The 71477-nt window shown below is 44.7% G+C and overlaps 2 protein-coding genes and 1 non-coding gene across 4 annotated transcripts; 2 read left to right on the forward strand and 1 right to left on the reverse strand.

The window, feature by feature from the left end:
• The first annotated feature begins 834 nt into the window (after nucleotides 1-834).
• On the forward strand, nucleotides 835-20435 carry TAF1A (TATA-box binding protein associated factor, RNA polymerase I subunit A). Of its 2 annotated transcripts, XM_066611690.1 has the most exons (11): nucleotides 835-1026; nucleotides 3799-3948; nucleotides 5433-5602; nucleotides 5948-6061; nucleotides 7211-7409; nucleotides 9814-9944; nucleotides 11893-12051; nucleotides 13527-13593; nucleotides 17519-17642; nucleotides 17936-18096; nucleotides 20107-20435. In XM_066611690.1, the coding sequence occupies exons 2-11, from the start codon at nucleotides 3801-3803 to the stop codon at nucleotides 20220-20222; spliced, it is 1389 nt and encodes a 462-aa protein (XP_066467787.1). In that variant the 5' UTR covers nucleotides 835-1026; nucleotides 3799-3800; the 3' UTR covers nucleotides 20223-20435. The 2 variants fall into 2 exon arrangements, with proteins under 2 accessions (XP_066467787.1, XP_066467788.1); XM_066611691.1 differs by lacking the exon at nucleotides 835-1026 and having other exon boundaries at nucleotides 3802-3887.
• A 3255-nt stretch (nucleotides 20436-23690) lies between these two features.
• On the forward strand, nucleotides 23691-45659 carry HHIPL2 (HHIP like 2). The gene is made up of 9 exons (XM_066623380.1): nucleotides 23691-24071; nucleotides 29014-29666; nucleotides 32086-32229; nucleotides 33319-33650; nucleotides 34103-34229; nucleotides 35581-35726; nucleotides 37072-37153; nucleotides 43424-43506; nucleotides 45274-45659. Exons 1-9 carry the CDS (start codon nucleotides 23691-23693, stop codon nucleotides 45657-45659), a joined length of 2334 nt encoding a protein of 777 aa, XP_066479477.1.
• A 3696-nt stretch (nucleotides 45660-49355) lies between these two features.
• Nucleotides 49356-49428, reverse strand: TRNAT-UGU (transfer RNA threonine (anticodon UGU)). The gene has a single exon. It is a non-coding gene; the product is annotated as a tRNA-Thr (tRNA).
• Between the last annotated feature and the right edge of the window lie 22049 nt (nucleotides 49429-71477).

Here is a 71477-nt window from a genome sequence, read left to right on the forward strand (position 1 = left end):
GTCCAGTTCGTCCAGCCATTCAAGGATAGAGTTACCTCCATGGAAAATTTCAGACCATGGCTCAGTATATGCCCTCAGTTTGCAGCCAGACACAATGTTGTACATGGTTTGGTGGGAGAACCCGCAATCACACTGTGGGGTAGATACTAGCCCCCACTTAAACACTGAGTCCTGACTAACATCATGTAGGGTACGGACCCTGTTCAAAGTTTTCCAGTGCTGGTGAGGTAAGTCGAAACCTGGCACCTTAAGTGCCAGAAGCAAGTAAGCCCCACTGTGTTCAGTGGAACTTCCAGGTGTGGATAGGACTGCAGCTTAGAAAGACCATCTACAGCAGTGGTTACCAAACTTTTTTGACTGGTGGCTCTGCTGACCTACTGGGCCATTGGCTGTGGCTCCCTATTAGGGCTGCAATCCTATACATTGTATAGGGTAGCAGGATTTTTGTGAAGATTCCGTGGCTCCATTGGCTAGTTTCCACAGCTCACAGTTTGGGAACCACTGATAGACAGCAACAGCCGGGCTGCAAATCTTCACAACACATTCACAGCCTCAGCCTGAATGGGTTTTCTCAGAAGCAAGCCCTACACATGTACTTAGTACTTGTAGGAACTTAGTAAGAAGTCCATTAGCACACAGTAAATCAGTGGGACCTACTTCTGAGTGGATAGAATTGCTCTGCCAGGAACTAACTCACCACAAGCAAGGCACTTCTCTCCTCGCCCACAATGAGGAGTCGGTCCACAGATGGAAGCAGAGAGACTCATGTTTTCACGCATGCGCGCACATGGCTTTAGAGACTGAGAATCACGTGAGGTGAAGGATGATGACACCGATAGTGCCCTGAACCGAGATGGCGGTCGCCTCGGCGGAGTGTATTTAACGACTGGTTACGCCGCGTTAGCCGCCTCGTTCCTATGCTCAGGAGCAACGTGGCTCTTCTTTGCCAGGCGGGCGCACGCGAGGAAGGAGTGGTGGAGAACCAGAAGCAAGCCAGTTAGGGTGCACGTTCGTTCTGTGTTCAAGGTAGGTTGGGCTGCCCAGGGAAGCAACGTGCCTCTCCAGTAGAGCTGCGAGGAGGGCAGAGCGAATGATCCCGTGGTGTCTTCCGGGTACTGTTGCCTTATGTGGGCGGAGCTGTTCTAAGTGTTCTAAGCACTTAGAACATGCTGCGGCGCTTTTCGAAGGACTCCGGTGGGGAGGTTCTGCCTCACCTGCCTCCCCACCCACCACGCATCCCTGGTCACACCACTGGCCCCTCCAACTCTGTGTAGTCTAACCTGAGGGGCAACAGCCCAGGGGTCTTTCCTGCCCCTTCCCAGAGATGGTGGCGTTGAACCAACCCGGGACCTTCTGCATCATGTGCAGCTTGTGTTCTTTCGCTGAGTGCAGCCCTGTCCCAAAATGAGAGCTGCCCTTAGAAACCCGAGGGAGAAATCAAGGATTTGATGTAGCTGTGATTGGGTGTTGGCATGTGTCCCCTTAATTCAGTGGTTCCCAAACTTTTTCAGGTGGTGGCTCCCTTGACCTACTGGGCCGCTGGCCATGGCTCCCCATTAGGACTACAGTTATACATGTTATATAGCAGGGGTGTCAAACATAAGGCCCGGGGGCGGATGTGGCCCGTGGAAGCTTTTTATCTGGTCCTCAGGGTCTCAGCTGCTGAGCAGTGCTGTGGTGTTACTGCTGAAAGGGTAGCCCACTTGAAAATTGGGCTCTCCCATATCTTGAAATATGATCAAGATTTGTGTATTTTCTCTTCTGTCATTTGCAGCTAATGAGTTCCTAAGTGAGAGAAAGTGCTTATTTTTTGGTTATGACCTGTTTAATGACATCACTTCCTGTCTAATGACATCACTTCTGGCCCTCAGCAGGTATCATGAATCCTGTTTGGCCCTCGGTATGAAACAAGTTTGACACCCCTGTTTTATAGGGTACCATACCCTATGGGGGTTATACAGGATTTAATGGCTCCCGTAACTGGTTTCTACTGCTCCCTGGGGAGTCATGGTTCACAGTTTGGGAACCACTGCCTTAATTGCATGCCACAGTTTTAAGCAACCGACCTGCTTGCAGATGTGCTGCATTTTTAAATGCTTAAAAACGCATAATCACAGTTTTGCACAAAGTAAGGCTCATTAGAAAGAACAGGGATTCCTCTCTTTGCAGGTCTCTTTTTGACTTTGAAATATAGAGAAGACCTACTGCTTAATTACATCTATTGATTCCTTGATTTTTCCATTTATTTGGGTAGCTGTCATTTCTGCGGTCTTGGGGTAAAACCTCCTGCAAATCTGACCCTGTATGTCAGTCTATTGATTACAGGTCTATGGTTAATCTAGCCATTATTAGTATGGCCTGGCAAGAAGGGAAGTGTCTGGGAAACTTTGTAGTTCTTTGATGCCACCTGGAGGTGGCCATGAAAAGATGCTTGTTATGAAGTGCTATGGATGTATTTGCTACTGCTTTACAGAGCAACTGTGGTGCAACCCACTCAACCTGAATCAGTAAAGTTTTTCCATCTGCTCTTTGTCCGCCCTTCAAGTGAGATATGAAGGATTATCAGCTTGCGTGGGAGGAAACTGGAGGCCAGAATGTGATACCAGATCATAAAAGGATCCATCTGAAATGTTGTGGTTCTTGAAAGACAGAACCTTCTTCAATTGTAAAAAATCCCTATAGGAATTTAGTATAGCCTGCCTGTGTAAACTGCCTTGAAATAAAGTCTGAGGAGAAATCTGACGACCATGAAAGGTGGTATATAAATGCCTGTAGTATTATTATTATTATTATTAAAGTGATACATGGAAGGCTGACAGATACTGCACACTGCCAGAGTAGGGGAACAGTCATTTAGAAGCAGCCAGAATTGCCTGCTGGTAGTACTACTTTCCTTGGGTCTGTGCCAAAAAACTGAATGATTTTGCTGGACTGAATGAATGTGCTGGACCCACATGTTTAGTGACTTGCATGCTTGTGGGACTTGTACATCCTGTCCCCTTCCCTAAGTATTCCTAAGTTAACTGAACTGCTCTTCTGCCTGTGCTGTCCAAACTGCCCCCATGCAATAGAGCCCCCCCCCCCATCTCCTAAAAGGGAGAGTCTGGGACATGTGTGCATCTTGGGTGCACATGTCCTTTATCATGTGGGGCCAGTTGAGCAGTCAGTGTACTGTTGAAAGTGGCCCATGGTCATTCCTTTTAATAGGCATTTCAGTTGGAATTGGTGACACTCAGGGCACGGTTTGGGAATATATGATATTCAGCCCAATCCTATGCATGTCTGCTCAGAAGTAAGCCCCATTAGAGTCAGTGAAGCTTACTCCCAGGAAAATGTGGATAGGATTGGGCTGTTAGCCTCCTTGCTGCAGCTAAGCAAGGTCTGGATCTGCTCAGTGCTGGGATGGGTAACTGATTTGATACTCCATGTGACCTGCATTGAGTTCTAGTTTGGAAGAAAGGTGGAATTTAAACTTAATAAAAGTGGAAAGGTTTGTGCATGTGTGCATATGCCACCCACATATGTGGTCTGCTTGTATGTTACAGCTTATACAATTCCCATGTCATTAATTTACATTTACTGTTAATAAATAATAAATAAATAATAAATTTGATTTGTCTTGTGTTTTCATTTCTCTTGTGTCAAGGAACATTCCTAAAACCACATAAATGAGTCCTGCTTGTTACTTTGTCTTAACATCTTTTCCCCAGGGGTGCTTTTTTATTTTTGAAAGTTCTTATTCTTATGGTCTGCAATCTTAAAGCATAATTTTCTTTCTTTTTCTCCTCCTCCTCCTAGGAATGGATAGCTTTGTTGAAGAACTAGGAGAGGAAAGGGGACAATCATTTGCAGAAGATGAGACTGAAGATGTGTCTACAGTTACAGCGGTGAATATTCCACCACCAGGAATTTATTTACCTTTGCTTCCAAAATATCTTCGCTACCCAAGTAGGTTCAGTTGGCTGAGTTGCTTTTGGTTGTATTGCTATGTGTAACATGTGTAGAGTTGGCAACACTGACAGCAAAGGCCCTGGAGCACCTGTTTTCTATTTAGGCCTGCATCAGCCTACAGTTGTGGTACCCTTCTGTGGTAGGCTTCTTAGAGCTGGCTTGTGTATTATTGTGCATCCTTTCTGCAGAATGGAGGGCGGTAGTTAGCACGTGGGTGATGGGTTCTAGTCCACACTTCGCCCTGGTATACTGTATTAGTTTTCCCTCTACAGTTATCTTGGCGTGTACCGAGTAAAGTAGCTGTTGTAAATCCTGTCCTTTTGCCCCTCTCTTCTTTGCTTGCTGGAGGGTAAAACTGAGGTCTTACTAGCAGCAGAAGGCAAAGGAGGAAGGTGGGCAAGGATGCAATGAAAATGCCTTAGCAGCTGCAGTTTAATTAGGCTGTGCTTCTGCTCATGTACATTCATGGCATTGTATAAATAGTAAGAATGGTATAACAATAATTGAAAGTTGTCATCTTTGGACGAAAGCTTGCCATCTTGGTACTTCATACTTGGGCTATAAAAATACTCTGTGATCTTAAAAACTACAGCTACAATGTTACAGCCCAATCCTATCCAACTTTCCAGCACTGGTGCAACTATAATGCAGCCCTGGGGTAAGGGAACAAATGTTCCCATACCTTAAGGAGGCTTCTGTGACTGCATCCTCAGCACAGGAAGTACTACATACCACATAGGCACAGCAGCACAGGCACTGGAAAATTGGATAGGATTGGGCCCTTAGGGAGGTGAGCAAAAAAGAAAATTCCTGCTTTTTGTGGTTGTTTTCCTAACAGCCACTTTACTAAGAATGTAGCTTTTTCTTTAAGGTGCTGCATATTTCATTATTTTTAGAAAATGCCATGTTAGTGGTAACTCCTAGCAGACTTTTTATACACATTTTACTTCATAGCAGTAACTGCTGTCGCATGTTGTGCTGGCTGCAGGACATGATGGGAAACTCTTACTTTTGAGACTTTCCAAATACATTCTCCATCTCCAAAGTGGCAACTGCGCCAATTAAATTGCACTATTACTAGTGAGGGTCTTATCCAGGGAATGTTCCCATCTACTTTAGTTCCATTGGTGCAAGAGTAAATTACTTTTCCAGAGGGTGCTTGTGTACCTATCAAAACCAAAGATAACCATCAGTGCTATTTCTGTTCCTTGATGGTGCTGTGTGACTGAATATGGCATGACCAAAAAGTCATGTGGAAAGGATGTGGCAGTGTATTTACAAGTAGTTCCATAGCAATTAGATTATAATGCATTATCAGAACGTACATTCCAAAGCAGACTAAACAAAGATTGAATTATTGCATATGCTTCCTTCTGAAATCCTACCTTGAACATATCAAGTATCTGTGACCTGCAGTTTAAATCCACTACTGCTTTGGAGATAAATAACATTTATCAGCAAAAGTTCTAATGTCGTTGTAGAAACTACAGGCAGGAAGCCCTCAGAATTTCAGAAGGTCAAAGAAGATTGTTTAAACAGCATACAGGAGGCCCTTTTACAAAGCCAATGGCAAAGGGCTGCAGAATTAATGATCAGCTATGTGGAGTCACTGGAGAATACCACCAAAGAAAAACAGTTGGCTGCCCCTGAGGTGAGCAAGCAAGTTATCATTCAGACCCTAAATATGGCAGAAAAGCATGCTGATTTCAGAATTCTGAACTTCTATGTAATATTTAGGAATTGGAACTGAGCACTGTTTGTTCTGTTGAACATATTTTTTCTGTGGCAGGTTGGGGGCCGGTCAGAGTTGCAGTCTCCAGCTGGATATATTGGGTGGCTGTTTTTTCCCCTCTCAACTCATGGTATATGCTAAATACACACCAAGGTTCTCTTAGTAGTCACAATTTGCTCTTGCAGACTTGATTTCCTTTGGCTGCATTCACAGCCTTGCATCCTGTGGTTTTTATTTGTTCTGTATGTGTTTTTTCCATGATAGGAGATATGGCGAATAGGAACTGAAATCTTGCAACATCATCCCAGGAGCAACATAGATGAGATCAACCAATTTGCAGATCGGATGAAAAATTTGGGAGTAAAAAAATATTTAAAGGTGAGGATGGTTTGGATGAAAATAATTGTTTTAGACATCTGGCCTGCTGATGTTGCAAATGCTGCCTATGGGAATGTGTTGTTGATTCTTGAACATATAGTTACAGTGATGGTTGCTAAAAATCAGAAAAAGTGTTCCTGTTTTTATTCTTAGCAGCAACATCTCTGGTAAAATATATGTCAATTTTAAAAATATATATTTTTAATTTCAGAAGGGCTTAATACTTGACAACCCAATCCTGAGCTGCCCAGAGCGCCCAGGCTCGGCAGCACCGCAAAGGGCTGCCGCCGAATCCTGCACCTCCCGCACTACTGGGAGGCTCCTCGGGAGAAGGGGACGTTCGTCCCCTTCCCCCGAGTAAGGTAAGTAGCCCTGCAATGGGGCTACTCGCTTTGCCATCGACCAAAAGGTTGGTATAAAGGTACTCGTGTAGGGCGCGCAGCCTCCACGAGCGCCCTGGATCTTGCGGAGCTCAGCTCCGCGGATCCTCCTCCCGCCCGCCCCTTGGCACGCCTCCTCGCTGCCCCCGCCGGCCTCCCCCCTCCCTGGAACACCTCCTCCACGTCCCTGCCCCCACCTGCCGTTCCGCAGGTTGGTGGTCTGGAAGACCACAGAGCTGCGGAACCTGGGCGACCGCCCTGCACTAGCCCAGCACTGGCCGGCGCTGGGCTAGCATCGGCAGGAGCCTGGCAGCAAGCCCCGCGAATGTGCTTTACGGCGTGTTTGCGACTGTGGTCGGCGTCACGGAGCTGTGCTGGCGACCACAGGATTGGGCTCTGAGGCATTATAGCTGTGTAATGCAATATGCTAGTATTATAGCTGTATAATGCAATATGCTAGAAGTCATTTTCTATGACTTCTGCCGGATAGTAAGGATAATTGTACACTTTGATCTAGGGCAAACATTCCCCGTGTACTTGTCATTGTACTCTTATGTTGGTTTGGTCCCCTTATGCAGGTAGGAATATGCCTGTGTGCATATGGAGGAAAAGGAATGGATGACTGAATTGTACACGCTTTTGTGCAATTGTTTTATTGACACATCTCTGTCATGGATTGAAGTAAAGGGAATCTGCTTATGTATTATCATAACACTGTGTTCAGGGGCGTTGCTGATAAGCATTGTAAACTAAGTTAAAATGATCATAGGTTTCTTTAGAACACGTCTTCCACCTCTTGTGCAATGGGTTTTTGGATGAAGCATATCAGAACCTGGTCTTGGCAGAAAGCTGGCGTTATGGAGAGCAAACAGTTGCCCAGGAAGAAGACCTGAAACTCGTTCAAGGCTATAGGGCACTGCTGGACTACCTAAAGTGGCTAAAAAAGAAAACAGACTTGCTGAAACTTGGTGAGTATGTATCTTTGGGTCCCCTGGTTCCCTTGTACATAACCATAACTTTTGCATAAAATTTTTGGAATTTTAAAAGTAGGATTAAATACTAATGGTGAAGCTTGGAGTCGCAATGCAGTCCTAACCATGTTTACTCGTGTTCCTCCATGAGCAAGGGGAATTCATTATTTCCAAGTAAATGTGTTTAGACTAGAAGCTTTAGGGCCAAATCCTATCCAATTTTCCAGTGCTGGTGCAGTTATGCCAATGGGGTATGCACTGCACCCTGTGGTGGGGAAGCAGTCACAGAGGCCTTCTCAAGGTATGGGAACATTTGTTCCCTTACCTTGGGGCTGCATTGCTGCCGTACTGCTGCTGGAAAGTTGGATAGGATTGGGCCCTTAGTCTGTCTTCTTTTTTCACATAGGAAAAGGTTATCCCCCTTGGTACTTGTAGTAAGAGTTTTTCTCTTTGTTGTTAGTATCTATATTACATTTACAAAAAAACCTAGGGTTGGTAACTTGAAAACCTAGTAGCTTTCTCAATAAAGCAAATTGGATAATCATGTCATTTGTCTCTCTTGTTGATACACTTGAGCAGATTAATTGGCCTTAGTCAGACATAATAATAATAATAATAATAATATACAGTATTTATATACCGCCTTTCTTGGTCTTTATTCAAGACTTTATTCAAGGCGGTTTACACAGGCAGGCTTATTAAATCCACGCAGGGATTTTTACAAATTGAAAGAAGGTTCTCTCTTTCAAGAACCACCACATTCAAGATGTTACGCTCCGATCTGGTTTAACATTCTGGCCTCCATCCTCCCACGCTCCGAGCAGATGGAACAGCTCAGCTGCAGCTTGCCAGCTGCTTCAAGGTCGCACGGTGCCGGTGGCCTCGAACTGCCGACCTTGTGGATGTTAATCTTCAGGCAAATGGAGGCTCTACCCTCTAGACCAGACCTCCTGCCCTACATAATACTTAATCATGACTAGTTTAACTGTGGTTTACTGCCTTTCCCCTGTTGAAGAACCCATACATACAGTAATACCATGATTTAATTTACAAGTTAAACTCTGGCCCCATAGGGTGTTTATAGATACAAGCCAGTAAAATGTGTTTGTCACTTAGTTTTTCTACTTCTGTGCTTACTATCCTGTGGTTGTTCGGTACATATTTGACATTGAACCACAGTTAATGCAAGCCATAAATTGCAAATCCACTTCACACCAGGTTTCCTTATCCTGATTTGCAGCCAATCCCTCAGCATGCTTTAGTTATTCAGGTACACTGCTTAACCATGGCTAAAGATCACAAATCATGTTAGAGCGGGGGTCTCTAAACTTTTTGACCAGAGGGCTACATCACATATCTGGCATGGGATTGAGGGCTGGGAAAAAATAGATTTTAAATATAAAACTTAAACAAATACATTAGCAGTGGAACTTAGATAAATGAATGGGCTCAAATTGCAAGGATTTTTCCAAGAACCAACACACATCACAAAATAAAGCACATACTCAAACTAACCCCCAAATGGAGGCCTCCCTGACCTTCAGAAAGTTTTCTAAGACCTTCAGAAGGCACAAAAAAGTTACTTCTGGTTTTCAGGAAAACCAGGAAATGATGTTTTTAGGCTTTGAGAAGGTGTTCTGAGGACTGGCCCTCAGAACACCCTCCAGATGCAACTGTGGGCCAGAGGCTCTCAGGGGACCAGAGGCTGGCTGCAGGCCAGATTGAGGCTTGCTGTGGGCCGCATCTGGCCCCTGGGCCAGTGTTTGGAGACCCCTGGGTTAGAGCTTTGTGTTTGCAGAACTGTAATTGCATTCATGCTGGTAGAACGGAGTAGGGGGAAGATAAATGTTTGTTCTGGTTGGACTAAATCATTGTTATAGTCGTGCTGTGTGATTTTTATTAAGAACAGCTAAGGGTACAGTCCTAACCAACTTTCCATCACTGAGGTAAGGGAAACGCAGCTCCGAGATAAGGGAACAAACATCCTCTTACCTTGAGGAGGTCTTATGACTGCCACTCAACTGCAGGAGGCAGCACATGCCCCGTTGGCAGAGGTGTGCCAGTGTGGAAAAGTTGGTTTGGATTTGGGCCTAAGTTATCATTGGTCAACCCTGATGTGTTCAGATAATTCAGTGCAAAATAAGATCAATACCTTCACACTCTAGTATGTGCTTTGGTTTCATTGGGACCAGGAAGAGTCTAAAAAACCTAAAACGCAGAACACACTGACTCTTACCAATGTCTAATATTTTCTTTTGTCTCTTTAATTAGAATTAATCCCTGTTATCAATCACCTCTTATAAGCCTTTTTGAAAAGTTCCTTTCAACTTGGCTTTAATTTGGCTTCTGTGCATTGTACTTAAGACAACAGTTTCTTACATTATCTTACCTTTTTCCTCAGATGAAAACAGCTATGCAGTGTCATCTATTCAGCAGGATATGCACAGCTTTTACCGGCAAGCCAGAGTTGGCTTTAAACAGATAATTAAGACTCCTGGAGTTTGGGATCCCTTTGTGAAGTGTTATGTGGATGTAAGGGCACATCTTACCTATGCCACTGTTTTCCCATTTTATTTGATGCTTGTTCAAAATATTGCTGACAGTGCAAGACTTAGTATTGCAAATATTCACCAGCCCACAGAAGGTTAAACTGGATGTTCTTTTTGCTTGTTGATTTTTTTCCTTTCTTGGGGATGGGCATTTAACTCTTTTCCCTTGGGTCAACTGCTGTAAGCCTGGTCAGGGAGTGGTTTTCATCAAGAAAGTGGCACAAGAGGAACGGGTTAAATAAATGTCCCCTTCCCATGATCCTAATCCTGGTTGGGCCCCTTTTGTGGCTGCTGTTTTAAGGAAGAAGGGGCAAAATGCAGAAATAGAAATGATACATATAGCATCTCATCTGGCTTGATTTTAAACTTTTGTTAACATTGTTTTCAGTTTCACTCTCTACTGTGTTTTTAAAGCAATGATTTGGGCAGGCTTAGATATTGAGAATTCACTATCACCCAATGGCATCACTATCTTAGATAACCTTAAAAAAACCCAGAACATTAAACAACTTAGGGCACTATCCTAACCAACTTTCCAGCCTTGAAGTAAGGGCAATGCAGTGCCGAAATAAGGGAACAAACATTCCCTTGCCTTGAGGAGGCCTCCATGACTGCCACCCAACTGCAAGATGCATCACATGCCCCATTGGCACAGCTATGTCAGTGCTGGAAAATTGGTTAGGATTTGGTCCTTATTAGCATAGCTACAGGGGGACAGCCCTATGTTTTTGCAGGGTGCCTCAATGAGTCATATAAGCTGCTTCTTGCTGTCGGAGCCATTCCAGGTGAGGAGAGCAAAGTGGAGGTGTCTCCTCCACTTTGCTCTCACCATTGGGAATGGTTCTGATGATGAGAGGGAGGGGCTTACCTGGTGCATTGAGGCTCCCTGAAAAACTTAGTGCTGTGACACCCCCCCCTTCCCATAGCTATGCTTCTGAGCAACTCTATGGAAGAAAGAGTAGTTTCTAATTCTAAACTGGAGTACACAGTGCAAATCATAGATAACTCAGTTAAATGGAATAGCAAACTATAAGTTGCCTGATTTAGAAAGTTGGGGTGGGAATTGGAGCATATGAGGGAGAGAGTGTGAGCCTTTTTGGGAAAGGGGGCTGGTTCAAGCAAGTAGAGCAATTGGCAGAAGACCCTTTTCATATGGTAAATTCCACCATATGGAATTTGGCTGGGCTAGTTTGCTGCTAGTTTGCTGCTATATGTTTCTGAGGGAGCCTCACCATGTTGTGCAAGTGGCCCCTCCCCATCCCCTTTGGAGCCATTCTGGGTGGGGGGGGGCAGCAAAACGGAGGCATTCACCTTTATTCACACAGGAGCAGAAGGTTTCAAAAAGTTTAGTTTCACAATTGTGAGTGTCTTCTGAAAGCTTCCATAAGCTTCCATAAGCTTCTATAACTAGAGTTGGGTGAAAATGGTTTTTTTTGTTTTTGTGGATTTTTGCGGATTTCCAATGTTAGAAATGCAGAAAGCAGTGATGTGTTTTTATTTTGTTATCAATGGAAAAACCCACCTCTATCTAAAGGAATAGAGAACCCTGTAGCCCTTATCTTTGTGTGCGTGCTTATCAGCAACGATTACTTGCCATTCAGGGACAGAGGGCAGCAGCCTGTATGCTGCACCTTCAGTGGTCAGGAAAAGAGGGAGAAGGAACATGTGGGAGAAAGGAAGTTATTCAATGGACATACCTCCTACAGGTACCACAGAGGGCAGATAAGGGGGTCTCTGATGTAGGTCCCCAGAGTCCTACAGATGGTATTTCACCCATATTCCAACAAGCCTGAGTCTGCTGATATGTCTGAATTGTAAAAGAAATGTGTTATGTAGATTTCATGCTATTGTAAATGGCTTAGAGCCCCCACTGGTAGAAAGGCAACGAAATACGACTTGAAATAGCCAGTCACACATTTGTGTTCCCACAGATGTTAGAACACTATGAAGAGTATGAAGAAATGAGAAAAGTGTTAGATGAGTACGCGTATAACTCCAAATTTCCTGCCAACCCCAATGCTCATGTCTTCTACTATCAGTTCCTAAAGAGAAGGGGTGAACCAAGGAAAGTGCAGATTTCAGCTCTCCGGGTATGTGTTCTGTATTTTGCTTACTGTATTGGTTATGAATAACTGAGGTTGCTATGCACATTTACGTGAGAGTAAGTGGTACGCTGGGGGCTGGGGATAAGTATTCCCCTGGGGGCTGGGGATAAGAATAGGCCCTCAGTTTGGCTGTACTTGTCGTAAGAGGCGACTAAACAGCCACCGGGTAGATGGGGCTCGTCAGCCTGGGAAGGCAGCTCATCTGAGAGAAGGAAAACTCTGATCCCAAACCTCCACTGCCTTGTGGCTACATCCAGTTATGGAAAAGGCTTCAGGAGTCAACCTCGAGGCAAAATCTGGAGCCGGAGTCCCTGAGGCAGTTCATGGCTGAACACAGTCACGTTCTGGCAACTCCTGCGACGCCGCTGGAACCAACCGTATTGGCCTCTGCCTTTCCATTGGACCATTTCAGCGACGTGGAGAGGGGGGATTTGCTGCATGGGTAACAGCCTATCCTCCAGACCTACTTTACCCAGGCTTCGCACACTGGAGAGGACACTCTGTTCCAGAACCACCATTCAGAGCGTGACACCATAGTCTTCCGAGACTGAAGGATGCCAACTCAAGTGGTACGCACTTCTGAGCAAACAAATAGGCTTGCACTACTAGAGTATATGCCAGCCACTTGAAGTTAAGCACTCTCAAGATGCATAGATTTCAGTGAAAAAGATCAACATTCCACTGAAATCAACAGGACTTACCTTTATAAATTATGGGTGTCGTACTGACTAGCTCATCCGCTACTCCTTGCATCCCTGGGGGATGCTTCCATTTGAACAGTGGGCTCTCAATGGCAGAAGTGCTAGTCAGGATGTCACCCTATGAACTGTGTGCGTGTGCGCACAATCAACTTGACTTCTAAGTGTGCTGGATCAAGCCCTTATCTAAAAAAAAATAAGAACTTAGCCCTCAAACTGAGGGCTCTTCTAGTCTAGCTTCCTGTTTCCAATAGTTGACTCACAAGCAGAACCTGCAAGCCACAGCTCCCCCAGATTCTGTAGATTTTAAATGCGTTAAAATCATGATTTTCTTATTGGCACACTATAATCAACTTTCATGCTGCCTTTCTAATTGGTGTTCACTCTAATATTACTATGTGGCTCACAATCTGTTTGAAACAAAGCAGTCTTTGTCTGAAGGGTGACCATAATGAATTGATATGGGGGTACATAAACTGTTGGTTTGTCATGGGAATGACTTTAAATTTAATAAGTCCAAAGAGCCGAGATACTGAGTAGATCCTCTGCTTGTGCTTTAATAGTTTGTGAGCTGCTAGAAGAGTATTTTGTCACTGCCCTTGATAAACAGGCTTGATATTTTACTCACAGAAGTAGTTCTCACTCCAATGTATACCTAGGCTGTTAACTGAATTTGGCAGCCAGATTCTGTCCCTGCTTCAGCTACTTTGCCACAAGCTTCAGCTGGGAATTGTGTTATCAGCTGTGCTTATGTCTCCCTAGGTCTTGCATGAGCTTGTTCCTTCTCATGAACTGATGTTGGAATTTTTCATCATGCTTAAAAAATCAAGTAAGACTTTTACCATGTTTCTTTCTCTAAGAATCTCAGAGTTGGGATGGGAGTCAGTTGGCTGCTGTTTGTTTGGTTTTTGTTATGGGGCAGAGGAAGAGATCAACCTTGGGCATAAGTGCACAGACATATCTTTGCAAGCAAATCCTAATCTGAATAAAATGTGAATGTCAGCTGCCCTAGTTCTGGTGTGAGGGATGAACTACTGAAGAAATCCAGAGTAGTCAGCTTGCTGCATTAGTTGTGAAACAACGTTTTGATGCTGAATACATATGTGTGGCAAAGATTTAAGAATTGCATATTATACAAGAAGTAAAAAGAGCTTCAAAACTTGGTATTTTGATCTGGAAAAGCCAGTCAGCTAAATACAGTTGGACTAACCTAAATACAGTTGAGAGAGGTAAAGGGTGCAGGAAATCTGCAAGTGAAGATAAATATTACTTGAGAGAACTCTACACCTTCTTCTAGAAAGTCAGTCTATCGGCTGTGGTTCCAGTGAGGTCCAGCATTAAAACTTCAGGGATTTGGCTGGCTGTGTGTACATTTTTGAACTGGCTGTTTAGTAGCTTCTGAACTGCTATTCAGTGCAACAATTGGATAAGCAATGTGTTGAGTACCTAGGACTTCATTAGTAGTTATTATTAATAAGAGCATTTAGACTGCCTTTAATAAAAAAGTTCACAAAGCGGTTTACAGAGAAAATGTGGTTCTCTGTCCCAAAAGGGTTCACAATCAAAAAGACCCAGAAGAAAAACCAGCAAATAGTCCATAGAAAAGGCAGAGTGCTAAGGTGAATAGGGACAGTTACTTTCTCCAACGGGTGGCCCAACCATGAGGCCACTGGAAATGAGGCCCCTCCAGCCTGCTGCTCCACAGGGTGCTCCGATCCTCTTTTGACTTACTGGGCACAGCAGCAGCAGCCTCCCTCTCCTCTCAGTGCTTCTGGGGGCAGAAGAAGAAGGGGGAAAAACCCTAGCTGCAACTCCAAATTGCTTCTCCCCACTTACTTGGTGCTTAGGAAGCACCAAGTAGGTAAGGGGAAGTGATTTGGAGATTGCCTGCCCACCCCTTTACAAAGATTGCTGCATGTAGCCTCCCCTCTCCACCCCTCTTCTGTTTACCATGAGCATGAGCAAGGGATACTGGGTTTCCAGCACCTGCTGTGCCTGTTCATTTTGATCAGAAGAGGCATGGACCAAGGGAAGGGGGGACTGAAGCTCACCTGCTTGTTTACTTACCCACCCTCCACGGGAGGGGTGTGCATGAACAGAGGCACTTGTGGGCTGTGGATTCAGGTGGCTCAGAGGCACATGCCGCTTTTGTTTTCTCCCCTAGTAAATATAAGAGGAGCACCACTTAAAATGTGCACCTGCCCAGTTAGCCAGGGTATATACCTCACATCTTTGACTTTAAAATAGTGTTAAAATATGACTAAATAAGGCCTACATGTTCAAAGTTGCCAGATCTGCCATGGCAATCTGGGTGCTGCTATGGAGAAGGGTCAGTTCTGTGTTGGTCTTTCTCACCTTACAAGATGGTAGGATACACAGGATGGCTTCCTTGGATGACTACAGTATGAGGGTAGGTTCATGGACAGTGAAATGTTCCCTTAGTCATAACTTTATCATTAATTGTTGCATTAGTTTGAGGTCTACAGATTTTTTAAAATACCAGGAGCATGATGTGCACTTAACAAATCAATGACCCTAGTATTTCCAGCCTGATTTTGTCCCAAACAGTAATTTTCAAAGCTTTGCCTATGGATATGTTGTGTCAGCAAGGAATTAATAACACAAACTTCTCCAAGGTGAGCTCTCTTGTCCCACCACAATAGCCGGGTTGCTTGTAACATCTTGTCAAACAGTAAGGAAGACTTAAGAACATAAGAACAGCCACACTGGATCAGGCCATACGCCCATCTAGTCCAGCTTCCTGTATCTCACAGCGGCCCACCAGGTGCCCCAGGGAGCACACCAGATAACAAGAGACCTCATCCTGGTGCCCTCCCTTGCATCTGGCATTCTGACATAGCCCATTTCTAAAATCAGGAGGTTGCACATACACATCATTGCTTGTAACCTGTAATGGATTTTTCCTTCAGAAACTTGTCCAATCCCCTTTTAAAGGCATCCAGGCCAGATGCCGTCACCACATCCTGTGGCAAGAAGTTCCACAGACCAACCACACGCTGAGTAAAGAAATATTTTTTGTCTGTCCTAACACTGTCCTAACTGTCTCCCAACACTCAATTTTAGTGGATGTCTCCTGGTTCTGGTGTTATGTGAGAGTGTAAAGAGCATCTCTCTATCCACTTTATCCTTCCCTTGCATAATTTTGTATGTCTCAATCATGTCCCCCCTCAGGCGCCTCTTTTCTAGGCTGAAGAGGCCCAAACGCCGTAGCCTTTCCTCCAAGGAAGGTGCCCCAGCCCCGTAATCATCTTAGTCGCTCTCTTTTGCACCTTTTCCATTTCCACTATGTCTTTTTTGAGATGCGGCGACCAAAACTGGACACAATACTCCAGGTGTGGCCTTACCATAGATTTGTACAACGGCATTATAATATTAGCTGTTTTGTTCTCAATACCTTTTCTAATGATCCCAAGCATAAAATTGGCCTTCTTTACTGCTGCCGCACATTGAGTCGACACTTTCATCGACCTGTCCACCACCACCCCAAGATCTCTCTCCTGATCTGTCACAGACAGCTCAGAACCCATTAGCCTATATGTGAAGTTTTGATTTTTTGCCCCAATGTGCATGACCTTACACTTACTGACATTGAAGCGCATCTGCCATTTTGCTGCCTATTCTGCCAGTCTGGAGAGATCCTTCTGGAGCTCCTCACAATCACTTCTGGTCTTCACCACTCTGAAAAGTTTGGTGTCGTCTGCAAACTTTGCCACCTCACTGCTCAACCCTGTCTCCAGGTCATTTATGAAGAGGTTGAAAAGCACCGGTCCCAGGACAGATCCTTGGGGCACACCGCTTTTCACTTCTCTCCATTGTGAAAATTGCCCATTGACTCTCTGTTTCCTGGCCTTCAACCAGTTCTCAATCCATGAGAGGACCTGTCCTCTAATTCCCTGACTGTGGAGTTTTTTCAGTAGCCTTTGGTGAGGGACCGTGTCAAACGCCTTCTGAAAGTCCAGATATATAATGTCCACGGGTTCTCCCGCATCCACATGCCTGTTGACCTTTTCAAAGAATTCTATAAGGTTTGTGAGGCAAGACTTACCCTTACAGAAGCCATGCTGATTCTCCCTCAGCAAGGCCTCTTCATCTATGTGTTTTGAGATCCTATCTTTGATGAGGCATTCCACCATCTTACCCGGTATAGATGTTAGGCTGACCGGCCTATAGTTTCCCGGGTCCCCCCTCTTTCCCTTTTTAAAGATAGGCGTGATATTTGCTATCTTCCAATCTTCTGGCCGTTTTGAGGGACAAGTTGCATATCTTAGTCAAGAGATCAGCAACTTCATTCTTCAATTCCTTAATAACTCTTGGGTGGATGCCATCAGGGCATGGTGACTTATTGATCTTTAATTTATCAATGAGGTCTGAAACTTCTCTTTTAACCTCTATCTGACTTAATTTCTCGGTCAGGAGGGGCCGTTCGGGCAGTGGTATCTGCCCGAGGTCTTCTGCCGTGAAGACAGATGCAAAGAACTCATTTAACTTCTCTGCCATCTCTAAGTCTCCTTTTATCTCCCCTTTCCCTCCCTCACCATCCAGAGGGCCAACCGCTTCTCTGGCGGGTTTCCTGCTTCTAACATATTTGAAGAAGCTTTGAAGCTTTGAACATATTTGAAGAAGACTTGACCCAGGTAGAGATGTGTCATGAAATGACTGTCTGTATCCACCCTGTGGCACAACTAGAATGTATTACTTGTTGACTTATACAGGATAACTTACTCTAATTGCAGAAAAAATCAAAAACCAGAAACTGCGACTAGAAGTTATTTTTGAAGTCTTGGATTTTGCTGGGTGGAAGGAAAACATAAAAGCATGGCGTTACTTGGCAAAACAGATTGTGGAAATCCTGCAAAAGTAAGTACAGTAAGGACCACTGCAGGTGCAGGACAAATACCGAGTTGTGTTTTTCCTGTAGTCTGCTGATGTGCAAGGAAATGACATAGCATGCTCCAAAATAGCACTGTGTTTTGCATCACTCAACAGAAGCTGCAAGCAGCCCTGTTGCACGGCATGATAGAGGCTACTGTAAATAAATGTGTGCTTTCTTGGTCCCCAGTGGTTCTTTTTTTTTGGTAACATGTTTTTAAAAGGTTTTCCTCCCAGCATCTGATACAAATCTATTAGTGGCTTTTTTTAATTCTTTCCAGCTCTGGCAAGCAGCTTGACTGGCTCAAAAAGGAGTGGGGATCCCGCAAGGACTGGTGGCCAGCTTTTCATTTCAGTCATTATTTGGCTAAAACAAACTGGCATGAAAACAAAGGTCTTGCGTGTGAAAAAGTTCTGGTGGCTGGAATACTGCTGGGAAAAGGTAATCTTTCACTAATGTTCCTCTCCTGCATATGGAAGAATGGCAAGGATTCTGGAAAGCTAGAATATGTGTCCCCATACAAAAATGGTTTTGAGGTCAAGAGGGCAGTGAAAGTAACCAGATATTTGTAACACGTTCATGAGAAATTCTTCAGAGTTTGTTTTTACTACATTTATTCTACTAATAATCATCCCGCCTTTTGTTCCTCAGAGGGGCTTACAAAGTATCTCAAAGGAGCAGTCGGAGCCATGAGGGATGAATGCAGTTGCATGCACTTGGGCTTTGTTTCACTTGAGATTGAGGACTGTGGCATTGGAGCAAAAGGCTTAGCAAAAGGGGTGGGTTTTGAAGAGGGATTTGGGAAAGGAGAAGGACGTGGCATCCCACAGATGTCTTGAGCTAGAGTTCCATCTCTAGTACAGTTGAGGAGTATGGGTTATTAAAGCAGGAGCTCCCTCCTTTGTAACAGAAAGGAAATGCGAGATGCTGAGAGACTGAGGAAATGTGCAAAATAAGGCCCTGCTCACACATGTTATTTGCAGTTCTTAGCATAGAGGAGATAGTGAAAGAGATGAGGTGCAGCTTGTTAACCATGTTAGCTGAGTTACAGTCAATTGGGATGGTGTTTCCTTCCTCATCTATCACAGTAAGCCTCGCATTGTAATGTGACTACTGTGGAGAGGGAATGGCCCTCAGTCTTGCTAAACATTGAGACTTGCAGAGAGCTTGAGGTTTGGGGATGTCCATGGGGATTTTTTGCTCTTATTTTTTTCCCCTGAACCTCAATGCTATTCTGTAAATGCCTGCAGTTTCAATAGCAGTTTGCCAACTAACATTGGAGGCTGTTGTTAAGACAAAATTATGCATGGGAAGGATAAAGTGGATAGAGACAAGCTCTTTACACTCTCATATAACAGCAGAACCAGGGGACATCCACTAAAATTGAGTGTTGGGAGAGTTAGGACAGACAAAAGAAAATATTTCTTTGCTCAGCGTGTGGTTGGTCTGTGGAACTCCTTGCCACAGGATGTGGTGACGGTATCTGGCCTGGATGCCTTTAAAAGGGGATTGGACAAGTTTCTGGAGGAAAAATTCGTTACGGGTTACAAGCCATAATGTGCATGTGCAACCTCCTGATTTTAGAAATGGGCTCTGTCAGATGCAAGGGAGGGCACCAGAATGAGGTCTCTTGTTATCAGGTGTGCTCCCTGGGGCATTTGGTGGGGCCGCTGTGAGATACAGGAAGCTGGACTAGATGGGCCTATGGCCTGATCCAGTGGGGCTGTTCTTATGTTCTTGCACACAAGACCAAAGCATTCCTGAGGATGTAGAATGAATTGCCTGGTTCTCTGGATTGCAGCCAATAGCAACAACTAGCTGTCCAAAATGTCATGCTGTACTTATTGCTGTCTTCTTGATGAGATCAAATTATTTTGGGGCTAAAAGCGCAAGTACTCTACAAATGTGAGGCTGCTATCCTATGTACTCCTTCGTGGCAGGAAAGCCCATTGAACATAATGGGACTTACTTTTGAGTAGACATGCATAGGATTGCATGTTAAATCAGTTAAGAATTTCTGGAAACAATTGTTTTATGAATGGGCTGAGATTTTTATGATAAGAGAGCTGCCCAAGGTTCATTGGGGAAGCCATGATAGTAACCTGCTCAGTTTATAGACTAGATATAGCACCATTATTTCTTGCTTGGGGAAGGCAGAGTACTGGCTATCTGCACATTTACAAATGGTACTTAATATGGAAAGTTATCTTGTTTAGTGCAGCCAAATGTTCTGGAGGATCCTAACAAGTTACTTTAGACAAAGTCGGAAGGACAGAATGGGAGCCAAGTTTAATTTTTCCTTTGTATAAAGTCAGACATGAATCACATTTAATGGGCAGATTGTGCTCAGTGGAGCCCCCCCCCCCCACTTTTCATTTGTTCCTTTTAATATATCTTCCAATCATTCTAAAGCTATTTCATGGTTTTTTTTGGGGGGGGGGGGCTGTCTAGATTGCAAATATTTCAGATACATTGTGCGACAAGGCTGTAAAGCGAAGAAGAAAAAGTTCAAAATGCTGAGGAGATTTGTGAAAGAACACAGCTGGATCAAGGAGAGGCTGGAGTGATCAAATAGACAGAGATCAAATGTGCCTTTTCTTTTTAGTGCCTTTTTTAAAAGGATGCTACACTTATTTTTCAGGACTTTATAATTTTTTCTCATTGGAGCACCCATTCTTAGTGCAAAGAATGACTTCAGTGCAAAGTCTTGTACATTTAATAACTGTTTTTGTATTGTGTTTCTATTTATAACTCTATTGAGTTATTGCTAAAATAAAGTGTCAGGCTTGAACCTTTTACAAGAAACAGCTTTTATCATTTATACTTCAAAGTCTCTAAGTTTAATTTTTCAAATACCTTCTTGAGTTCTCTGTGTGTGCGCGCATGTGTCTGACAGACATATATATAACTTCAGCCAGGAGACCAGAAGTAGTCCGTGTCTGTCTGTTCCCCGCGATCTGCATTATGACTACTGTTCCTTGCATATTTGGTGCCGAAATTGCTACTTTCTACACATGGAGTGATGAAACATTTGAGGAGCCACCCGCAACACCCCAACGAAGCATCACATTTAACACTGAGGAGCAAATGATATTTTCCTGTTGCATTTTGTACTCTGACACACCGTCAGTTGTGCTATACAAGATGATTCTTTGGGCATTTTTTATGTATTCTGAGAAGACCTTGGGCAAGAATTTTCTGCTCTAAGTAGCAGACCACAAGCGAGGACACATAACGAGTCTAATGTATGGTTTGGAGTAATGTGTATGACTCAATTGTTAGTGAAGGAAACTCTTTTGGTAGGAATAGATTTGGAAACACTTACACATGCCTGGGACAGCAAAAAGTGTCACAAAAAACCACAGAGTGGTTTCGTGAGCAGCTGGCAAAGTACGAGTCAATACATGGCTGCTGGGTTGTGTGCAGTTGGGTGGAAAAACAAGTTATAGAAGCCTGGCATAAAGCCAACACACAAAGTTGGACTTAATGCAGGGGAAAAAAAACCTCTTCAAAATGCAACGTACATTGTGAACATTAAAGAAATTACTAATTGTTATTGTGAATCATAGATATGACATTTTAACTCTTTCCTAATGAAAGCTGAGAATCCCAGAGATCAACACTTTGCATCCAATATCATATGGTGTGCTTGTGCAGAATCGTAGTATACAGACATTTCACATTCATGGAATTCATGAATTAAAAGTAAGTTAATTCATCAAAGAACTGATGTTTGCATTCTTGGAAAGTTAGGGCCAAACCAGACACAATGCAGGTGGCCTGAAATAATGATCTCCCACCATTATTCTATTTTGTTTTTAAACTAATCAGTAGCCCCACATGACTTTGGTGAAGTGATGCTGGTTGAAAGGGGCATCTAACCTTTTTCTCCTGCATTGTTTCCCTGACCTCAACTGCCCTTTCTTGGAGTTATGGGCTTTTGAAGGTAGTGATGGAGGATCATACAGGTATCCATATAGTACTCTGAATATTTTGCCCTGTGGAACTAAAAGCAACCTGAGATGCATGTGTGATTTTGATCAAGGAAATGATGCAGGAAGAAAAGGGATTCTATAGGTCTGTGTGCTACTTTTGTGATCTTCAAAAGCAACCATGTGGGGCAATCAACTAGTGAAGGGGAACCCATAGGAAATCATTATAACATGTCTCATTTGACCCTTAAAATGCCAAGATACTTACAGTTGGGAGTGGGATATCTGACTCAGTAAATGGAATTGATAGGTTGTCTTACCCAGTCAAAATAACTAGTGGTTCCCATTAGCATAGTGGTTCCCATTACCATAGTCTTTCGAGACTGAAGGTTGCCAACTAACCCATTAGCAAAAAAAATTGAGAATCTTGACTAATGCTGAATTTAGTTCCACAGTGACATGGAATTATTGAATAAATCTATTGGACAAAGCTCTCCAAAAGTTCTGACTGCAAGAAATATCCTCAGTAAAATCTCCTGGCATTGAACTTGGACGCACCAGGATGCAAGTTGTGTCCGTTGTCTTGTGTGCTCCCTGGGGCATTTGGTGGGCCACTGTGAGATACGGGAAGCTGGACTAGATGGGCCCTTGGCCTGATCCAGTGGGGCTCTTCTTATGTTCTTATGTAACTTGTCCTGGGAAAGTGTTGTGTGATAGCAAGAACCATTACAGGAGAGCCATGTACTATGATGTCTGACTTGGGGACACAACATGCAGATAACGGCTAGACTTTGAAATGGCCGCCTCAGTACTTTCAGTGGATAATGGTGAGGCAACGAGAGATGAGACAGAAGAGAAAGTTCTTCCATTGGTTGGGGACAAGCATGTTTTCCTCATTGGATATGTGGGCTATGAAAGGGGGATAATGCAGCAAGCAAGCAAGCTACTGAGGAGCACAAATGGTGCACAAGATGGGTACAACTTTTAAGAAACCTTTACTTTAAAGAAAAAAAGCAGAGAAAGCCTAGCCTTTTTCCTCAGTTTTCGGGCAACTGGCCCCAAAGCAATCGAGCAAACAAACAAAAAATTGGCCAGACGGTGTTATTTTTAAATTATCAGTCAGTAACCTCAGGTCTGAGTTGATAGCTATGATGTAACAAACAGAGTAAAAAAGACAAACGAATATTCTAAATTAATAGCAAGGGCTATGCTGAGTGTTTCTCCACTTTAACTTCCAAGTCAAAGGTGATGCTTTCACCTTTTGCCTGACTCCCCTCCAAATTGAAATAATGTTCACCTTTTTTTGACCTGGTTCACTGCTTCGGGGGGGGGGGGTGTGTGTGTGTGTGAGTGACTTGGAAAAAAGAAATCCACAAATATAGGACATTCTAGAATATGGAGGTTACATCTCATTTTACAGATTTACTAGATAGGCTCTGACAATGTGCCTAAAAATGAAGTCTATTACATTCAATCTTAAAAAAAATTATTGTTAAAATAAATATCACGCTACGTTATTCTGAATCACAACTGTAATGGGAAGTGTATTCCTCTAAATTGCTGGTTATCAGAAATCTGATTTCTATGTTATGATTTGGCAAGGGGAAAAACCTACTTCATTTCTTTAGAAGTCAATCTAAATTTGATTGCGTTCAAATAAATTACAGTGGATCTGTAATGGATACAAAATGATTCATCTTTCCAGTTATTTGTTGAGCTGTGGCATCTTTAGCTTTGGAAATGGAGAAAATGTTCATTTTCTAGAACTGTGGCTTGAATTGCCTGCAGCACTTGTAATTTACGCATACTTGTAATTTACGCATACTTTCTGAGCCCTTTTTAAAAGGCAGATGCTGATAGGTGACATCTGCCTCCTGTGGTCTTCAAGGGGGTAGAGAGAAATGTGCAAAAAGGAAGGGGGAGGATTCTCCGTGTGAGGCGTGGAATAGCAAAGAGGCGGTCTGGAGGGCTTTTTTCCCCGCCCACCAATAGTAAACTTAAATGAAGGGGTGAGAGAGTGAAAGAGAGGGAGAATGTGTGTGTATGTATGCAGAACTAAGCAAACAGAGCTCTTTGCTGCTGGGATGTTTCAAAGCTCAGAAGATGAATAACCCCAGTCTTCAAAGTGGACACATCTCTGATGCATGTGGCCTCAGCAGTCCTTCAGAGGAGAAGACAACTTCTGGCTCCCCTAAGAACAATAGCTCTTGGATTATCTTCCATTCTTCCCATTCTCTTCTTTACTTCTCTTTTATCTTGTTGTGCCAAGCTGGGCTACTTCTGGGACACCCCCAGTGCTTAGACTATGGTCCTCCTTTCCAGCCTCCCTTCCACCTGGAGTTCTGCTCTGCCTATGAGACATTTGGCTGTTGTGATCAGGACAAGGATAACAGCATAGCAGCCAAATACTGGGAGATCATAGATTATATTGATCCCCATGCTCACAAATTGTGTGGAGGATACATCAAAGATATCTTGTGCCAGGTAAGACTGTGGTGAGTAGCCTTTATTGTGTGCCACTTGGACATTGACTGTAAGCAGCCCTGGTATTTTTGAGGAGGGAGGGGGACAAATGTTTTTAATTAAACTGAACCTGTGGTTTTTGCATCTATACCTGCAACCGGATAATGCAGAAGTAGCATCTTCCTCACAGACACGTTGTTATGTATGAATGTCTGTAAAGAGACGAGCATTGTGTGTTGTTAAATGGAGATGAAGGGATTCATTTCATATAGCACCTTGGTCATCTGACATCACTGTAATTCTGCTCTAAGCGATGTGATCACAGTAATTCATTGCAAAACACAGTAATTCTATAACACCATGATACAGTGAATAGAATTTGGGTGTAGAGGAGACTCGGATTCTCATCTCCCCTGATACATGAAAACTGGGGGGAAAGAGGGAGAGCGAGCGAGCTGAAGGTGCTTTGAAAGAGATATTGCTGCTTGTAGTCTGCGTACGTGTGCAGCTTTTGTTCTGGTAAACAGATCTTGCAGGTTTTTGTATCAGTTCAGAAACCTGGACAACCTGTTTGAACAATGGGAACACACGGTGAGGCAAAAGAAATGTACATGCACACCACGAAAATGAACTCTCTCCTTAGCACTTTTCAAAACTCCTCTCTGCCTCCTACCTAGCACTAGCTAGCACTGACATCCTTGCACTAGCCAATATCTGCCAACTGAAGATCCCTGCTAAGGTTGTGGTGAGGCTCTATAGGAGCTGTAAAGCATTTTGTACATTGGAAAAGTGCTTCAAAAGCAAGCAATAGTGCTCAAATAAGAAGAAATGCACCCCTGTGCTGGAAAGGCAAAACTGAGTTTTTTTGTAAGTGAGAGCTGTACAAAAAGATAATTGAGTTTTCATTCATTTGGCTCATGAATGCTGCCTGACTGGACACTCTGCTGCTTACATGGGATGGAGTAAAATCAGCCTGTGGATCTGGGTGTTTTGATTCTCATATGCCATGAAGGAAGTGTTTAGATTGTGCGCCTGCCTAGTGCCCCATGAAAGCTGCCATTCTGAAAGCAGCCTCAGATTCAACAGCTGGCACCCATGCCTCTGACAAAGTCCTCCAGCCCCAGCTGCTCCATTGCCTTTTTCTCTGCTCTCCAGTTATGGCTGCCCATATGGCTGATTGCAGCAGAGCCATGTGTGGGGAGAACAATGAGTGAAGGGAGCAGCCCCCTCTGGCTTCCTGCCTATCCCCTGATTTATGACCAAACCTCTTGCCTTTTTAATGTTAGTCATGCAGGTCATGATTCACTGTCTGCCAACTCAAAGCAGCCAAGAAACACACCAGGCAAATGCTTCATAGTCTTCCAGCTAAGCTTCTTTGGCCCCCAGATAATATCTGTGTGAGTAGAATATGCACACTTCCTTTAGGGGAACACTGCAAAAATTGTGAAGTCAAAATAGAATTGCTGTAAGAACCTACAACCTAGAAACCAAAATTTTTTAAGGGGGGGTTGCTTAGTGGTTGTGGGGGAAAAAAATAAGATGCTCAAAGAGGGGAAAAACAAACTTGACTTAAAAATGAATGAGATGCAAGAAACTGGATTAACTTGAGGCTAGCTGGATCCATATATTATCTTTCTTAGTTTTTGATGAAGTTTTGGTGCATTCATGCTTGAGTCAAAATAGAATCGGAACACACTGCACACATCTGTTTTCATGCAATGCATTTTTGGAAAGGGCCAGCTTGGGAATTTGTCCAAAAGCAGGAGTGGAGATACTACCATCAACAGGAGTGTTCAGGTGCTGGCTTTGAAGGAACTTAGCCTTCCATTGGCAGTGGCAGACTCAGCAAAAAAGCAAACTGAGAAATTTGCCAAGGGAGCATAAGTGTCAATCTGCTGTACAGGACTGTACGGAGCCTAGTTCGGCAACAGGGAAGACAGGGGCCTCTTGGTCATGCCTGATCCTCCTCCACCCTCCCTGCTCCCAGATGAAGTGTACTGGTTGCCTTAACAACTGAGGAGTGCTTTGGGGCATTTGGAAGCTGTGCAGGCTGCTTCCGCTTGGTTCCTATAAGGTTAGACCACCCTGGCCACTGTTGAAATCTGGGTGGCAACCCTACTTGGGGCCCCATTTATTGTTGAGGTTCTTGAGAACTATTCTTGACAACCCTGCCCTCTCCTGACTCCTAGATGAAAGGGTGAATGAATGTAAGGGAGAAGGTATGACTGGATGTCCCCAAGAAAGTATGGGGCATTTTGACTTCATTTCAGGGCCCATGAGAGGGGGATAAAGGGATAATTTATACCCGGGCCCAGGGTCAAAAGGGGTCCAGCAGCCAAAGGAGGGAGTCCAGAAATTTCATGGGATCTTCTTCTACTTCTTCCAATTTCACCCAGGCTTGCTTCCCACATGGGATGCTGGCGGCTGTCTGCTGCAAATCATAAGCACCAGGTCGAGGAATGTGTCCAAGACACCTTCACACAGTGTCACATCTGGGAGGAAGCTACAGCAGCTCTTTGGCTTGTGACTCCATTTACCGTGAAGGAGTTAGTATAGGAGCTCAGGGACACAGCTGCAGGACCACAGCTCCTGCAGAAATACATTTTGGTCCACACAGGTCCCTTTCCACTGTAGACTGAGCCTAAATAGGATAATTTTCCGCAATGGTGTTCTATATTTAAATTTTTTTTAGAGAGGCCTAAGAGTGTTTTTGGTTTTCAATATTTGGAAGGGGCCCAAAACGAACTTTGTACCCCCTGGTAAAATTCCTCCCAGAGGCCCTGGAGAGGCCACACCTTGTGTGCAGACAGAGCAATGCAAGGGATCAACCTCAGGAAGCTTCATCTGCCCAAATGAAAAACTGCACTTTTCCATGAAGAAAGGCTGGCAGGATCTCTGCAGCCAGCTAGGCATGGGGGAGTGATGCCCCACTTTACCACGAAAAGAGGAAACGAGTCTAGATCATAAGAGCCCTGCTGGATCAAGCCACAGGCCCATCTAGTCCAGCATCCTGTACCTCACAGTGGCCCACCAACCTGACACAACCTGCGTCCTGGTGCCCTCCCCTGCATCTGGCACTCTGAGGTAGTCTACTTCTAAAATCAGAACCTTGCACATACCTGTCATGACTTGTAGCCCGTGATGCACGTTTCCTCCAGAAATTTGTCCAATCCCCTCTTAAAGGCATCCAGGCGAGATGCCATCACTTGTGGCAAGGAGTTCCACAGAGGCTGGGTAAAGAAATATCGCTCTTTGCACACAGCCCCGTTCCTGTCTCACATCTGATGCCTCCCACCCCCACCCCCCCTTAAAGGAGCCCTTTGCACAGTGTGGACACGTGCTAGCCAGCTTCTGCCCCATACCTGCTCAGCTTTGCCCCAGCTAATCTGTAGCATGAGGCTGTCCAAGAGCGAAGAGGAGTCAATGAATGTTTGACTCGCTGGGAATATGGGGGGCGGGCGGGCGTTCTCGTCTGTGATTGGCCTTGGCGGTGCAGCTCCCGTTTTCTGCGTCCAATCAGGAAGAGAGGCTGGGATTTGGGCAGCCAGCTGTCCTCCCTCTGATCTCCACCTGGGACAAGGGAAAGGGGCACCCGCAGGAGGAGCAGTGCTTGCATTGCGAGGGCAGGATTGTCAGCCCCAAATTCCTGGGAAAGCAAACGTGACCTACAGCCCAAGTCACTGGAAATTGTGGATAGTCTGCACTTCCTGGAGCAGAGAATGGGAAGAGGAAATCATTGTAAAAAAACAGATGCAACAGACTTAAGATTCGAAAGCGTTCATATTTCATCAGCCCTATGAGGCAGGCAGGAGGCACAGTCCTTTGACTCCTTTGCAGCCTTGCACAGATCAGGGAAAATGCCCAGATGGAGCAACGTTTACTGGAACTGCTAGTAAGGTTATGTAGCCTTTAAGGAATGTCTTCATCTCAGCTGTTTAGCCGCAATGGACATTGTTTCTGTTTCAAGAAATGCAGGCAATGTATGGACGCCATTCTCCCTATAATCCCTGCCCTGATACCTTCTGTAGTAGCAGTTCTCCACCCCTTAGTATCCTCAAGTTTCCTCGCACTGGGAAAGAGGCAAAGGTCCTGTGCAGGCGATGAGGCAACATGTTCTGTCATGCAAAAAATGCAAAGTTGCAGTGCACTTTGCAAAAACCCAGCAAAAGGCTTAGAGGAGGCACAAAAAAGGGAATCATGATTTCCCTGCAGCATCTTCATACATCTTAAGGAAATGTTATGTTTGTCCTTACCTAGGATGAGGATTATTTGTCTCTTACTTGTTCTCTTGCCCCTCTTGTATATTAGCTCCACTCTTGTGATTTTGATATGTGGTGACCAATGGTTCCATAGCAACCCATTTTAAGTGCAACATTTATATTACTCAGCTGATCAGTTTTCAGTGTCCTTAGATCCTTAAGTAGTCTCTCTCTCTCTCTCTCTCTCTCTCTCACCACCTCCCCCCTCCCATTATTTTGTCCTACACATTCCCTGAGCAGTGGGAAGATCAGGACAGAATGAGAACACCTTTTCAGGTTTTGCTTCCCTTCAGGGCAAGGACCCCTGGACACACACAGTACCTTTGAAACAGTCTGATTAGAAGTTATTTTATTTATTTAAATGAGCTTAATATGAAATAATGTTAAATAATTTATTTAAAGTCATGACCTTTTGATCAAACCATCTCCACAGCTGTAAACAGGTTACGATTTAAACACATTTAAATAATCAACCCCACAAACAAACAAACAAACAAAAACAAACAAAAACAAACAAAGCTGACTCAGCAAACCTTGTTCCCCTCTGTGGTGGTAGAAGCCAGCATGCATTTCTGCTCACTGCTGCAGTCCCAAGACAAATGTACAGGTTAAGCGCATATTCCTGAGGTGCAGCAGCCAGCACACAGGCAGAATCAAGTTCTGTGGCATCTTTGGAACTGACAACCTTGGTTGTGCCCTTCTAGGAATGCTCACCCTATGCAGCACACCTCTACGATGCTGAGAACCCTCAGACGCCACTCCGGAACCTCCCCGGCCTTTGCTTTGACTATTGCTCAGAGTTCCACTTCTATTGCCACTCGGCCATCACACTGCTTACTGATGACAAGCACATCCAAGAGTGCTGCGAGAGGAACAAGACTCGTTTCTGCAATCTTGTCAACATCCAGGATGAAGACTATTGCTTCCCTGATGTGCTGAAAAACACAGATCTTAATCGTAACCTGGGCTCTGTGGTGGAGGACACCAAAGGTTGCCTCCAGCTATGCCTAAAGGAGGTGGCCAATGGGCTGAGGAATCCGGTCCTGATGGTGCATGCCAATGATAACACACACCGCATGTTTGTGGCTGAACAGGTGGGCATCATCTGGGTCTACCTTCCAGATGGAAGTCGGCTAGAAGAACCTTTTCTCGATATTAAGAAGTTGGTGCTGGCTACACCCTGGATAGGAGATGAGAGAGGCTTCCTTGGGATGGCCTTCCATCCCAAGTACAAGGAGAATGGGAAATTCTATGTTTATTACTCATACCAGGACAAGAAAAAAGTGGAAAAAATCAGGATTAGTGAATTGAAGGTCTCTATATCAGATATCAACAAGGCTGATCCAAGTTCAGAAAGGTAACATTTTCCCTGTGCTTGTGTATTTATTTGGATATCTTCTCCACTGTATTTCTAGGGCTTGGGATGGGTTCTTTCATGTCAACATTATACACTCTGTGCTGGAATAACTTCAAATCAGAAACAAAGGAATATTGAATTTTGTGCTCTGTATAAATCAGGCAAATTGGTATCATTTATTTTGCTGCTGCTAGATAAGGGAAGGGGTAATTTAACTGAAGGGAAGCTGCGTACTGTTGTTCAGGGGCACAGACTTACAGCCCAATCCTACTCATTACTCCCTGTCGCCAATGCAGTGGCACCAAAATGACAACCGCTACATCCTGTGGTGGGGGCAGTCCAGGAGGTCCCCTCTTGGTGAAGGAACATTTGTCCCCTTACCCAGGGGTAAGTCACCCTGGCATGGGGAGTAATCGGATCAGTGCTAATTGGCACAAGTCTGGGTGGACCCATGCCATGGGATCAGGTCCAGGAGGCAGAATAGGATATTGGCAGCACCTGTGCCAGCACTGCCAGTCCTGTCCTCCCCACCCCATTTTGACCTCACCCCACCCTGTTCTGCCCCCCTACCCCTCCTGCCTCTTCTGCTGACTTACCTTTGTTGGGAGAAGCACTGAAGCAGGTGGAAAGCATGAGTGGCATGCTACTAGAACACCTTTTGTGACTGAACCTGACTGCTTTATGGCAGTCAGCACCAGCGCAGGAGGCATGCTGCCATTTGGTTGATTGATAGGGATCTTCAGCTCTGGCAGGGATGGAGCTTGAACCCAGGTCCCCTAGAATAGTGGTTTTTATGCTTTCAGGCCTAGGACCAGCTTCAACCCCTGCCTGCAACATTGCACCTACTTGGGCAACCCAATCAGTGAGGGTTTATTCTCAGGTTTGCATAGGATTGCAACATTTATTTCCTATCACATATGCTCCAAACTTACCTTTTGCGTTGCATGTGTTTTATTCTTTTCCTATTTCCTGTCGCTTAATCCATTAAAAAAAGAAAAATCTCTTGATAAAAAAAAGATGGTAGCAATGTCACTGCCGCTTTAGGTCTTGATTTATCACCACTGCTCTAGAACCAAGACTGACAGCCCAATCCTAACTAACTTTCCAGTACCTCTGCAACTCTGCCAATGGGGTCTGCCTGCAATCTGCGGTGGAGGGGGGATGACAGTAAGGCTTCCTCAACTTTAGGAAATGTTTGTTCCCTTACCTCAGTCTTGCTTTGTGGCTGCATTGGCACTGCAAAGTTGGTTAGGATTGTGTTGTGACTCTCCATCCGTTATGCCATTGCAGCTCCTGATGAAGGAATCCTATGTCCTGTAGTTAAGCACTACTGTCCAAAGGCACAGGCAGGGTGACCAGATACCCTCCTTTTCCAGGACATGTCCTCTTTTTTAGCCTTGTGTCTTGGAAAATAACTTAAATGTCCTCCTTTTCCCCGCTTTTCCCTGCAGGCAGCGCATAGCCATCTTGCAATTAATAAATTATATGTAATAAATTATAAGTAATATAGTTTTAAATTTAATAATAAGTAACAGTGCTTAAATTAACCACATGAAATCAATCTACAAGTGTTTTTAGCTTTTATTTTGTCATGTCCTACATTTTTCTTGGATGTCCTCCATTTTGGGAGGACGTACTCTTTTGCAGTTATGACATCTGTTCACCTTGGGCACAGGGGTGGAGATTGAACCCAGGTCCCCTAGAGCAGTAGTCTTCTATGCTCCTGTAACCATGCTACTGCTGTTTTATGATGTACCAGTAAGTGGGATAAGGTACGGTGAGGCACTTTGCAAAGCAGGAATGGCAAAGCAGGAAGTGCAGAGTTGTTGCTCCTGCTCTGCTACGAGGCAAAGATGCTATTACATCAGCCACTGTGTTCATTTGCTGCCTGGATCCTCTGGATATGGTGGCTTAGAACTATAGCATGTGCCTGTCAGGTAGCTGCAGGTATGCAGAATAGTGTGCACTGGTGCAAAATTTTAGGCCATGCTGGGGGGAGCAAAGAGTGCACAACCAGGCAAGAAGCTCACCCCCACTGCCCCTCCATTGCACTTTGTCTTTACTGTGTCTCTCTCCCCAATATTTTTTTCAAGATCCCCCCACATGATACACACAACATCCTGACCCAGCTCATCTTGCGAGAGAGCAAAGCTCAAGGGCCAATTATGCACTTCAGGCATGACTGCCCAGACAACAGATTTCACCAAAAGGAATTCCAAGGTCCTTTTTGCTTAGTCTAGGAAAAGTTAACTAGCATGGAAACATCAAGCGCTGTGTTGATAAGATATTCTGCTTCAAGATTGAATAAGATTTATTTTGTAACACAGCAGGACCTTGGATCTCATCCAATAACTGCATGTTTTTTTTTCCCCTCTTGTCTTTTCTATATTTTTTGAACTCTTAACTTTTTTCTTTTAAGGAGCCTCTTGGAGATTGAAGAACCAGCTGCAAATCATAATGGGGGACAGATCCTCTTTGCCCTGGACGGCTACATGTACCTGTTTACAGGGGATGGAGGGAAAGCTGGGGACCCTTTTGGTAAATTTGGGAATGCTCAGAACAAGTAAGCTGGAGGACAGACACATCTACCATCCATTCTGTTAAAATATGTTTGTCACAGCTGGGTTTGTCCTTCAAAAGCAAATGCTACATTTTGCAGTGCAATCTTTCATCTGAAGTAAGTTTTATTGATTTCAATGGGACTTCCAGGTAAGAGTGTATAGGATTGCAGCCTTAATATATAAAATCACTTTCTTCTGCTGTTTTTTGTTTGAGGTGCTTTCCAGTTCAATTATTTTATATTTCAGTTCTTAATTGTTTCATCTCATATATAAGTTGCTTTGGAGATCATTTAATAGAAAGATGGGATGTAGATCTCTAAAAAAAAAATAATATTTCCACATTATAATAAATGAATTGATAACGCATATTAAATAAACAAGTCAAGGCTACTTCTTGTAGCATGTGATACTCCTTAGAAGCTATGAATTTGAAAATGTTAATTAGTACATATTTCATTCCCTGAGAGCTTCAAAGTTCAGTATAGCTGGTTTGTGCAATTTAGTGGGCTGGGCCTAGAAAGAGAGATAGGATCCAGTGTACCTTTTTGCCACTGAGATCCACCCCCTCCAGTCCTTGAACCACTCTCGAACTGCCCCCTCCACCTTTTTATCTGTACCAGCAGATCATCCAGGAGGTTCTGACATTCACAGAGAGCTTCTAGCCATTTCCTTCAGTGCATCCATTCTGTGTGATAATGGTGGAACATTTGCAGTGTCACAAGATCAATAGCAGATCAGTAGCAGATCTATAAATCCATGGCCATAAGTCTTTGTTGGATTGGGGCAAAAGACATGTAACAGAGTCTAGACACCATTTTTTAAAAAGAAAAAGAAAACATAAAAGCAGATTCAGAAGAAGAAAAGTTAGAGTATAGCAGTGAGGGAGGGAGAAGAAGGTACAGAATGCCTTCCTCATCCATCATTTTTTCATTTCAAATCACCCCTATGACTCCTACACCAAAAAGTCCCTAAAGTGTCTCACAGTTCACAATTTAAAAAAATTGCAATACAGCAAAAAGCATGCTGTCTTGTCTTTTGTTTCTTGCTGCTCTCTCATTAATCATTCCTTTGATGTCTTGATTTCCTCTCAGGAGTAGTTTATTAGGAAAAGTTTTACGGATAGACGTGGATGGAAGAAGCTCAGATGGAAAGCCTTACCGTATCCCCCTTGATAACCCATTTACCCCTGACCCCAAAGCTCTCCCGGAGGTCTACGCCTATGGGGTGAGGAACATGTGGCGTTGTTCTGTGGACAGGGGTGACCCAGTTACTCACAAAGGAAGAGGAAGGATATTCTGTGGCGACGTGGGCCAGAACAAGTTTGAAGAAGTAGACATAATTGTGAAAGGTGGAAACTATGGTTGGAGAGCTAAGGAAGGATTTGAGTGCTACGACATGAAGCTTTGTCAAAATTCCTCCTTAGGTAAGAAAGCAACATTACTTCTGGGAGATTAATCAACAGAGGAATTGGTGAGGTGAACTATAAAGCTGCACCTGTGTCAGTACAGGAAATCCTGTTGTTGCATGGAGGGTTGATATAAGGAAAAGGTGTTCACATAAGGAAAAAGATGTACATCAAGCCATCTGTTTATGAGGGAAGCATTCAAAACTAGCTGGGTGCTCCTGTATCTCACAGCACTCTACATTGTACCTGGAAAGAATGTACCTACATAAGAAGGTGGGAATTCAACCAACTAATGTTTCTAATGCCAACTTTCTGGGGCATCTTCTCCTCTGGTGTGGGATGGACTTTCATGACAGATTGAATGCATTTTACAGAGATGCTCATAGAAATAGATCACTGTCTGTTTATAGGGGGACAATCTGTTGTGGGGGACAATCACAGCTATTTAATTGCATCTTTTTTTTAAACAGATGATATCCTTCCTATATTTGCCTATGACCACTCTGTGGGAAAATCTGTCACTGGAGGGTATGTGTATAGAGGGTGTGAGTCCCCAAACCTGAATGGCCTCTACATCTTTGGTGATTTTATGAATGGGTAAGGAAGAACCTGGTTTTCCTGAATGTCTACATTCAGTATATATTATCCCTACTTATAGCTTTAGAGTAGGCATTGTGATAATTTCAGCTTGTGTTGAATGAGGATTCCAAGTGTTCAGATTTTTAAGTGGTGGTTCCATGTGGCTCATTATGGAGGTTATATTTCCTATATCATGAACTTTTCCCCAAATTTCAAGGAGTTAGTTCTGAGCTCTTGGATCACACCAGGGTTGGATCACACCAGTACTAGTGGGGCTTGTCAGAGCTACTGTTCTGTTAGGTACTTTCTTGCAACTGCTATCCTTATTACTTCCTGTTCAGGACACTAACCGCAGCATCACTTATGAGTAGGCTCTCAGTTGCTGCTTTGTACATCAATTCCTATTCCCCTCTCTGGGGTTGGGGGCTTTAATGACAAATTTTGTTTAATTTTTAATTGAGAAATTGTACGATTACTGGATAACATAGTATTGTATTGTGGTGGAGAACCACCAGGTCAATTCTGCTTCCCACTGATTGCAGAATAGCAGTTCCACAGGAGATCTAAAGGGGCAAGGGCCCTAGAGTGGAGGCAACCCAAGTCCTGATGGCTCAGGCTCTTACAGTATACAGAGGGTTAGTAGGGATTTACCAATCTCACCATGAAGATCATGGGGTGATGGATTCACTGGTGAGGCCTGGAGAAGGAGAAACTAAAGTGGAATCCTGTATAGGCTTACCTGAGAGTAAACCCACTGAATAAGGTGGGACTCAAGTAAGGGAACATGGAGTTGTGCTATGAGCAAATGCAGCGGTCTCCAAAGCAGAGCCCACTGTGTACTGGAAACAGCCTCCCCGGTGCAACTGGAGCTTACTGTTCCACTAGAGAGGTTACCATTGTTGCCGTTGATCTCCCCCACCCCCATGTTCGCTCCACCCAGCTGCATCTGCCAGCAAATCCTGGTGCAGAGCTGGCTGGGGCAGCAGAACATGGAAGCAACTGGGCAGAGTGAACATGCAGGAAGATCACTGACTACAGTAGCAGTCTCCCCTGCAGAATGGTAAGCTTTGTTCATACAGGGGAAGGGTTAATGAGGGTGTCAGATCTGGCCCATGGGCTGACATTTGGAGCACCCATTTGGAGCACCCTGAGTTAAGGAAATGTGGGTAGTATAATAGGCTGCAAGATTCAAGTAGCCTCTGGTGATGGGGACCCACCCCAGTTCAAGCCCATTTCTGCTAAAGGAAGACTTAACTTCAAGTTAAGAGCCAAGGATCCAGTTACACTTCTAGTGATGTGCCTGCAAGAGTTTATTAAGCTTTAACAGAACTATGAAACTATAAAACATAAGGTTTTGTTTTTCATCCAGTCGACTTATGGCTTTGCAGGAAGATGAGAGAGCAAATAAGTGGAAGAAACAAGATATTTGTATTGGTAGCCCCAAAGCCTGTGCTTTTCCAGGGCTGATCAGCTCTTACAGCAAATTCATCATTTCTTTTGCCGAGGATGAAGCAGGTAATACCCGTTGCTGTCTCTACAGTATTTTCTTAAGAAACAGGATTCTTTTTCCAGAAGTGGGGGAGGAAGTCAAATATTGAGAGCATTTGCCATTCTTGGTAAATAAATGCAGGCAAAAGAGTCCAGAGCTCTTAACCACATTACATAACAGAGAGGCAAACATAAATGGATACTGTGTAAACTTTCCCAGTTCCTAACTGCTTGTATAGACTATGTTTTTGCCCCTGGCCTAGAGCAACTAAATGCTTGTGCAGTGGTAGCCCTGATCTAGCAACAAGAGTATGATTAGTGAATAGCACGTAGAAGTGAAATTGTGTGTGTGTGTGTGTGAGGTATGCCTGTGCTATAAGTACCATTTGCTTCTTTTGAAAAACAATATTAAAAAAGGAGAACTTTGTATATGATTAGATCAGTTTAGCTCACCTTGCACAGATCAAACTCACCTCTCCAGCTGCATAAGGAGTTCTACCATTGGCTCGCTAACTGTTCCGTTTTTGATGCCTCTCCGATGGTTGAACTACATGTTATATAAATTGAGTTATTGGTCCTGTAGTTCATGGGCTTTCTTTCTTGAGCAGGAGCAGTAAAGTGGTGGCTCATAACTGGAATGGGGTTATGGCAGGGGGGAGGGGCCATAATTTTTTCCCATGTTGCAGTCTGATTAGACTTTCCTGTGGCTGCCATTTGTCCCAAGTGGAAAGCTCCCTTTGGTGAATGTAAGAACATCCACACTGGATCAGACCATTTAGTCCAGCTTCCTGTATCTCACAGCAACCCCACCAAATGCCCCAGGGAGCACACCAGATAACAAGAGACCTGCATCCTGGTGCCCTCCCTTGCATCTGACATAGCCCATTTCTACAATCAGGAGGTTGCACATACACATCATGGTTTGTAACCCGTAATGGATTTTTCCTCCAGAAACTTGTCCAATTCCCTTCTAAAGGCATCTAGGCCAGATGCCGTCACTGCATCCTGTGGCAAGGAGTTCCACAGACCATTGGTGCCAATGGGAAGTTTCCTCCTGGGGCAAATAGCAGCTGCTGGTGGTCTGGGGCGATTTGTATTGTAATTGGGATCAGTCCCATGTCTGGTTGTGCAAGCAAGCAAAAATAAGCACACCAGGACTAATTGTGCAGTTGGCGTGTATTTTGAGTCTAAGGTTTTGAAATTGGAGAGGGTGGGAGGAATGTGCTGCATTTGGCTTGCTGGGTCATAAATTGGGCAAATCTAGATTAGATAGCCAGGAAGAATGGCAATATACCAAACATCAGTTTATTTTATGGAATTCTGTATGCAACTCTCCTTATTACTAGCTTCCTTCTCCTTTTGTTTACTTCAGGTGAGCTCTATTTTATGGCGACATCATATCCCAGTGCCTATGCACCACATGGCTCCATCTACAAATTTGTGGACCCTGCAAGGTTGGCGCTTTCCTCATGCTTCACATTTCCTTGTTGACTAACTTTTTACATTTTCCTTCAAATTATTCAGTATTTCTCTGGGGGGGTGGTGGTTTTTGAATAGAATTTCAGAATGAAATAGTGTTATCCACAAAATTTGCTTTCAATTCTACTGGATAAAATCTGGAGTGACAGTTTCTTAAACTAGCGTGTTTATTCAGTGTTAGCTTTACCTCACATTTGCAAAGCAGCCCACAGACCAGTCTAGAAAATACTGTTGGGCTACAATTCTATTCATATCTGCCTAGGAGTAAGCCCCGTTAACTATAACTGGATTTACTTTTGAGCAGGCATGTATAGGATTGGGCTCAAAGATTCCCCTTTAATCACTGGAAATTCATAGACTTTAGATTGGTCTATCTGTAAAGAGAGCAGATCATGGGCCAAACATTACATATATTACGCATTAAAATAATTATATACAGTGGTGCCCCAGTATCCACAGGGTTTCATACAGGATGCCCCCATCCCCCACACCTTTGGGCGCCACAAGGCAAGGGGTGCTGTGCTTCCCTTGCCTCCCAAGGCTCTTCTGAACACCACAGAAGCCGCACGTGTCCACCTGTGTCCTCTGCAGGGCTCAGAAGGACTGTTAGAAGGGAAAAAAAGCCCCTTCTGGTTTTTCGGCAAAACCTCAGTGGCTTCTGTAGCCCTCATAATGCCTTTAAAATGCATAAAAAACATTGCTCCTGGTTTTCCGGCAAAACTGGAAATGACTTTTTGTCATTCTGAGCCCTGCAGAGGTCGCAGGTGGATGTGCATGGCCTCTGTGGGGTTCAGAAGAGCCTCCGGAGGGTGCATGGGGGGCCTGCATCCCCAGAACCTCAGATAAGTGAAGCCATGGATAGGGGATATGCAGATACAGGGGGCCCCCTGTGTTTGTGAGTGTGTGTGTGTCTGCACACATGTGAATGTGTATGCACGCACGCACACACACACACACACACACACACACACACACACACTTAAGGAAAACAAAGCAGCCACAGGTGGCTTCAACCTGAGCAGAGGCCCAGTAGAGGGTCTGTTTAGTCCTTTCCTTTAGAATATTCCCCAGTTCCTTTTCTCCCCAAGGGTGAAAATTTTAGTGACCCTGGATCTCTCTCTCTCTCTCTCTCTCTCTCTCTCTCTCTGGCTTGAGGGCAGTTAATTTTTGAGCTGAACAGACCCTCACTTCAGGGGCTCCCTCCCCCCAGCCCTCTGCTCAACCTGAAGCCACCTGCACTTGCTTAAAAACAATCACGAACTACATGATTTGGCCCCTAGGAATGGCCGAACATTTAGAAACAAAGAGATGAAAACATTTTGTTAAGTAAAAAAATCCAGTTATTTAAGAAACTAAACCACAAGACCATCTTGTCTTAATGTCCTGAATAAATTATGTGTGCTTTTCAGAGCCACAACCAAGACCATATTTGCCTGTCAGTCAGCCAAGGGATGCTGGAGCAGAAAAAAATTTGCTTTGGAAATATTTTCAAAATAATCCTTCTCAACCCGTTCTAGCTTCAGTGTCTATTCTATAAACAGACAGGATGGTCTAGTGCAGGGGTGCTCAATAGGTGGATCGCGATCTACTGGTAGATCGCGAGGCAAAATGAGTAGATCACGGAGTGCCGACCCCCCCCTTCAGGTGCCTCTGGGAGGAAACGCCGGGAGTAAGGCCCATTGTCCTCAATGGGGCTTACTCCCAGGTAAGTGTGGCTAGGATTGCAGCCTCACAGCCTGATCCTAGGCATGTCTACTCAGGAGTAAGTCATGTTATACTCAGTGGGGCTCAAGGTACACCAACATACATTGTACACATAAATGTTATATGTTATGATGGCGCGAACATTGTAAAAAAAAAACTCTGGTAGATCTCCGGGCCTTGCTGGGTTTCAAAGTAGCTCTCGAGCCAAAAAAGTGTGAGCACCCCTGGTCTAGTGCAGGGGTGTCAAACATAAGGCCCGGGGGCCGGAAGCTTTTTATTCGGTCCTCAGGCTCTCAGCTGCTGGGCAGTGCTGAAGTGTTACTGCTATAAGAACAGCCCACATGAAAATTGGACTCTCCCATAACTTGAAATATGATCAAGATTTGTGTATTTTCTCTTCTGTCATTTGCAGCTAGTGAGTTCCTAAGTGAAAAAAGTGCTTATTTTTGGTTATGACCTGATTAATGACATCATTTCCTGCCTAATGACATCACTTCTGGCCCTCAGCAGGCACCATGAATGCTGTTTGGCCCTTGATATGAAACGAGTTTGACACCCCTGGTCTAGTGGTTTTGGTGTTGGACGGAGACTTGGCAGATCCAGGTCCAAATCCCCACTCAGCCACAACATTTTTTGGGTGACCTCAGGCCAATCATGATCTATCTGCCTAACCTACCTCACAGGGTTGTTGGAAGGACTAAAAGGAGGGAATGAATAATGAGCTCCTTGGAAGAAGGGCAGTATAAAAATGTGAAAGTTAAATTAAAAAAGTAAATTCTGTTCTATGCACTCCCTCAAGGCTGGTTGACTATCCTTGTAGAAAAAGAAGCATTTAATACTATTATTATTAATTATTATTATTAACAGTATTTATATACCGCTTTTCAACAAAAAGTTCACAAAGCGGTTTACAGAGTAAAATCAAATAACGAATGGCTCCTTGTCCCAAAAGGGCTCACAATCTAAAAAGATGCAAATGAATACCAGCAGGCAGCCACTAGAACAGACAGTGCTGGGGTGAGGAGGGCCAGTTACTCTCCCCCTGCTAAAAAGAGGAGCACCCACTTGAAAAAGTGCCTCTTTCCCAGTTGGCAGGGGTTAATATATTATATAATACTATATATAATTATACTATATAATGAATGACCAGAGGCCAGTGTGGTAGGAGGAGGAACTGAGAAATATTCAAGCCACACTGATGTAGTGCAATGCTTCTTTCATTTTTGATTGATAAGAGCATAATTAGTCACATTGCTGCTTTGTGAAGCACAGGTTGAACATGTATGTTTTCAGCTGGATCTATAGCCAGCAAAATAGCGCTCAACATTAGTGCTGTTGTTCCAGATATTTACACTTTTCTTATTTGAGAACTGCATTTCAAACAATTTTTTCCAAAGAACAAGTGCAGCATAGCATTTAATTAAGAATGATTATCTTCATGACATTTCACCCAATGTGACTCATTTTTGACATGGAAAAGAGCTCCCATTTGTACTAATTTGAATGTTTTTCCTGATCAAATGGCAGTAGTGGGGAAGGAGTGATCAGGATTGACATTGCATCAGGGGCACAAGTTCAAGACCCCCTGCCACTGTGATCTTCATCCAGCTCAGATCCCCCCATGGCTGCTGTTTTTGGATGGAAAAGATAACCCTCTTTTCCAGGGAGCATTCACTTTCTCTGGCTGCACCTGATATCCTTGTTCCCTTCTTTGCCATTGGGGATTCTTTACCCAAATGTTGGTATCACTCGCTGGATTTGATATTCTCATTTCAGCCCTTATTCCCAGGTCTCTAGCTGTTAAATCCCATCTGGGGGGATAATGACTATGTTTCATTCCTTTTAATGCACATGCAAATGCATGCACAGGAATGGTAACACTTTGTGTGGTAGACAAGCTGCTGTCTCACAAACTACCACTGCCAAAATATAGTTTGACATGATAATCTATCATCAGATGATGAGGTATTTTTTTTCCTAGTATATTCTTTAATCCAAAGAACACAGCCTCTTGGCTTTTAAATCAGTACAGGAAAAGCTATTGCAGAGTAAATGAAGACGGCAGACAGAGTACAGCTTTCAGCAATCTGTCATTAGGATGCAGGGGGAGGCTGCGGGCAATGATTTTGGCTAGTGCAGTGTTGTGGGGACAAGACACTGAGGCTTTGAATTAGGACTTCCTTTCACAGCTCTGCTATGAAATCCCTAGGTGGCCCTAGGCAAGCAACTTACAGTCCAATCCTACTGTATGGGTGCATTGTCCCAGCAGAATGTGTGTTCTGCTGTCATAACATGCTTTATGGCAGTCACAAATGTGACTGTGTCTTGAGTGTGGAATAGGGAAGGGAGAGGGTAGGGGTGGGTGGAATGGGTAGGAGATGAGGCAGGGAAGAGGGCAGATCCAGCCCAGGAAGGGAGCAGGTTTGGTGGCAGCAGCACCTGTGAATTCTAACCCCTTCCCAGACCCAATTCGCTTTCATGACTCAATGAGGACTTGTGCCAGTGATATCACTGGCACAGGTTTGAGTTAATCCATGGTGGCTGCTGAAGCCTACCCTGGGGTACCCTTGGTATGAAATTAAGGGTACTGCATGTGTGCCCTTCTGTCAGACATTGCGGGGTATGTCGTGTACACAGCTTGTTGTCGTTGGGGAACGAGTTGGGCAATGGCTGAAAGACCTGCTGTGAGCTCTCACTCTGCATTTCGTCTCTTTAACTTGACTTACTGTAGGGAATTTTGTCCGTAGCTGTGCCTAAGGAAAGTTGGCTTGCAAGAGACCTTGGGGGATCCACTACATGGAAAGCAGACAAAAGTGCCTCTTTGTACTTATTTTTAGATTGTATTTATTTTAAAGCAGAAACCAACCGTAGGATTGGGCTGAAACTCAGGAAGAAAACTAAGACAAACAAGAATGCTGTTGACAGAAGTTAAAGAGGTAGAGCTTCACAGTAATGGCAGGGCAAACTAACAACATCCATAAATAATAATTGGTTTATCTGGCCCCCTTCATTGAAGAATACTGAGAACTCAAATGCACAGTGCTGGTCCAAGACCTCCTGATATCTGGGATGATGTGTCAAATGCTGCCCCTTCTTTACCCACTGAAACTGGGTAACCCCCCCACTGAAACAGTCCCACAGGGACTGGGACAATGAGCAGTGGAGGCGAGTGGGTGGATGGATGTGAATCTCCTCTTGCCAATCTCCTGTCTGTGGTGACTGCCACAGTTGGCCTCATGGATGGGCTGGCCTTGTTAATGTATTTAACGTTACTTAGGCCTCCAAATAGGAAAGCATTGCTTCTGTGTCTCAGAGAAGCTGTCCTGCCTGACCTGAGGATGTACAAGAAACCTGGAGATAGAGCTGCTTGCACCTTCCAGATGGCAGCATACAATGCAGTGCACAACCAACACAGACGGTGGTGCAACACAGTCCCGAAGAGAAAGACCTGTGAATTGGTACTGCTTTGGTGCAAATCTCATTTCTAGTATGAACTCACCTAGTTCATACTCTGTACACCTAGTTCTCCACCTCTTTCTCCAACTGCAACGTGGGAATACTCAACTTAAAGGGTTTGACCAAAACAGACATCAATTATGCTCAATGGCTGACTGAAGCTTTGAACACAGGTCTCATTACTCCTATCTTGCCATCTTAATCACATTGGTGCTATTGTGTGCTCCCAACATATTTTGGGTTATCTGCCCATACTTTTACCACAAATGCCAATCTTTTTGGGAAGACAAGCTGGCAAACCAACTTTTGGGATCGCTTCCTGAATATCCTGCTTTTGGAAACTTTTTTGTAGCTGTTCACTTGGTTTGGAAAAGGAGGCCTTTTATTTACTTCATGGACATCCTGCCTTTGATCCATGGTGGAACTAAAGGCAGTGCAAGTTTCCAGGGAATCTTTCTCTTCCAAGTCTGACCAGACTGCTTAGCTTCTCAAAGTTCACTAGAGTGCCAGTCCTCAGACCTTAAAAATGTTCAGAAATGTAAATTCCCCCGTTTTGCTCCAAAATGCCGTTTTACTCACTCTAGATAGTACAGTTGTGTGCCGCTTAGCGATGGGGATACGTACTCTGATTCCCGTTGCTATGCGATTAGGTTGTTAAGCAACCATCCCACCCAATCTAGTGCCTTTGATGTGTAAACAGACACTCCCTGCCAGACACTTTTGTATAGGCTATTGGAGATAGACTGCTTCTTCTTTGCTTTAAGAGCCTCTCTGTTGTGTAAACAGACACTCTGCTGCAGGCTATGGGAGGCGTGATTGCCTCATTAAGAGCATCTTTATTGTGCTTTGACCACTGTCATATATGCAATCTGTCATTAAGTGGTCCATTGTTAAGCAGCACGTGCCTGTACTGCTATTAGAGGTCAGCCAGCAGCTCCTGCAGCACTGAAAGGTCATGATGTCTTCTGTTGGTTCATGACTGAGCTGACAGGCTACAACTGCACATCTGTCTCTAGAAAACGCCAAGTTCCTTATCCTCTCTCAGATACTCACATGTGTTTTCTGTGACGGAATCTGTTTTTTAGGAGAGCTCCGCCAGGGAAGTGTAAACAGAAGCCTGTTCCAGTGAAAACAAAGAGTAAGCGAATCCCGTTTACTCCACTTGCAAGTAAGTCAGTAAGAGTATTATTATTATTTTTTTTTGCTGTGAGGTTCAAATATTTAAGATACACAGAAATGAAGAATCTGTTGAAATGTTCACCAACTTTCCAAGTTAAAGGGCTATGTAAACACCACGTTAAATTAAGTCAATATCAATTTTGTAGAGGTATATGTTGCTCTATCCTGAAAGATCAATGTAGCTAATAGAAGCAGCCCCCCTTCCCACTCAACAGAACAGAATAAAATGTAATAAAATTCACTGAATGTCCTCTACCTTTCACTTGCTTAACCCTGAGCGTCAAAGGCCAGCCTAGCATATCTGGTTCCAAAAAACTTCTGAAAGGTGTTCAGGTGCAGACTTTGAAGATTCTCTTGCAGGAAAGAATTCTATAATGGAAGGAGGATTTGTAACAAATAACCTTAAATGTCTATTTGGAGGTTATATGCTTTGACTGCCAGCCTCAAATTTAAGAATCTGACAAAGCAGTCCTGTATGTGCGTGCTCCGAGGCATGGGTGCACAGGATTTGTGGCAAATGGAGGTATGCATACATCTAATGGCCCAATCCTGTCTAACCCAATGCGGTGCCAACACGTTGTCCACTTAAATCTGTGGGGGAGTTTTGGCGTTGGGAGGCCTCCTTAGAGGAAGGGAACATTTGTTCCCTTCTCCTGGGCTAAGCCCCTGCCAACCTGGTGGGTCAACTCAGGCTTGCGCCAGCTATATTGTGTTGACATGTGAAGGTGGATCAAGCCCAGGAAAGGGGTTAGGATTTGGCAGCCAGTGCCGCCACCAAACCTACCCCCTTCACAGACCTGATCTGCCCACCCCTGCCTTGTCACCTCCCCCAGCTCTGTCCTTCCTCCCCCACCATCCTATCTCTGTTGGCAGGCCTTTTCCAGTCCACCAGCATGTGCATGGTGTCTCCAGCTTCCCTTCCAGTGCTCTGGCAGCAAACCACTTAGTATTTTTTGGGACTGCCATAAAGCTGTTTAGCTGTTAGAACACTTGTTCTACCAGCAGAGCAACCCTATAGGATTGGGCTAAGAGAGTTCTTAGTCATGTTGAAAAACATCTGTTCATGGACACAAAATGCTAGCTCACTGTTTCTTTTCTATTCCTTGTCTCTGTCATTCAAAACCACCTATCCAGATTCTCTTGCAAAATGAGTTCAAATTTGAAAAAAATTAGTCTGAATCAGACAACACTTTCTCCAGACATAGCTGGTGTAGGGAAGAAAGTATGTGTGTGCCTGAGAGCCAACAAGGAAATGTGCCTTCCAACCCTACTCCCTGCATTCATCTGTCTCACGAAATGTTGACGTGTGGTCATTATGTTTGCTGCATGAAATGCAACGTCCCAGCTTTGATTTGGTCTGTTTCCAGATATTATCTGGGACACTGATTGCAGTGCCCAAGTCTACAGACATGCATACTATTCAGGTGTGACCAGTTGGACAAGAAAGCCCGTGGGTGGGATAAGGAGGTGAAATCTTGTTCTCCTTCCCGCAGATTGGGAAAGGTGTGGGGAAATGCATCATCCAATCCAGGTCTAGAATATTGGTTGGAGGGAGGTGATGGATTCTCCCTCACTGGAGATATTTAAGTAGAGACTTGAGAGGCAGCTGCTGGGGATGCTCTGGGAGCTCTGTTACAGGTGGGGGGTTGGAATGGATGACCTGTGGGTCCCTTCCAACTCTATGATTCCATGAATGTGTCCATTCAAGCAGTTAAAATAGGACCAGTGAGCGACCTTCTAAAATGTCTTTTCACAGAGACTGTCCCAGAACTGCTTAATGACCTTCTTTCAACTCGGCCTCCTAAAAGAGCCTTCAATGCTACTAAGGCGCCCCCAACACCTTCTAGCCGCAAACCCAAAAAGTCTGCATCCCACAAGGGTTCTAAACATAGAGCAGCAAGACCTGCTCGGCCAAATAAAAAGCAGCAAGCTGCCCGCTTCCCCAAAGCCCGGGGATCCAAGGCCAATGGGCAAGAGAAGAAGCAGAGATCTCCACCTGCCTCAAAAGCAGTGACTCCCCCACCCAAGAGGAAAAGTCCACTGTTAACCAGAGCCAAGAAGAAACCTTCACGTATTTCAAAGCCAAAGCCAGCCATTAAGGAGAGAACTGGAAAGAAGATGAGGAGGAAGAGAGTCCTTTGAGTTCCCCAGGCACCTAAAGAGTTAAGCGATGCAGACGAGTTTGCTGGGCAACTCATTTTGCATGGAACAACTTGTTCCTATTCATGTTTATCCAGAATTAAGTCCTAGTGAGTTCAATGGGACTTACTCCCAGGTAGGTGTGCATAGGACTGCTCTCTGAATATGAGAATCCAAGCCATTGTTCATGTAACCCCCCCCTCCTCCACCACCATGTATACTACTACCCTATATGGGGAATGTTCAGCTCCAGTGTAACTGAACAGCTGCTGGTCCATTGACTGTGACAGATGCAGTGCAGGCGTTTAATGAGGAGTTGAACAGCCCCAGATGGTTTCCAGGTTGTTGCTTTTCACAAACCTCGCTCAGAGGATCATTTCATCAGGCTAAAGAGGTAATTTGGTGACCACTTACACTAATGCTGTGCAGCAGCTCCAGAAGGACTACAGCTGTAGTGATGGATTTGGTTATCTGGCCCTTCACCAACTGCTATGGTGGCAACAGCACTGAAAATACAGCCAGGTCTAGTTTAATAATGCTGTGGCACAGTGTTGAAAGACCTTGGTTCAAGGGAAAACAAGGGACCTGAGTAAATGACTGTTGGCTGCATATCAAAGGGTAAATATTCTAAAAGATTCCTTAGAAAGTTGGCGTTTGAGCATAATTGCTCACATTCTTAACAAAACTGCCTTCTATATCTTAATAGTATGAGGCAGTTGAATTTCTTTCTCTCTCTTATCAGCTGTAAAATACATTCTAAGGGAGGTATCTTCCTTTCTCTCATTCTGTCATTTGCATTAAGTACTGAATAAAAACAATGACATCACGATCTGAGCACGTGTGTGATTTTTTTTTCAAGACAGTGGTTTCAAAAACTACAAGAGCTGTTATGCTTTGGAATACTTTTCATCACTAAATCAGTATGCGCCTCTAGATTGTTTGATTTATTGATTCATTTATATCCCCTATGCAATAAAATTCTCTTACAGCACAAAATCTAAAACTACAAAGCGATAGAACCAACAGCAGTTAAAAACATTTTCCATCATAGATTGAAGACTGGGAAAATAAGATGGTGGTGCAGTGCCAAAATGACATGGGAAGCTGCTGAGTCAGACCATCAGTCCTGCTAGGTCAGTCTTGCCGACACTGACTGGCAGGGGCACTGCAAGGTTTCAGACAGGAATTTTTTTATGACCTACTTGGAGATGCCGAAGATTGAGCCTGAGATAGTCTGCATGTGAAGCACATGTGCTATCATGGAAGCCTCCTCTGGGAAAACATTCATGGGCAGAGTGCCATAGTTAAGAACGCCCCAGTCATAATCTGGTTTATTTCATGTGCTGGGATATATGGATGAGGGCCTTCAAAGATGTCCCAAGAGCGTATGGGCAGACTCATGTTGGCAGGGCCTACCCAGGAGCTCCTGACGCCTTAGAGCCCAATCCTAGGCATGTCTACTCAGAATTAAGTCCCATTAGAGTCAATGGGGCTTACTCCCAGGAAAGTGTGGATAGGATTGGGCTGTTAGGCAGCATGCCAGGTGCTGCCTGCTTTATTACATGTGCCAATCTCTGCTCCTCCCACACCAACATTCCAACCAGTATTCTCCTCCCCTCCACATTTCTTCTTCCTCTCTGTCTCCCTCTTCCTTTTCTAGTCCAGAGAGCGCAAGGAGCAGTGGAGGCAAGTATGTGGACAGAGGTGCACATTCTCCCACCAATCTGCTGTCAGAGGCAACATGGATGGGCAACTACATAGAGTAGTTGATCTTTTGTATTTGGGACCTTTATCCATAGACTCTTTCTATGCATTCCACTAGACAACATCCAGTCAATGCCCAGTGCACTTATACAATTTTGATGGACATTAATGATTGTGTAGGTTTGCAGGAGCACAAACACAAAGACCTTCAAAATGCAGCTGACTCTGCAGCATTGGTTGTGTTTGGTTATGGACAGAAGCAAGACTGCAAAGCTGTGTTTTATGATGTTTTGTCTATAGCAGTGAAGAATGTAGGGAAGGCTTTATTGGGTCAGGCCAACCTATTTTCAGTCAACAGTGGCTTGGTAGATGCACTGGGGCAGCTCACAGGCATGACATGAAAGCAGCAGCTACTCCTTGCCATTTGTCTCCAGCATTTGGTAATTGGGGGTGCACGGCATCTGAGCATGGAAGCTCCATTTTAACTATCATGCCAGATGCGTATTGAGACCCATATTCCCAAAGGATGGTTTTAATTCCTTCTTAAAAAACTATTATAGGCAGCCCAAGCCTACCTAAACTTCTCTTTGCTAATGTAGCAGCCCCAGCACGGGTTATGGAGCATCCCAAGGGGGAGTTTAGCAAGCAGAAAGTCCCCTCTCCTTGCCCCAGGGTAAGCTCTAGCCACCAAAATGGGTCAACTTGTACATGTGCCAGTTATATAGTCCTAGGAAAGGAATAGGATACAGTGTGTGCTGGCATCACCAATTCTGCCCCCTCCTGGGCCTGGTCCACCCCCCCGCCCCATTTCTGCTGCCCACTGGCCCCTTACACTTCCTCCCCTGCCCTGTTCCTGCGTTGCACAGCGCAGACCTTCCCTGCTCTGGCAGTGACTGAGGTGGGGCTGGAGGTACATTGTTCTCCCCCACGGTGGAGGGGTGGTTTCCACTGTCTTCGCTGGGGGATGGACGGACCATGCTTACCTTACACAGCAAATGTCGCAAAATTGGTCCTCCTGCCTGCCCTCATCTTCATACAGCTCCAAATGGAGCTATTTTAGAAGGTGAGGGCCGTGCATGTGCTTGAAAGGAGGTGACAGTGCGTGTGTATGGGGGGGGACGGGGGTTAGCCACACTGCTTCATGATGTCACCAGGCACTGGAGCCACTGGGCCTGGCAATGCAACTGTGCTCCAGCAGGTGTCCTTTGCTGTGCAGTGCGTGGAGGGGAAAGCTCTGGCCTTCCTGGCAGCACTACTAACGGGTTGCTGGCACAAACCACGGACAGGATTGGGCCACATGCCTTGTGGCAACACATTCTGTAAATTAATGTATACGTAGCTTGAAACTTGTCCCTTTGACCCAAAGCTATGCACGTGAGTTGTGAATGCTTGTGCACCTCACATGGTGCTTTTCGAAGGACTTCGTTGGGGAGGCTCTGCCTCACCTGCCTCCCCACCCACCGCACATCCCTGATAAGCATGAACTACGATCCACTTGATCAGAAGTGTTATCCTAGGCTGGCAAATATATGTACAGACAGGAACGGTGCTACATATAAAGACAGAGCGGAATAATAGCAGTGTATTGAGAGACACTGGACAGATCCCTTACCCTGCAGCACCACCTGCTGGTGGAGACGAGGAACAACGTCTAAAGGGTTGACTGCTCTCTCCCACCGCCCCTTTGAACCTCGAAGGCCATTGCAGGTCCGACCTGAATCACAGCGGACCACAAGCAGCAGCCCCAGACCAAAAGACCATCTACATTTCCTCCATGGCCTTTACTGTACCTGTCCCAACCAACCGGTGGGGGAGTGGTGAGCATAAAAATGGTTCCTCCTCCCACCTTGACACTTTTGTGGCACTTGAGCCCCGATTACAAGGACAGATCCGCGCAGAAAGGTTTGTAGACGAGTTCCAGTTCTTGCAGGGCGTGTTTCTTGACACCCACACTGTTAACTGGCAACATTTCTGGGAAAAGCAAAAAGAACACTCAGGCCCCAGCGAGGATCGAACTCGCGACCCCTGGTTTACAAGACCAGTGCTCTAACCACTGAGCTATGGAGCCACCTATCAGTCCTGCCTCTACAAATGAATGGTACTGTATTATTCCAGCCCTACACTCCTGCGCTCTCCTAACTTGTGCTGCTTGCCCTGATGGGGGCTGTGAAGGCACAGTGCGAGCCCCTTTCCTTGGCAGAAGACAGAGGCTGCAATCTCGTGCACGCTTTCCTGGGAGGAAGCACCACCAAGTACAATGGGACTTACTTCTGAGTAGGCATGTGCTGCAAAAGGCAGCATTTCAGAAGCGACCTCCTGGCAACAGCCCAGGGACTTTTCACGTCCCCCCCCCCCCCAAAAAAAAAAAAAAAAAAGAAAGAAAGGCATTTCCCAAAGTTCCAGTTTGGAGCTGATCCAGCAGGGGCGATGTGTTGCAGCAGATCTTGCCTATCAGCGCGCCTAGTAGGGCTCTGTTGCACGGAATCAGAGCGCTCACACTAGCCTTGCACCACAACCCTTGCACCCAACTCCACACCAGCCTTGCATCCTGCCCGTAAGTCACAGGAAGGAACTTCCAGGCAAGCCAAGCAGCATCGATCGCAGCCGAGTCCAGACGGAGCTTGCCACAGGGCACTCCAAGGATGCTTCTTGACCCTGGAGGACAAGAGGGGATCAGAAGAAGAGATGGGCAATGCCACTCCACTTGCCTTGCAGTGCCGCCTTTCCCCGCCTGAGGACTGCAAGGCTGACCAGGGGGATCTCCAGAGGGCCCAATCCTACCCAACTTTCCAGCTCTGGTGTAACCACAATTCAGCACCTGGTAAGGGAATACCTGTTCCCATCCCTTGAGAAGGCCCCGTGACTGCCCCTCCGCCACAGGATGCAGCACACACCCCATTGGCACACCCCACTGCCACAACCGCACTGTGCTCCCTGGGGCATTTGGTGGGACGCTGTGAGATACAGGAATGTGGTGCCACAGGATGTGGTGCTGGCGTCTAGCCTAGACGCCTTTAAAAGGGAATTGGACAAGTTTCTGGAGGAAAAATCCATTATGGGGTACAAGCCATGATGTGTATGCGCAACCTCCTGATTTTAGGAATGGGTTAAGTCAGAATGCCAGATGTAGGGGAGAGCACCAGGATGAGGTCTCTTGTTATCTGGTGTGCTCCCTGGGGCATTTGGTGGGCCGCTGTGAGATACAGGAAGCTGGACTAGATGGGCCTATGGCCTGATCCAGTGGGGCTGTTCTTATGTTCTTATGTTAGGAAGCTGGACTAGATGGGACTATGGCCTGATCCAGTGCGGCTGTTCTTATGTTCTTATGTTCTTAACTGCACCAGCACTGGAAAATTGAATAGGATTGGGCAGGGAGACGCGCAAAGCCGTGCCCGGCTTCTGCGTTCACATTGAATGCCACTGTTGTCTACCCTGCGATAGCCACCCTTTGAAACCTCAGATTGGAGCAGATCTGTGCTTGGACAGCAGTGCGCCCAAGTCCAAGGAGGCAGCAAAGACAGCTGTGCCTGCTCTTTCGAACCGAGTCTGATTCCTTGCAAGAACAACCACTTAAAAAAAAATTAAATATTGTAATATGCTTTGGCCCAGCGGTTCCCAAACTGTGAGCCATAGCTCCCTGGGGGGCTGTGGAAACCAGCCAGAGGAGCCACAGACTACTCATGAAAAACCTGCACCCTACATAGGATGTATAGGATTGTAGCCTTAATGGAGAGCTGCGGCCCATGGCCCAGAAGGTCAAGGAAGCCACTGCCTTAGCCCATTCGTTTGTTGTTGGATGCAAGGCTCTAGGAAATTGCTGGTGCCAGGACAGCCAGGGTGGCCCACTCATTAGGTGAGGAGGTGTGAGGTTTCCAGGGGACAATTTTAAGTAGACAGATCTTTGCTGCAACCACTATTCCAAAGCAGTGATGTAGTGGTACATTTTAAAATGCAGGAACTTGTCATGACAACTCCCCCCCCCAACTTCCCCCATCTAGAAAGGGAAAAAGAAGCATTTGCAATTTTTTTCCGTTAGAGTGTTTTCCTCCCCCGCCCCTTATTTCAGTTTTGAAACTGATTATACTTCATTTGAAGATGTAGTTCATTTCAGCCCCAACTCTTGGACTGATCTACAATGACTTTAAAACAATGAGTACAAAAATGAAACATGGGATTTTAAAATAGCCCAGATAAATATAAAAGGGATATTACAGTGTTAGCCTGTGATTACTACTCAGGAATAAAACCAACTGTGTTCAGTCAAACTTACTGCTGTCCTGGGTTAATTTTCATAGGATTGTAGCCTTAATGTAACATGAGCTGCATACTTTCTTTCAGGTAGCCTTTGGGAAAGATGATGGCCTAGACCAGGGGTTGGCAACCTATGGCCTGCAGGCTGGATTTTGAAATGGGCTATGTCAGATGCAAGGGAGGGCACCAGGATGAGGTCTCTTGTTATCTGGTGTGCTCCCTGGGGCATTTGATGGGCCGCTGTGAGATACAGGAAGCTGGACTAGATGGGCCTATGGGCTGATCCAGTGGGGCTATTCTTATGTTCTTATGATCTGGCCCGCCACCCAAAGTCATTGATCCTGTAGAGCAGTGATTTTCAATCTTTTTCAGCTCATGGCACACTGACAAGGCACTAAAATGGTCAAGGCACACCACCAGGTTTTTGACAATTGACAAGGCACACCATACTGCCAGTGGGGGCTCACATCTCCCATTGGCCCTATTAATAAATGACCTTCCCCCAAATTCCTGTGGGCACACCTGCGGACCACTTGCGGCACACCAGTGTGCCATGGCACAGTGGTTGAAAATGGCTGCTGCAGAGCTTGCCTTGGGAGGCTATGCCTCCCACCCAACCTTACAACATCATACTGTACTGCTCTTGGAAGAAAAATCATGACATGTATCACTGAGAGGCGCTAGGTGGAGCCAGAACAACATACCAAACCTGGAGGAAAATCAGGATGCCTTAAATTGCCAGATTCAAAAGGTTAAAAGGGGAGACTTCCACATGTGTTTTAAAAATAACATCGTGGAGCAAATTAGTGCTTTAAATCTACTAGACAGGTCAATATGAGAACCCCCCCCCCCATCCTGTGTATTTATAAAGTATATGAGATTCAGGAGTTTTTTTTGTTTTTTTTCTCCATATTGGCCTGTACAAATATAGTACAGTCGTAAAAGCAAGTTAAATCTGCCAGTAAATCAGCAGAATTTTTTCTAATAAATTTCTTCTGATTTACTGGAGGAATTAACTTACTTTTATTGCTACTCTCCTTATGTTCCTTCTGCAGCTTGTGCTTACTGAGTGAGTTGTGCATGTAAGTGCTAACAGCACCTGGTTAATAACCCCCCCCCATGTTGGGGGGGGTGGCATAACATTGCATGAATTGCAATCTCATACATGTTTACTCAGAAATAAGTCCCATGGAATTCAATGGCACTTAATGCTAGGTAAGTGTGTGTGTGTGTGTAAATGTGTAAGTGCCAGGTAAGTGTGTCTAAGTGTGTCACACTTATCTAGGAGTAAACTTCATTGGCTACAATGCAACTTACTTCTGAGTAGACATGCATAGGTTTGGGATGAAAGTCTTATAAAGCACAACTCTGATATGCATTAAAATCCCAGCTTTTAGATGTACATAATTGCATTAAGCAAACAGCAACCTACCCAAATGCTGGTATCAGATTTAAAGGGTGCCAAATAGGAAGAAGGAAATCCCACAGTGGTTTGGACGAAATGTGACTATCTTTCAAGAGCACCTGTGTCTACAGTTATTATGGGATATAAACAAGATAACCCTGATAATTACTGTTCAACACACTCGGTGTTTACATTGTAGAATACATTTAAGAGTGGACTTGAGCACTGAGAATTTTGCCCCTCTTCCACTGGACTCCCTTTGCCCCCTCTTCTCACTGTGCAGGGGGCAATGACTGTACGGGGAAGCACTTATGTCCATGTGTTCCTATGTATATCTTGCCATTAGGAAATGACTTCCACATTGCTAGACTCAAGGTGGGCAAATCAGCAGGGCTTCTTTCCACAATGTAGACTCCCTACTGAGAGTTGCAGGTTGCACAAAGCCACTTGGAGCTGTTCCTGTTTTCAGTCTGGGCAACAGTTCCCTCCCTATTGAATAGGCCCATTGATCACAATCCAACACAGATTTCAGTGGATTTTGGTGCAATCTAGGTGATGCACAAGCACTTATAAGTGGGTTGTCTTAAGAAACCTGCTAACAGCTGAACACTTAGTATTGATGACCTAGGAAGTCAAATTCCTCTGGACACGGGTGAGTGGAAGCAGGACATGCTCAACTTAGTGCTATGTGACAGGCTGACAGAGCATCACTGACAGCTGTGGACCCTAGACACCTTCAAACATTTGGGAAGAAAATGAGGATATTTCTTTATTATTTCTTGCTCATTATATCACAGCTGCCCGTTCTTTAGCTGGATGGTGTTAGTTACTAGTTGGGCCCCACCCAGGGGCCTAGGACGTCGGAATGTATTTACAGATAATGTATGCTGAACCAAGCAGGGTAACTTTTTGAATTTGATTGATAGTAATTTTGTCAATATTCAGATGTTCTAAATGCAGTTCAGTCATTTTTGGGACTGCACCCAGTGTACCAATCATAAAACTCTTCTTCTTCTTCTTCTTCTTCTTCTTCTTCTTCTTCTTCTTCTTCTTCACAACAGTATTTATATACTGCTTTTCACAAAACAGTTTACAAAGAAAATCAAATAACTAATTGATCCCTGTCCCTAAAGGGCTCACAATTTAGCAGACTGAGGGCACAATCCTAACGGCGCCCCATGCCAGCCCAAGTAAGGAGGAAGCCAGGCCGGTGCTCCGAGAAGTGCCGGCCTACGGAGGCTGACGGAAACCTCCATGCGAGCTTCCCCCCAGCTACTTGTGTTGGCTTGGATGAGCCGATGCAAGGACGAAAGGTAGGTGTGGGGGGTGGGGAGGAGGAGGGAGGGAGGTGTTCTTAGGCGGGGGGAGGGAGGGCAGTGGGCAGCCCTGGGGGTGGGCGGGGAGCGGGAGGTGGGGCTGGGATCCGGCAGTTGTATGTAGTAACAATTTAATAGTGAAGTGAGAGTGACTGAATGCCAAGTGGAGTGTGTGGTCGAAGTTGCGTGGTTTATGGGTCAACCCTGACGAAGGGTAATGTGTTTGACATTTCGAGGGAGTTTGGGGGTGGGAGTGCAGCCACCATTAATAGAGGGGCAGCCCAATTGTAAGCTGCCTGGGGCGCCTAGGCTCGGCGGCACCGAGAAGGGCTGCTGCCGGATTCTGCGCCTCCCGGGCTACTGAGGGAGGCGCCTTGGGAGAAGGGGACTTTTGTCCCCTTCTCCCTGGTAAGGTAAGCTGCCCCGCAATGGGGCTACTCACTTTAGCACTGACCAGAAGGTTGGCGGTAAAGTAAACGTGTTCATGTAGGGTGCGGAGCCCTCCCCAAGCACCTTGGATCCTGCAGAGCTGAGCTCCAAGGATCCGGCTCCCTCCCTCCCCCAGCACGCCTCTCTCCGCCCCCCACCAGCCTTCCCCCTCCCCAGAATGCCTCCACCCACTGTGCCGCGGCTCATCCGGAAGACTGCCAAGCCACAGAAACTGGGCAACTGCCCTGTGCTAGCCCAGCACCGGCTAGCCGAGCACAGGATTGGGCTCTGAGTGGATCATTTTTAATTTTTATTTATTTATTTATTTATTTATTTATTTTAATTTTGGGTTCCAAGTTTTATTGTGTTTTATTGTTTTTAAATGTTTTTTTTTTTTTTTACATATTTATATCTTTTATGTTTTTATATTATTCCTTTTGTAACCTGCCTTGAGTGCCCTTTACTGGGACAGGAAGGCGGGATATAAATTCTACAAATAAATAAATAATAATTAATTAAATAAATGTGCATGTATGCAGCCAAAGCTGGAGGTTTATCTAGCGGTTTATGAACTGCCATGCATGGCTGTTGGTGGGTCAAAAGGTATGCAACCTTGGACCAAGTTCAGTTGGTGAACTAGATAACAGAATATCCATTCTGTGTCTTAGACTTACTGCTCAAGATACCTCTTCCATACCCATCCACATGATTTCAAGAGGATATGAGCATACATTGCATCCCTGTGTGAAAGATGTAGTTCTTGCTTCTGGTTGTGCTGGAAACAGCCAGAGAATAGCTTACCTCATGGTATGTTTGAATGCCGTTTGCAATCCAACAAGGATCATATCATATGAAACAGTAAACAAATCTTAGGAAAAGACTAGAGTAGATTTCAGGGTTTATTTTATGCAAATCAATCCATAATTCACTTATGGAGTTGGGGGGGGGGCGTCTAATAGATAAACCAGGTGGAGAGATCAGATGGGTGACATTATAGTTCAAACACTGGTTTGAAATAAATGTTGAGCTTCAGTAAATCCACTGAAGTAGAACTGTTGAGCTAACTCTGGAGTCAAATGGACATTGCACCATAGAGAATGTCAGAAGAGAAATTGTAATAGAGAAGGAAGAAGAAAGCGTTCTGTAATCCAATTCACACATTAGAATGTTTGTTTTTTGAGTCCCTGCAGCAAATAAAGATTAATAACTGCTCTTCATAGTAGACAGACCTTTTGCAATATGTAGATATGCATATATTTATTAATTACTGTGTAAATGAAAATGGCAAGTATTTAATGGATGCTCTAGTTTGCTAGAGGGCATTTCAGAAGTACAAAATGATACAGATGCATACATCTAAGAGCATTTTAATAAATTTGAATTTCTGATTAATTTATAGCCCAATCCTACCCAGACTTATGCTGGTCTTGGACCACATGATCTACCACTATAAGGCTTGGGCTGTTGGTGTGGCAAGTGCTCCATTGTTCTGTATTGCCAACAGCACAAAGCCCCAGAGGCCACATGCATGTGACACTGGTCAGCAGAGCCTCCTCCACTGCTGGTAAGTCAGTGGTGGGCATGAATTGGGTGATTTGGGGTAGGGAGTAGGCCTGGCTGTGGTGTTTTGGGGGCAGGAGGAGGAGGATCTTGGCAGCAGCCACAGAAAGCCTTCTAAGGCCCCCGGGAGGCTTTAGAACAGGGCTTTCCAAACTTTTTGGCCAGAGGGCTGTATCAAATGTCATGGTGTGGAGGGCCGGAAAAAAATTTAGATATAAAATTTAAATAAATAAATTAGAGTTGGAACTTAGATGAGTGAATAAATGAATGAATAGGCTCATTCATTCAACCTCTCTGGCCCTTAGAACACCCCCCAGACACAATCAGAGCACAGTTTTGGTCATGTTCAGCTGAGTGGGCCAGATTTCAGGAGACAAGAGGTTGGCCAGAAAGAGGCTTGCTGCGGGCCGCATCTGGCCCCTGGGCCGGGGTTTGGAGATCCCTGCCTTAGAAGATCACTTCCAGTTTTGCACCCAAACCAGAAATGACATTTAAAAGACTTATAAGACTTTTGAAGGACTGGGGAATCCCTCCCAGGCTCTCCAAAGGCCTTATAAGGGCTTAAAATGTCACTTCCAGTTTTGATGCAAAACCAGAAGTGACCTTCTAAAGCGTCCCAGAGCACAACTGCAGTCATATTTGGAGGCTTCAGGTTGGGCTGAATCTGGCTCAACACGAGTCAGGGGAACCCTCATTGAGCCAGATCTGTGGGTACAAAATTCGCAGGTAAGTAGGCTCAATCTGTATTTATCTTCTTTCTTTATGATTTTATTCACACACACACACGCACGCACAGGTAATTTGTACCTGAGCCCAGGGTCAAAAAGGGGGCCCAGGAGCCAAAGGAGGGGGCCTAGAAATTTCCTGGGACCTTACATTTTCCTATCAACTCAGACTTGTTGCCTGCATGGGATGCTTGGGACACTACCACAAGTATGCAGCTGCAGCTACTGGTAAGCTATATATGCTGGACTGAAGAATGCATACATAACAGTCCTTAACACAGTGTCAAATCTGCGAGGATACTGGCCTGCTACAGTGGCTGCTTGATCTGCTTACAATGAAGGAGCGTATCGGAGCTCAAGGACACAGCAGCGGGACTACAGCTGCTGCAGAAGCAAGTATTGGTACTCATAGGACACTTTCCATTCTAGTGTGAGCCTAAATATTATTTTATGCATGATTTTAGAACATAAGAACAGCCCCACTAAATCAGCCCATAGGCCCATCTAGTCCAGCTTCCTGTATCTCACAGCGGCCCACCAAATGCCCCAGGAGCACACCTGATAACAAGAGACCTCATCCTGGTGCCCTCCCTTGCATTGGCATTCTGACAGAGCCCATTTCTAAAATCAGGAGGTTGCACATACACATCATGGCTTGTAACCCATAATGGATTTTTCCTCCAGAAATTTATTCAATCCCCTTTTAAAGGTGTCTAGGCCTGATGCCATCACCACATCTTGTGGCAAGGAGTTCTACAGACCAACTACATGCTGAGAAAAGAAATATTTTATTTTGAGTTTTCTTCTATATTTAAAAGAAATATTTTCTATATTGGAAAGATTTTAGAGAGACTTAGGAGTGTGTTTGGTTTTCCGTATTACTGCATCTAGCTGCTGACTCCACATGGGGAGGTACACCTGGGCTCCAAAGACTTTTCCAGTTGTCTTCAACCTCCCCCACCCTGATTTGCCTCTCCCTGTGCCCACTCTGCTCCCCCATCACCACCCTCCCCCACTCTGTTTCACCCCTCCCTCTTTGCAAAGGGACCCAAAAGAAACGTTGTACCCCCGAATAAAATTCCTCTCAGAGGCTCTGACACACACACACACACACACACACACACACACACACAGGAACATAAGAAGGCTTGTCCTGGATCACACCAAAGCTCCATCTAATCCAGTATCCTGTTTCCCGTAGTGACGAGGTGTAGGCAAATGTGCGAGGCTACTCTACTGCAGTTGCTTCCCAGCAACTGGTATTCGGATACGTATCGTCTTTGAACCCAGAGGTAACATACAGCCATTGTGACTAATAGTCATTGAGAGGCTTGTCCTCCATCAGTGTATCTAGTTCTCTTTCAGAGTCATCTAGGCAAGCAGCCATCAGCCCGTCACATGGCAGCAAATTCCATAAATGAATGATTAGCTATGTGAAGAAGTACTTCATTTGCTTGATCCTGCCAATCAGTATCATTGGCTGACCTCTGGTGCTAGTGTTATGGGAGAGGGAGAAGCTATATTCTTCTTAAAGAGTCTGCACAAGTATTATCCAACATGGTTGACAGGAGACTATATAAACTGTCTGTACATGGTTATTTGCCCAGAGTTTGTATCTAAAAGAAAATAAGGGAGATGTCTAACTCAGCCAAAATGTCACACCTCACATATTTAGAGCATGATGAAGTAATTTGCTGGCCTTAGTACTATTCACAAGGGACATGTGTTAATGCTGAGTACAATCCCTCCTCCCCAAGACTCTCTTTTGATGCTCCAGCCAAAATGAGGCAGCTGCAAACGTATCGTCTCCTATAATCCTTTGGGTCACATGCAGTATGGAGCTGAGCTTTTCCCAGAATGCTCCAGAAGGCGAAAAACAAGTCCTTGGGAGAACGCATGAATACGTTTGCTGGCTCTGTGCTATTTATCACCGTCAGTTCAGTGGTTTGAATCAATAGTTCTGTTGAATAACAACAGCCAAAAATGTTATAGAAGTACACTTGGGATAGTGACTCAGAGGTATGGGGTTTAATGGATTCATACTTTTGCTGCTAATACAGAATTTTAATTGGGGTCAGAGTGGCTGACTTTCTTGGGCACTGGATACAAGGCTAAACAAGACATAAGAGGAGGACATGGGCAACATTACTGCATATGGCAAGCTGCCTTCGAAGGGGCAATCAGGATCAGCTGTGGCTCCCTGTTTAGCATGCAGTTCCATAGCAAACCCAGGTTTGCTGTTGCCTGTGCTGTACATGATCCACTATCCAACTTTCCAGCACTGATGCAGCCATGCCAATGGGGTGTGGGCTGCATCCTGTGGTGGTGGTGGTGGGGCAGTCACTGAGGCCTCCTCAAGTTAAGGAAACCTTTGTTCCCTTACCTTGGGGCTGCATTGGTGCTGGAAAGTTAGCTAGGATTGGGCCCTAATGTTACCAAAAAGCTGCTTATTAAGAGGAATGAGTTAACCAAGGATCATTATTTGGTTCACTTGGTGTGACCGAGGGCCCAATCCTATCCAACTTTCCAGCACCAATGCAGGTGCAATGCAGATCTGAGGCAAGAGAACAAATGTTCCCTTACCTTGTGGAGGCCTCAATAGCTCCCCTCCTAACACAGGATGCAGCGCACACCCCGTTGGCACAGTTACACCAGGGTTGGAAAGCTGGATAGGATTTGGCCCTCAATCTCCTGCCATTGGCAAATAAATCATGAGGAAGCTTCTGCAAAAAAAAGAAAGTGGAGAGACAGCGCCGATTTGTTTTTGAAAGCATTAGAGAAATCAGTGGACAAAATGTCTGAGCCTGGGGCATTTCCAGATTGCAAATCCTTAATTGTATTAAACACTTCAGAGCCATCTGATTGTCTCACAGCTCCACCATCTGCTCTAGAAATTTATGCAAGCCATGCTTGACAAGAGAACGGCAATCTCTCTGCAGTGGCAAGCCAACACCCCTAGGCTGTTCTGGGATGGGAAGGACTTTGCTGAGGATGGCTGAGGGAAACATACGGCATGTGGGGCTCATTAGTTTTGATTAATCAGGCTAAAAATATAACCGTTTCTCTGCACTGTCTGTAAAATTTTACTTTTTTTATTTAAAAAAAGGCAACATGACTTCAGTAGGAAGTGAGGCACTCTGTAAAGCTAAGTAGTATTTAGGAGAGAGCACTCCTTTGCGCTACATCCTATGTTTGTCACAAGCCAAGTAGGATTTGGGTGTGATGTGTATTAGCATAGTGTGCTAAATACATTTTGACTGACCAATCATCTGGCTTTTAACCATTGATGCAACTGATCACATTTAAAGAAAGGTGCATAGCACCCAAACCTCCAGAAATGGAGTTGAACCATTCATAATTTATTTGCTTCAGTTCAGGTTCATCTGCATGTTTTAGTTCAGTTCCATTTGAGACACTGATTTTTAAAAAGCAGTTCAGTGAGCAGTTCAGATGTTTTGTGCAGGTTTAGATCCGTTTTATGCACAGTAATATCAAACCCTTGTGTTTGTGGCGTAACCCCACAAAAAGAAGACAGGAGTAGCTATTGGAGGGAAACATTTTAAAACCTTATTTTTGAATACACACACAGTATGTACTTGATATAACTACAGCAGCAGCAAAAAAGTAGGGCTTTTGATAGATTGGGGTTAGGTAGGAGAAAAGCCAGGCCAAGTAGCCAGGTGGGGACAGAGTCTGTGGGTGGTTTCCTGTTCAGCATTGCATATGAACGATAACTGTGAAAATAAGTAAAAGATATTGACAAAGTATTGCCAACAAAAAAGGACATCTATGAAATATCATGAACTTCCACCAGCCTCTTCCAATGCACACATTAGATTAATCATTCTCCCACCTCATGCCAGCTTCTGTGAGTCTGTGCTCTTACTGAACAGCAATTTCACGTATGTAGCAAACCTCGTGTAGTACATTCACAGCCCATTCTATCAAGAGTCAACATTTGCTGCTTGGATGAGAATAAATGCATTGTATAACACAGGTAAATTTCTTATTCCATAATTCTTCAAGGACTATGAATATACTGTAGTTCTAATATTCAATTAATGGAAAAGAAACTTGCTTCTTTTGACAGTAGCACTGAAGCTCTTGATTAGTGCTAGTAGTTCATGTACTCAGATAAGTTATTTATGCTCTCTGGGTCTGAATCTAAGAATACTGAGCATACTGCTATACATCAATTACAACACCATGAAAGAGAACCATGTAATGGAATTATAAGTAGTTCTCCTGTTCTGAAGTGGTGTACAAAGGCATCATCAGTGAGAGGGTTATCCAAAGGGCAAAAACAACCAAAGATACAGGTATAAAATGGGAGATACATGGCTTGGCAGCACTACATGTGAGTGGGATCTTGGAGTTGCAATGGATCACAGGATGAGCATGAGTCAGCAATGTGATGCAGCTGCAAAGAAGGTGAATGCAATTTTAACCTGCATTAACAGAACCATAGCTTCCAAATGATGAGAAGTTGTGGTTCTGCTTTACTCTGTACTGGTTAGACCTCACCTGGAGTATTGTGTCCAATTCTGGCCACCCCACTTCAAGAAAGATGCAGCCAAACTGGAGCGGGTTCAGAGGAGAGCGGCGAGGATGATCAGGGGGCTGGAGGACAAGCCCTACAAGGAAAGGTTGAGGGAACTTGACATGTTCAGCCTGGAGAAGGCTGAGAGGACATATGATAGTTCTCTTCAAATACCTAAAAGGCTGTCATATGGAAGAAGGGAATCATTTATTCTCAGCTGTCTCTGAATGTAGGACTAGAACAAATGGGTACAAACTGCAAGAGAGGAGATTTTGATTAGACATCAGGAAAAAATTCCTGATGGTCAGGGCGGTTTGGCAGTGGAACAGATTGCCAAGAGAGGTGGTGGACTCTCCCTCACTAGAGATCTTCAGGCAGAGGCTCAACAAGCACCTGTTGGAGATGCTCTAAGAGGATTTCCTGCCTAAGGCAGGGGGTTGGACTAGATGATCGATTAGACCCCTTCCAACTCTATGATTTTATGAAAGAAAGTTAGTCATAAGTCCCATTGAAATCAAATCCTAATTTGTCTCACTCATTCCATTGGTGTTAAATCATGACTAACTTTCCTTGGAAACAACTTGGAGCACAATCCTATGCTTATCTGCCCTTTTTCTTCCATGGGGCTTACTCAGGAAAGTGTGCATAGGAGTGAAGCCTTAGTCAATTCAGGATTCTACTGTGAGGGCTTAACTAGGTACTAATTAGGGCCTAATGTGGTTTACAGCCCAATCCAATGTGGAGCTCTCAGCCAGAACTAGCATTCCAGTGGCAGTACACACTTTACAGCATCATTACCGTGATCTGGAAGTGCTTGGAAGTAGCTGTGTGATTCCGGGCTGTTGCCACAGACAGTGAGGAGGATCCCATGTGCAGTGGTGACAGCAAAGAGGGGCCCACTGACCTTGGTAAGTTGACAGGGTGAGCAGAATGGGGAGGGATGGGAGGATTGGGTTCATCTGTGTTTTGCCTTGCTTGTGAGCATCTCTAGGTACCCTTACCTTGAGGAGGCCCCCATGACTGCCCCCCCACTGCAGGATGCAGTGCACACCCTGTTGGCATGGCTGCATTGGAAAATTGGATAGTATTGGGCCCTAAGTTATTTGGCTGGCCACCATAGGAAATTGTGCTGGGTTAACTAACCTTTGATCTTACCCAGAAAGGCAGCTCTTATTTCCTTGTGTTTCACATATCAACCTCTGTGGACCAGACACTGCACCGTTCCTCTCAGCTGACAGTTCTTTTTCAGATCTTCGCTCTTCCAAGTTAGTGGAGCTGAAACTAATTCTCACCTTCATATAGCACTTCTTTACTCAAACAAGGCTTTTGTCTTACACTCTTGAGTAATTCACTTTGAAGGCCATGTACAAGATCACAAGTCAGCTGAAAGTTCAGGAAAATCTGAAAAAGTAAAAAGCTGAAAATGTAGCATTTCCTACATTGAATTGCTTTCGTAGGATAACTTTATCATTTGAAAAGTGAGAGAAAAATAATCTATAAAATTATTGTGTAAATGGGCTCTCGGGTGTAATTCAGAACCAGCATTCCTCCTCTTTCTGACTCTCTTCTAATTTTGTCTCAAATTCTGCTTAATTGTTACAAACAGATCCGTCTTCACAAGACAGGTATGGAAATATTTTTTTTTAATCACATTTTTATTGGCCGGGCACATAATCTCTAATGTTGTCCTGTATTGTCTGGGCTGCTTTATAGTCGTCTTCTAAGCAGATGGCTGGATGGTGTGACTGATGGGGTAGTAAAGGTCTGAAGACATTTATAGGTTTATATTAAGCCACATTAAAACAAATTGTCCCATAAAAAGTGCCACTACCCAAATATAAATAAAATGTAATCTCTGCCTCTTGGATTGCTTGGATTTCTCCTGCCTTTGGAGAAAATGGCTTTGGATGTGGATTCCAATCTCTCCTGATAGGGTGAATCCTAGGTCAAAAAGACAGAGAGTTGGCATTGACAGCAAGCATTCATCATCACCCTCTGTGGGAGGAAAGTGGCAATAGCCTATCCCTGACACTGGCACTGCCCAACAGAATCTGCTGCACATACCCCTGAAAAAGCCTGGGACAACTTACTTGCATCCTAATCTGCTCCTCCTCCTTGTACCTGCCATTCTAAACATGAGCTGAATGATTTGCATCATGGATGGGCAACCCCTGCCTGACATATATGAAACACACATATATGTGATATATATGTATAAGGTTATTGAGATACAGTCAATCATTCCATGGCACTCTCCTGTATCTGTCTAATTCCTGGTTTGTTTGAAAAGCTTGTTGGGGATTTGACTGACTTCCCCCTTGTTTATGGCTCCCAAGGGTTCCACCCATTTCCTGCACTTCTGTCTGCTCTAGATCAGCTCAGATGACATGCACAGAGTCAGTGTTGTAGATGAGGACCGTTACCATTTAAATGCTCTTCTGGGGGAATGGAAACATTCTTAACTCTTTTATTTTTCGTTGCTGCTTGCCACTGGTCATCTTTCAACATTGTTTTTGTTTTTTTAAAATATATTTTATATTCTATATTTTATACTGTTAATGTGTCTTATAATTTACACATGTATTTTTAATGTGCTTTTTTTTTCGTAAGCAGCCTTGGGTGCCCTTTGGGGAGAAAGATGCTTGTGGAATTAAATTCTTAGAAGAGAAATAACTGCTTAGAAAAGAAATGTTATATAAATAACTGTTATTTAGTGATCCATTTTGCTTGCATTCTGTAATTGCTTTTCCCTTTGTTCACCCAGATAATGGACCAGGAAGAGGCCTATTGGATGGCACATAAAGCACCAGAAATAAACCCCATATTGGTTTACACCAGAAAGTTCTTATAATCCAGGACCCCAATTCCTTTTTACAGGGCAGCATTTAACAATTCAGATTTAATTGATTACAAAGCCTTTCATGGAGCTATTACTGATGACACTAACATGCTACAGCAGAAAAGTTGCCTTGGTGCGTATACAGGTATGGATCAGCAATTAATAAAAAACATATAAAAATGTGTCCATTATTTTATTTTTTTCCAACACAGTATATGCAGGTCTTGTTAATATGGAAGTTTCTTTACAGCTATGATACCTACTGGTTTAGCACATAGCAGTGATAAGAGTTGGCAACCTTCAGTCTCGAAAGACTATAGTATTGCGCTCTGAAAGGTGGTTCTGGAACAGCGTCTGGTGTGGCTGAAAAGGCCAGTTCGGGAGTGACAATCCCTTCCACACTGGGAGCAAGTGCAGTCTGTCCCTGGTCTGTCTCCCTGGCTATGGGCCTTCCTTCTTTGCCTCTTAGCCTCAGACTGTTGGCAAAGTGTCTCTTCAAACTGGGAAAGGCCATGCTGCACAGCCTGCCTCCAAGCGGGCCACTCAGAGGCCAGGGTTTCCCACCTATTGAGGTCCACTCCTAAGGCCTTCAGATCCCTCTTGCAGATGTCCTTGTATCACAGCTGTGGTCTACCTGTAGGGTGCTTTCCTTGTACAAGTTCTCCATAGAGGAGATCCTTTGGGATTTGGCCATCATCCATTCTCACGACATGACCGAGCCAACGCAGGCGACTCTGTTTCAGCAGTGCATACATGCTAGGGATTCCAGCACATTCCAGGACTGTGTTGTTTGGAACTTTGTCCTGCCAGGTGATGCTGAGAACGTGTTGGAGGCAGCGCATGTGGAAAGCGTTCAGTTTCCTCTCCTGTTGTGAGCGAAGAGTCCATGACTCGCTACAGTACAGAAGTGTACTCAGGACGCAAGCTCTGTAGACCTGGATCTTGGTATGTTCCGTCAGCTTCTTGTTGGACCAGACTCTCTTTGTGAGTCTGGAAAACGTGGTAGCTGCTTTACCGATGCGTTAGTTTAGCTCGGTATCGAGAGAAAGAGTGTTGGGGATCGTTGAGCCAAGGTACACAAAGTCATGGACAACCTCCAGTTCACGCACAGAGATTGTAATGCAGGGAGGTGAGTCCACATCCTGAACCATGACCTGTGTTTTCTTCAGGCTGATTGTCAGTCCAAAATCTTGGCAGGCCTTGCTAAAACAATCCGTGAGCTGCTGGAGATCTTTGGCAGAGTGGGTAGTGACAGCTGCATCGTCGGCAAAGAGGAAGTCACGCAGACATTTCACTACCACTGATATGGTATTCTCCCTTAGACAACTGCAGGAGAAATGCAGGGAACAACGACAGTAACTCTTTATAGCCTTCATAGATCTCATGAAGGCCTTCGACCTGGTCAGCAGGGATGGCCTCTTCAAGATTCTCCCCAAGATTGGATGTCCACCCAGGCTCCTCAGCATCATCAGATCCTTCCACAAGGACATGAAGGGCACTGTTGTCTTCGATGGCTCCACATCAGACCCCTTTGACATCCGAAGTGGCGTGAAGCAGGGCTGTGTTCTTGCACCAACCTTGTTTGGGATTTTCTTCGCTGTTCTGCTGAAGCATGCCTTTGGAACTGCAACAGAAGGCATCTATCACCGAACCAGATCAGACGGAAAACTCTTCAACCTCTCCAGACTGAGACCAAAGTCCAAAGTCCAGCTGATAAGAGTAGTAAATAATAAAGACACATTTATAGAGAATTGTTGGGTGGATTGTGTCAACTGATGGCTTGCAGGTTAATTTGGCACCTGAAATAATTATCTGGCTCTTGAGGCTCTAATAAGTTGCAATTAAGGTGTGACAAAATGTCTGTTCATAGATTCCAAGGGAAGAAAAAAAAGAAGACAATAGTGATATGTTCAAGTCAGTAGGCTTGTCATTCAAAACTAGCAATAAGTTGCTGACCAGCAGTGCCATTCTGCACCAATGGCAAGCCGTGTGCAACATCACAAACTGTGACATTGCACCAGCAGTTCCTGGACACCAGTGTTTAGCATCAAGATACTGGTTAAGAAAACAGGTAAGGCAGATGTTGCTCTGTACTGACTTACTCTTGCATGATTTGGGGATGTACATTTTTGGCACCCAAAAAGACATATCTCAAAAGAAGTTGGATTTCCAAAAGTGAATTTCAGGTATGAGTGCTTGTCATGTGATGCCATGAACTCATCAGAGGGATATCTGTGACTCTGGAACTTTTTCCTCTGTGCCAAAAGAACACCTTTAAAGAAAGTCATTGCTTTTCTCATCAACCAACCCTAGAAGAACTTCACGTGGCCCTGGACTCCCTTGCCTTTGGCAAGGCACCTGGAAAAGACAGCATCCCTGCTGAAGTCCTAAAATGCTGCAAAGAGATCATCGTCACTGAGCTGCATGAAATCCTCTGTCTCTGCTGGAGTGAAGGTGGAGTACCTCAAGACATGAGGGATGCAAACATCATCACGCTGTGCAAGAACAAAGGTGACAGGGGTGACTGCAACAACTACCGCGGCATCTCTCTCCTTAGCGTTGTAGGAAAGCTGTTTGCCCGAGTTGTACTAAAGAGGCTCCAGGTACTTGCAGAGAGCGTCTATCCAGAATCGCAGTGTGGATTCCGAGCCAACAGGTCCACCACTGATATGGTATTCTCCCTTAGACAACTGCAGGAGAAATGCAGGGAACAACGACAGCCACTCTTTATAGCCTTCATAGATCTCACAAAGGCTTTCGACCTGGTCAGCAGAGACGGCCTCTTCAAGATTCTCCCCAAGATTGGATGTCCACCCAGGCTCCTCAGCATCATCAGATCTTTCCACAAGGACATGAAGGGCACTGTTGTCTTCGATGGCTCCACATCAGACCCTTTTGACATCCGAAGCGGAGTGAAGCAGGGCTGTGTTCTTGCACCAACCTTGTTTGGGATTTTCTTCGCTGTCCTGCTGAAGCAGGCCTTTGGAACTGCAACAGAAGGCATCTATCTCCGGACCAGATCAGACGGAAAGCTCTTCAACCTCTCCAGACTGAGAGCAAAATCCAAAGTCCAGCTGAAATGTCTGCGTGACTTCCTCTTTGCCGACGATGCAGCTGTCACTACCCACTCTGCCAAAGATCTCCAGCAGCTCATGGATCGTTTTAGCAAGGCCTGCCAAGATTTTGGACTGACAATCAGCCTGAAGAAAACACAGGTCATGGTTCAGGATGTGGACTCACCTCCCTGCATTACAATCTCTGAGCATGAACTGGAGGTTGTCCATGACTTTGTGTACCTTGGCTCAACGATCTCCGACACTCATTCTCTCGATACCGAGCTAAACAAGCGCATCGGTAAAGCAGCTACCACGTTTTCCAGACTCACAAAGAGAGTCTGGTCCAACAAGAAGCTGACGGAACATACCAAGATCCAGGTCTACAGAGCTTGCGTCCTGAGTACACTTCTGTACTGCAGCGAGTCATGGACTCTTCGCTCACAACAGGAGAGGAAACTGAGCGCGTTCCACATGCGCTGCCTCCGACGCATCCTCGGCATCACCTGGCAGGACAAAGTTCCAAACAACACAGTCCTGGAACGTGCTGGAATCCCTAGCATGTATTCACTGCTGAAACAGAGACGCCTGCGCTGGCTTGGTCATGTCGTGAGAATGGATGATGGCCGGATCCCAAAGGATCTCCTCTATGGAGAACTCGTGCAAGGAAAGCGCCCTACAGGTAGACCACAGCTGCGATACAAGGACATCTGCAAGAGGGATCTGAAGGCCTTAGGGATGGACCTCAACAAGTGGGAAACCCTGGCCTCTGAGCGGCCCGCTTGGAGGCAGGCTGTGCAGCATGGCCTTTCCCAGTTTGAAGAGACACTTTGCCAGCAGTCTGAGGCTAAGAGGCAAAGAAGGAAGGCCCATAGCCGGGGAGACAGACCAGGGACAGACTACACTTGCTCCCGGTGTGGAAGGGATTGTCACTCCCGGATTGGCCTTTTCAGCCACACTAGATGCTGTGCCAGAACCACCTTTCAGAGCGCGATACCATAGTCTTTCGAGACTGAAGGTTGCCAATACATACAATTTCAAGTGCTGATAAAGGATGGGAAGATAAGAGATTGGAATATCGGAGGAGGTACCTACTGTAAGGCAGGCACTGGGTTACAGATAACTGCAACACTGTAGCCCTTTTGTACAGAGAGATGGATCTGAATTTGTACCTCTGAAGACAGAGTTTATTGTATCAAATATCTCTATTACAATGGCTTCTATTGAAACACATTAGAGATGTGTGGAGAAAATGAAATCCTTGTTCTGTGGAAACCAAAGCCTTTCTTTTGTAGCATAATGGTACAACTATGAAGTCAATGGGATTTGTCTAAATTTACCCTCCAAAAGAATGTGCTTTATTATGTCTAACAAAAACCCTTCGTTGTCTTCAATACATCTAGAGCAGGGGTGTCCAAAGTTTTTTGGCAGGAGGGCCACATCGTCTCTCTGATGCTGTGTCAGGGGCTGGGGGAAAAGAATGAATTTACATTTAAAATTTGAATAAATTTACATAAGTTTACATAAATGACTATATTAAAGATGAACTTATATGAATGAATGAAGGTCTTGCAATAACTCAAGGCCTATAAAAGGCTTTGCACAAAGCAAGGCTGGCCTTTCCTTTGCTGCCACTACTGCATCACAGACGTGAAACAACAAGCAGTGGAGGGAGCCCTCATCCCACAGCTTATGTGAGAGGTCAAACAGTCTCCCTCACACTGAGAGCAGTTGCGTCGGGCCAGTGTTGACTCCAACAAATCTCCGGAGGGCCAGAGGCTCATTGGAGACTGGGGGCATCCTGAGGGCCACATTGAGAGACCTTCAGGGCTGCAAGTGGCCCCAGGGCCGGGGTTTGGGCACCCCTGATCTAGAGCATCAGTTTCCAATCATTTTCATCTCATGGTACACTGACAACATGCTAAAATTGTCAAGGCACACCATCAGTTTTTTGACAATTGACAAGGTACACTGTGCTGCTGGCAGGGGACTCACGTCTCCCAATGGCCCTTCAAATAAATGACCCTCCCCCAAATTACTATAGCACGCCTGTGGACCATTTGCAGCACACCAATGTACCATGGCACACGGGTTGAAAATCACTGATCTAGGGCTTGGTTTTGGTAACAATATAACTGTATGAATACTGACTGGTTGGACACATGTACCCTCTCTCAATGGGATTGAATTGGGGCTTCTGTGCATGTCCTGTTAGCTCCCTCATTATGTTTGAGTGAAGGCCTAAGGTGCTGATTTGAATTATTTAAATCACTGAAGTATTCTTGAACATGTCCTTCATTATCTTGATCCCATAATCTTCCCTCTCTCCCTGTTTGTCAGTGTCATGAAATGCCTCATCCTATTGGAAGGGAAGTTGTTATAGACTGGTGAGCCATCTTTGTATGCTTGCTTCAGCTTATGGTCTTTCTATAGGCTGGTTTTGAAGACAGAACTTCAAGTGACAATGGCAAATGGATGTTGCTCAATTTCACACTTGCTGCAAATGTGGGTGGTAGAGAGGTCCTTTTGTATTCAGAAAGCCTCTCCCACAAATGTTCCATCAGGCTGTTTTTCCCTTGGTTAAATGACACCTGAGTGAAGCACAATGCCTGAGTCAAGCCTGGCAGAGCAAAACAAGAGGAAAAATGTTGTGCGTGCGTGCGTGCGTGTGTGTGTGTGTGTGTGTGTGTGTGTGTGTGTGAGAGAGAGAGAGAGAGAGAGAGAGACTGATTGATTGATTGATTGATTGATTGATTGATTTACAGAGGGGAATCAGCAGCATAAGGGCAAATCACCCGTCCTGCCTGATTATTCTCCCCTGCAATTCCATCTCTCCTCAGCCTCCTTTCCTTAATGCCTGTGTCCTATTGGGTTCTCACAGACTATGTTGTTACTATTCTATTAGAATGCCGCAACCCTCAGGACTTTCAGGTGGTGGTGGTGGTGGGGTTTGTTGCTCCTCCTACTTGTCCAATGCCAAGCCTCAATTTGGCAGTTCATTGGGGCTGCCGCAACAGCAGTATGACTAGCTATCCTGTCTCAGCATTCCCCTGAATGGACATTTGGTCAGGTCATGCATTGCATGCAGGCAAAATCTGCAGGTTGAGGTCCTTCACACTTCAAATTCCAATTTTAACCATAGCAACAATAATAACTCCCTTAAATTACCATGGCAGTAACACCCTTTTTAAATGAAAATTTTTATTGTTGTTGATATCATATGCCCTCTGTTAAACCAAACTGCCATGATGAAGATAACTTGGAAGAAGCATGTAGGGAGTTCAAGCCCTGGGAAATGTTTATCTGCCTGTAATTAGCCAACTGACCTTGGTATGGAAAACTACATGGTAAAACGATTACCAATATTATGCTGGTGATAATATTCATTGAACAGAACAAAGTTTTGAGTTCTACAAAAGGAGAATGGACAAATAAGTATACATAAGAAATGTATCTTCATATGTATCTTCATATGTATCTTCAACAACAAGTATAATATAAAAAAAGAACAAAAAATCCTCTCCACTCCAAGTCTTTGGCATAGAAGAAATTTTAAATCTTACAGAATAGAATTGTAGTTATCTTACAGAATAGAATTGTAAGTAATCTTACAGAATAGTAATTGTAGTTAACTAATCAGAGCAACATGGACTTATATGATTCTTTTCAAAGGGTTCCCTCAAAATAGGACAAATTTCTTCTGTGGTGCAGTGCAGACAACCATACTACACCATCTGGAAATGGCAAGTGATTACCCTGGTTGACTCCTTCCCCAAGAACTCCAATGTGATTTTCATCCTGTATCTGTTGACTAAGGGCCCAGTCCTATCCAACTTCCCAGCACTGGTGCAGCCATGCCAACAGGACATGCGCTGCATCTTGTAGTAAGGGGGCAGTCATGGAGGCATCCCCAAGGTAAGGGAATATTTGTTCCCTTTCCTTGGGGCTGCACCTCAGCTGCACCAGCATTGGAAAGTTGGATAGGATTGGGCCCTAAGA

Source organism: Tiliqua scincoides, chromosome 1 (genome assembly GCF_035046505.1).
Source record: "Tiliqua scincoides isolate rTilSci1 chromosome 1, rTilSci1.hap2, whole genome shotgun sequence".
In the NCBI taxonomy this organism is placed as follows: domain Eukaryota; kingdom Metazoa; phylum Chordata; class Lepidosauria; order Squamata; family Scincidae; genus Tiliqua; species Tiliqua scincoides.

Coding starts and splice junctions, on each gene's coding strand:
- TAF1A (XM_066611690.1), top strand. CDS start 3,801: ATGGATAGCTTTGTTGAAGAACTAGGAGAGGAAAGGGGACAATCATTT. Junction 3,949..5,432: donor AAAATATCTTCGCTACCCAA/GTAGGTTCAGTT, acceptor ATGTCGTTGTAG/AAACTACAGGCAGGAAGCCC. Junction 5,603..5,947: donor AACAGTTGGCTGCCCCTGAG/GTGAGCAAGCAA, acceptor TTTCCATGATAG/GAGATATGGCGAATAGGAAC.
- HHIPL2 (XM_066623380.1), top strand. CDS start 23,691: ATGAATAACCCCAGTCTTCAAAGTGGACACATCTCTGATGCATGTGGC. Junction 34,230..35,580: donor TTTGGTGATTTTATGAATGG/GTAAGGAAGAAC, acceptor TTTTTCATCCAG/TCGACTTATGGCTTTGCAGG. Junction 35,727..37,071: donor TTTTGCCGAGGATGAAGCAG/GTAATACCCGTT, acceptor TGTTTACTTCAG/GTGAGCTCTATTTTATGGCG.